Source organism: Durio zibethinus, chromosome 26 (assembly GCF_047325235.1).
Source record: "Durio zibethinus cultivar Kanyao isolate XHJ-2024 chromosome 26, ASM4732523v1, whole genome shotgun sequence".
Classification (NCBI taxonomy): Eukaryota; Viridiplantae; Streptophyta; class Magnoliopsida; order Malvales; family Malvaceae; genus Durio; species Durio zibethinus.
The window spans coordinates 498623-559570 of NC_143187.1; the positions used below are offsets into that span (position 1 = coordinate 498623).

At 31.0% G+C, this 60948-nt stretch overlaps 3 protein-coding genes and 2 pseudogenes across 18 annotated transcripts; 1 reads left to right on the forward strand and 4 right to left on the reverse strand.

The window, feature by feature from the left end:
- Positions 1–25632: 25632 nt before the first annotated feature.
- LOC111275454 (protein STRUBBELIG-RECEPTOR FAMILY 5-like) lies at positions 25633–32950 on the reverse strand (annotated as a pseudogene).
- Positions 32951–33947: 997 nt separating this feature from the next.
- Positions 33948–38395, reverse strand: LOC111274340 (uncharacterized; annotated as a pseudogene). Its single transcript, XR_016334307.1, has 6 exons — positions 38072–38395; positions 37379–37523; positions 36703–36962; positions 36010–36092; positions 35585–35781; positions 33948–34851 (listed from the first exon to the last, which is right to left on the reverse strand). The product of XR_016334307.1 is annotated as an uncharacterized LOC111274340 (transcript).
- Positions 38396–40355: 1960 nt separating this feature from the next.
- LOC111274341 (YTH domain-containing protein ECT4-like) lies at positions 40356–46754 on the reverse strand. Of its 6 annotated transcripts, none has more exons than XM_022858910.2 (8): positions 46635–46754; positions 45617–45654; positions 45334–45508; positions 44837–44913; positions 44233–44751; positions 42473–43012; positions 41770–41982; positions 40356–41108 (listed from the first exon to the last, which is right to left on the reverse strand). In XM_022858910.2, exons 1-8 carry the CDS (start codon positions 46660–46662, stop codon positions 40737–40739), a joined length of 1962 nt encoding a protein of 653 aa, XP_022714645.1. In that variant the 5' UTR covers positions 46663–46754; the 3' UTR covers positions 40356–40736. The 6 variants fall into 6 exon arrangements, with proteins under 6 accessions (XP_022714645.1, XP_022714644.1, XP_022714649.1 ...); XM_022858909.2 differs by having other exon boundaries at positions 45611–45654; XM_022858914.2 differs by having other exon boundaries at positions 45617–45693.
- A 2558-nt stretch (positions 46755–49312) lies between these two features.
- LOC111274342 (organic cation/carnitine transporter 7-like) lies at positions 49313–60483 on the reverse strand. Of its 10 annotated transcripts, none has more exons than XM_089755661.1 (9): positions 60057–60483; positions 58928–59165; positions 57642–58170; positions 57339–57541; positions 55898–55966; positions 54754–54821; positions 53557–53676; positions 51551–51639; positions 50238–50285 (listed from the first exon to the last, which is right to left on the reverse strand). In XM_089755661.1, the coding sequence occupies exons 1-6, from the start codon at positions 60410–60412 to the stop codon at positions 54795–54797; spliced, it is 1422 nt and encodes a 473-aa protein (XP_089611787.1). In that variant the 5' UTR covers positions 60413–60483; the 3' UTR covers positions 50238–50285; positions 51551–51639; positions 53557–53676; positions 54754–54794. The 10 variants fall into 10 exon arrangements, with proteins under 10 accessions (XP_089611785.1, XP_089611783.1, XP_089611780.1 ...); XM_089755658.1 differs by having other exon boundaries at positions 54754–54852; XM_089755655.1 differs by having other exon boundaries at positions 54754–54864.
- Positions 49472–53503, forward strand: LOC111274343 (uncharacterized). Its single transcript, XM_089755664.1, has 4 exons — positions 49472–49606; positions 49720–49940; positions 50034–50310; positions 52008–53503. The coding sequence occupies exons 1-4, from the start codon at positions 49517–49519 to the stop codon at positions 52143–52145; spliced, it is 726 nt and encodes a 241-aa protein (XP_089611790.1). The 5' UTR covers positions 49472–49516; the 3' UTR covers positions 52146–53503.
- Positions 60484–60948: the final 465 nt, after the last annotated feature.

Sequence of the window (60948 nt, forward strand, 5' to 3'; positions counted from 1 at the left end):
GGTGATGAAATAATAGCTTGGAAAATTGGTGTGGAAAATTGAGTGAAGATGGTGGTAGAAGTGGAAAACTATATAATTTTTCATGTATGATTCCATATTTTGCTCTCAGTACCATCATGTCTTCCTTTGTGTGTGCTTGCATGTCTTTTATAACCCTCACTTGAACAGAGTTTCACCTATGATTAAAATCTTCAAATCATGTTTATCTTTTAACCAAATTGAAACTGAATAAAAATCCTTTCCATTCAAATTGAATTATCACCTGAGGAGAGTAGTTCAACTCAACCTCATCACTGGTCAATCTTTTAGCCAATTACAATTCCTTTTTTTTATTGAAAAGATAAATAAAATGAATTTTAAACCTTAGACAAAATAAGATGTCTATAGCTGATTCTCTTTACACATTTTCTATAAAATAGGAATTGTGCAAAGATATATACATTCATTACATCCAGGTGTAGCTTAACAACAATTACAAAATCTTAAAACTCCAAACATTCACAATTTGAAATATTTAGGAACTTAGCAATTTGACAATTAGTAATGCAAGTTGAAACTTAAAGATTCACAATTTGAATTCAAAGAATCACCATTTCAAAATTCGAAAGTTTGCAATTCAAAGATTCGTAAGGTTCAAAAACTTGCAAGGCTTTCAGATTCACAAAAATTTTTAGTTTCGCAAGAATTTCAACTTTGTATCAATTTAAATTCACAAGATTTCAGTTTCATAAGAATTTGATTTTAAAATTTTAGATTCGCAAGAATTCAAATTCATAAGAATTTTCTGGTTCGCAAAACACAAATTTGCAAGAACTCAAATTCACAAAAATTTTCAGTTTTGCATTTGAGAGATTCACATCCAAAGTTTAATTTAGAGATTCGCAATAACTCATATTCACAAGATTTTTAATTTCGCATTTGCGAGATTCACATCCATTGTTTAATTTAGATATTCGCAAGAACTCAAATTCGCATCAAAATTACTAAGTTCACATTCAATATTTAAATATTTACATTCTAAAATTTTAGAGATTCACACCAAAAAATTTAAAGATTTTTATTTGAAAAACTTTAGGGATTCACTTCCAAGATTTTCAAATATTCTGATTCAAAAATTTTAGTGTTTCACATCTGATATTCCTTATTTAAAAATTTCAAGATTTCATCCAAAATTTCAAAGCTTTTCATTCAAGTTCAAAGACTTGCATTCAATAAATTTTAGAGTTTCACATCTAAATTCAAAGGTTCATATTCGAAAAATTCAAGGGTTCACATCCAAAATTTCAAAAATTCTCATTCGAAAGTTTTAGAGATTCACACTTGATATTTCAAAGATTCTTATTTAAAACTCAAAAATTCACATTTGATAAATTTTTAAAGATTATGCTTAGAAGTCTTACAAATCCTTCTCAACATTAAAAATGCTCTTTTAAAAGGCTCCACAACTTTAAAATTCTAAACATTTTCCTTATAAAATATTTTTCTTATTTGAGGATTCTCAATCTTATCTTAAGAGAGTTCCCTCAAAAAGTTCAAAATTTCTTATCATGAAAATTTTTAATCTTTCATCAAAGTCAAAATTTTGTATATAAAGAATGTCATAATAATGACGCAAATGTTTTCTTAATTATGCAAATGCAATAGCCTAAATTCTCACAATAATGCAGATGTCATACTCTAAACCATGATTTAAATATTCATTGCATGATGCAAATGCATGGCCAAACCAAAGTTTTAAATATTCACCAAATCATATACATGTATTATTCAAACAACAATGCAAACACAATGCATATACTGCAGATGTCACTTAAATGAATGAAATGCCAACTAATCATGGTAATAAGGTTCTTAATACTCTACCATATCATATTTCCTTTTTAGCTTATCAGTACTAACAATTTCAGAACCAATTTCGTCTGATCCATATTACTTCCATCATCTGATCATAACTCACAGGTTAGTCAACCAATTCATCATCATATTTGTCACTTGGTCACCCCATTTGCCTTTTCAACTCATTTTCTCAGGCTTTTTCCATCTTTTTATTTCCTTTTTACCTTTGACATTCTGGATTTCTTTTTAAAGGAATGTAAGAATCTTTTATAAACATTATCATTCACTCATTATCATTTCAATTCTTGACAAATATAATACAATCATATATTTCCTTGATCTATTCTGAAGACGCAAAAATAAAATAGTAAAAGGTGAATTGAGAGAAAAGTAATCAATACAAGAATAAGCTTGGTACAAAACAAAATAGGTAAAGGAACAAATTCAAAACATATCACTAAAGATGGTATTTGAATGGTGTAACAATGTCCAGACAATGAATATTCAAATAATTTTTAACATTAGTCCAGAATTCTTTTTCAAAAACTCATTCATTTGACTTTCAAAATCATTTTAAGCTCATCAAACATTACCCCAGCTTTAAATGATCTTCAGATGTCTTTGATCCTCCATATATGTGATTGCACATCCAACTCTTACCTCAAATATTTTTTTACCCAAATTGCCCTTTCGAGTTTTCAATTTGAGTATTCCTTTTCTCTTCTTTTTTTTTTCATTTTTGTTCATATTTCTTTTTTTTCACCCTTTTCACTTTTTTATTTTTTTCATTTTTCATTTTTTTACTTCATTTGTTATTGATATCTCCCATAAATCAATCTCTAAAGGATGAGAACAGATCATGATTCCATTGCTCCAACACAAGCATGCTTTTGCTTAACATATGATCATTCAATTTGAGCATTTACATTTGATCAAAATAGACTTTTAAGGGTTATAATGTAGGCTATGGTGAGGGGTCATGAAAAAAATGAATAAAATAGGCTTAAAACATATATTTAAAAAGTTCAAACCAAAGGATCATTTCCTATCATGATACAACTTGACACTTTGCCCCATTTCACATCATTTCACTACTTTTTTTCTTTTTTTATTCATCGTATTCTTCATAAAAGAATTCTCATTACTTTGCCCCAAATCATTTGTGGCATTCATTTCTCTCTTTTTTATGCAAAAGGGTTCTTCTTTTTTTTTACTCTTTATCTTTAAAACTTTTTATAATTTTTTGCCTCTTTCCCTTTTCAAGTAGGTTCTTGGTTAAGGTTTTAAAAAAAATCATAATAGGCACAAAAGAGTAGCAATGGATGGTTTTATAAATGATAAAAAAAATATGATCATTTTTCATCTCAAATATGAATGTTTTCTTTAAAGATCATATATTGAACAATGACAAACTCATTGATCATTATAAAAGACTAAATATCTTCAAGACATATATATTTTATATCTGCTCATAAATCACTTTTTTTACTCAAACAGTCTCTACAAATTTATATGAATGAGTTTCCAAAACTAAATCCCAAAATTATTGCTATCATTGTCTAAACATTTATCATTTAGAATTTGAAAATAAGAATAAAGAGATATAGGAAATAACAAAGCATGGAATAATGGCTTAGATGAAAAAGAAAAAATAATGAAATGCATCAACTTGCCTTTTATTAAGATAATAAAAAATGAAATCTTATTACATAAAAAGAATCGTAACATTACTTTAATATAAATCCTAAAATGATAAGTAACTTTCAACCAGCCTTAACATCCTAAAATCTTATGCCTCTGTATGATCAGAGGAAAAGTTTTATTGGTATTTGGCCCCTTGATTCATTAAAAGTCACCAAGCTTGTTCGAATCAAACTTTACACCTTGTGTCTAAAAGCAGGATAATTTTTTATAAAATGACCTACGTTCCCATTATGGTAATCACATATAGTATTAGCATCATACCACTTTAGATAGGGTGGCTTCAATGGTTCTAGAATAACTGGAGATACCAAATTGTTCTTAACCATTTCTGAAAATAACTCAGTGTAAGTTATGGATAGGATCAATGTAGGCCATTTCTTGGTTATTTTGAGATCTCCTTAAACCATTTGTTTAGTTGTTAGACCTAGATCCATATGTAGGTATTTGAAAGACTAATTGATAGGATAGTGAGTAAGCTGGTTATGGATATGGTTAGTAAGAGGCCTATACAATACTATTTACTGCAGGGTAGTAAATAGGATGAACATGTGGTGGATATGAAGCATAACTTTTGAATTGTTGCCCATCAAAATTCACAACTTAGGTTTCAATTTTTTTTTAGGCAACTCTCCTTTCTTGGTGGTTTTTCCTTCCTGAAGCTTGTCACTCTTGATAGTCTTGTTAATAATTTCTCCTAAGATCACCATCTCAGCGAAGTTTTTTATTGTATTCCCTATCATTTTCATAGTGAAGAGATTTTACAGTACTTACAAACAACACCATAGTCTTTTTTTCAATCAAAGGTAGTTGAACTTAAGTAGCTATGCTTCTCCACTTTTAAGTGTACTCTTTAAAAGACTCAGTCACCTTTTACTCTATATTCTGCAAGAAAAGACGAGTAAGAGCTAGATCTATTATGTGTCAGTATTGACTAATAAAGTCACAAACTAACTCCCTCCAAAAGTGAATGCCGGATCAATCAAGCTAAATATATCATATTGTCACATAACTAGTAAGGTTAGCTTGTAATACAAGCATCAACAGTTTCTTATCATTAGTATAAACAGCCATTTTTCAGTAGTACATGGTAACATAAATTATTGGATACTTCATACTATCGTACTTCTCGAACTCTAAAACTTTAAATTTTAAAAGAATAACATATTTGGGACTAAATGAAGCACAATAGCATCCATTGAATCATAGAAATCAATTCCTTTCAATACTCATAACCTTTCTTCGAGCCTATTCATCTTCTAGTCACCCTTTAAGCCTTTCAGCAACTCGACTATTTTTAACTTCAACTTTTTCTTTTCTTTTGGACCATTCAGATCAAGGGCCTATATTAATTCTATGGCTTTCTCCCCAAAGACTGGATTAACATAACCTTGGAACTAACCTTAGGTAATAGTAGATTACATTCATGTGTTAGTGTATAGATAAGCCCCAAGAAAATTTACTTGTGACTTTTGAAAAGGTTAGCCTTGATAAGGGCTAAATCTTTGAGGGTACAGAGCGGTATACATCCTGCATAGGATGTTCAGGTTGTCTTGGAGCTTTTTTCACTCTTTTTCCTTTATTGAGCTTGTTTAGAGCTTTCAAAATTTTATCCAACTCCTCTTTGAATTCTTCTTAGGCTTTTTCAATCTTGTCAAAATGATTTGAGTTTTTTTGTTTCATCTGTCTAGCTCAAGCTCTCGTGTTGTACTAATGGTGAATGGGTTGATTGGATTCATAGACGATGGAGCTATCTTTGAACCTTATACCATAATTAGCATGCTCATGTTACTAAATGTGTATGCAAAAAAGCTTTTTAACTTAACTTTTTTAAGACTCCTATATGCATGCATGAATGAATACATAAACAATGTATGAATGCATGTACTGACATGTCACATTATGAAGTATGGATGAATAAATATGTTAGTGATGTTGGATTAGAATACAATATACAACATATAATAACTTAACAATAAATAAGAATCAAATAACATTTGTCATGAAGTTGATATGAACAAAGCTTAATAGGCCCACTCATATGTCTTAGCTAGGGTTACATTCTAATGATGGGTAAATAAGTTTCTAACCTAAAGTTGGCTTCTTATGTTTTACTACATGTGATTTGGGTTAAATCTAAAGGTTCTCAAATTATTCTCACATCATTGTTCATCATAGACTAGTAAGACACTCCAATCATTGTCCATTATAAGCTACAAACAAAAAGGATTCAATTTGAATGGGAGTATTTTACTAGCCATTAAGGAAATTATCATCTCACGAAAGTAACGGTACTTTATTTCCTTATAAAGAAGATGAAGCCTGAGTGTAGAGCTCATGTGATGCACATGCATGCAATAGTGTGTGTAAAGGAAAACATACATCTTTATTCATAATTTTCACAAGCCAAGTCAAAGAATAAAAAATAACAAAAATAAATGCAAACAAACGATCAATAATTTAAGACCAAGCAAACCAAAATTAGGATAATTCAAAAATAATTAATGGCATGACTCTCAGTATCCCTAACAGAGTTGTTAAACTATTATAACGTATAGATTCATAGACCTATAGCTAGACATAACTTAAGAAGTCACCACCAATCATTTATTAAAGTGTGATTGGTCATCTTAGTGAATCTATCCTTTTGAGGAACTCCTAAACTTGAGTAAGGGTCCTTCAAGAATAGATTTTGACTTTCTGAACAGAATTAACTTCAAGAGTTCAATTATATGTAAGGAAAGTTATAGCACCCCTACAATGCCCATCCTAAAGGATAGTACCATTTAATTTCAAATTATCCTAAAGGCTTATAGTTATAATAGTTTTAAATTTAATATTGAAAATAACTTTTAAGATTTTTCATCAATCTGACAGAATTCTTAAAAATGCTCCCTCACCTTAAGAGTATTCAAAAATCTCATTTGTTTTCTTGAAGAGGCTCCATCATCGAAATCATTTACTTTTTTATTTAATTTTTTGTTATTAAAAATATATCTAATTCTTTCTCCATTTGGGCCTAATTAAAAATATTTTTTCACCTAGAAATGTCTTAGATAATCATTCATTTGTAATTGTTAAGAATTTCATCCTTGAAATTTATTCTTTTTATTTTACAAATTTTATTTCTAAATTTTCTACCATTTAGGTTAAATTGAGAAATATTTTCTCATCTAAAAATGTCTTAGATAATCATCCATTTGCGATTACTAAGAATTTCATCCTTGAGATTTATTTTTTATTTTACAAATTTTATTCTAAATTTTTCACCATTTAGGTTAAATTTTAAAAAATCTCCTATCTAAAAATTTCTAGAAAATCACCCATTCTTGATTTTAAAATTTCTTATTGGATTTATGAAAGGTTTTTAATTTCAAATTTTACTCTCTTATTTTTAAAAATTCTCAATTTGGTTATTTTATTCTCATAATCTTTGTTATTGAAATTTTTACTTAAAAATTTCACCATTATAAAAAATTTAAGGACTTTTCTTAGAAATTTTTAAAATTGTAATTATTTTTATAATTTTTTAAACTTCCAATCATTGAAATTATTATATTTGTTTAGAGTTTTTACTTGAGTTATTTTTATTTATTATTTTTTTATCAAATAATAAAACACTTACCTAAATCTATGCATGAAACAAAATGATTAAATGACAAAAAAAGAACCATGAAATAAGAAAAATATAAAAAAAAAGTACCAAAGTTTGACTAAATTGGAGACAAAGACAATGATCTCTGCAATCCTTCAAATCAATTTAATGACTTTATCAACTCACTTTACTTTCTTTTTTTTTTTTCATTTACCTTTTTCACATGCTTTTTTCTTTTAAGAAAACAAATTCTTCTTTTTTATTTCCAGTGCTTTTTTATATAAGGTCTACAACACCATCCCTCCTACCAGATGAGAACTCTAGCTGCCAAGCCAGATTGTCGCTACCTCCTATGACTTCTTTTTTGGTGTTTCCCTATTAATTACTCTCAAATGGTTGTTTATGTATGGGTTTACGGTGGTAAAAGGGGAAGCTTGGTTTGGGTATTAGATGGGAGTGGGCGATTTTGGTGATGAAGTAATAGCTTAGTAAATTAGTGTGGAAAATTGAGTGAAAATAGTGGTAGAAGTGGAAAACTATCTAATTTTTTGTGTATGATTCCTTAGTTTGCTCTCACTACTATTGTGTCCTCTTTTGTGTATGCTTGCATGTCTTTTTATAATATAGTTCCCTCACTTGAATATAGTTTCACCTATGATTAAAATCTTAAAATCATGTTTATCTTTTAACCAGATTGAACTGAATAAAAACCTTTTCCATTCAAATTGAATTATCATATCAGGATAGTAGTTCAACTCAACCTCATCAACGGTCAATCTTTTAGCCAATTATGATTCCTTGTTTTTTACTGAAAAGATAAATAAAATGAATTTTAAACCTTAGAAAAAATAGGGTGTCTATATTAAGCTTTGTATACTCCCCTAAATTCATGCATAAATAAAATCTAATCAAACAACCACAAAACTCAATCACACCAAGTATGTCAAACATATATCATTAATATCAAGTATTTAAGTATAAGGTCAAGTTTATGCTAAAACAAATTAAAGTATTAATAAATATAAAGAAAGAAGTATAAAATCAAGTTCAATAAGAATAAGCATATGTTTATATCAAAATCACGAAGCATTCAAAAGCAAAGAAAAATCCTTACATAATTTTAGTATCGTACTTTCTCATGATTATGCAATTTAAAACATTTATCAAATCAGATTAGCACAATTAGGATATATCAATTAAGCTTAAAAAACGGTTAACATAGAACCTTGAACTTAATATACTCAAATAGGAATTGGCAAGCAAATTTCTCAATGAACAAAGAAATAGCATAGAGGTTACTCATCTTCCATTTTGTGAGTTTAGACCATCCAAAAGTTTGTTCATCCTTACTCTAGCATAGCTACAAGAGACATTAATCATTTAATTTTTGGTACTCAAATTGCTTTGGGTTTTTGTAAGTTAGTTACTAAATCTCTTTTCATTTTGGAACCCATAGTTGCTTAATTCTAAACATTATCTTTTTTCTATTAGGACAAATGGATGTAATATGATCATGAAAATAACAACATTTACATTTGATCAAATATTTTTTTTTACATTTATCAATACTTCAAACAATATTTTAAATCTAAATTCTCTTTCTTAAGGATTTTATTTTTCTTGTAGGAAGCTTCAAAGTTCATTTTTAATTTTTAATTTTGTTTTTCTAATCAAAATTTTTTTCATCAACAATTCATTTTCAACATTTAATTTTGAAATCATTTTCTTATGTTTCATATTCATTTTTTCAAATTCAATGGCCAACTCTTCACATGCTTCTTGCAATTCATTAAATGAATATGAGTTTGAATCACAAGTTTAGATTTTACCTTTGGGCTCTTCATGAGCCATTAAAGATGATACATTTTGGTTTGAGGAATGGCTTTCACTTGATTTTTCATCTTCTTTTATCTTGTCATTTGTTGAACATTGGTTCTGACAAGACCTCTCTTTAATTTTCTTTTCCATTCTTATTTCCCCATATATTTGTTTGAACTTGTCCCTTATTTTTGTTTGGTGATTGAGCACTTTGAAATCACCAAGTTGAAGTTCTTGTAGACTAATGCAATGTAATGTATATTCATGGCGCTTGCAATAGCTTGCATATTCTTTTGTGCTTTTCATCCCATTCTTCATTATTTAGAGGAGATACAAAGCCTTTAACTACAATCTTCCGTAACTCTACATATTGTGCCATGATAAAAGCTTTCATTCTTATCATCTATTTAGTGTAATGTAAATTATCAAACATAAGAGGCTTCATGATAGATTGTCCTTCACCAATGTAGTACAAAAAACTTGAGTGATAGGATCACTCCATGTTGTAAGACCTACCAAATAAATTTTAAACTTTGATATCAAATGTTAGTTCAAGTATAGATAACCAATCTAAGAGGAGGTAAATTGGAGTGACCCTAACATTTTATTCCCAAAAAAAGAATTGAATAAATGTAAGTTAAAAAATAACAATTCAATATATATATATATATATGAAATTTAAGCACAATTAACTTGAAACCAAATAAAGGCTAAGTGATATAGAATTTTAACATAATAATTTATAGAGATTTGATCCTCTTTTAAAGCACTTACATTCTCTACTTTGGTTTTTTCTTAGTAAGAAGTCCAACCCACTATTATCTTAGAATCCGTAAAGCTACATTTCTAGGCTTAGGTATAACATTTACAATCCCTACCTTTCAAGGCTTAGGTAGTAATCTCTAAATGTCTTAGATTTCTACCCAAATCCTAATACAATTCACTCAATGATTTCATTCCTTTGACTCACAAATTCAATGATTTCATTCCTTTGACTCACAAATTCCTTGTAGACTAAAGTTTTTGTAAACTAATAGAAACCTCTAACAAGTAGGTGTTTGATAAATTTAGGCATAATATTGAAGAGAAAATATAGTAAAAAATCACAAATGTATACATAAAATAAGGCTTGAAGCTTAAGAACACTTAGAACATTATTTAAATGAAGAATATCAACTTTCAAATCTTTAGAATAGTTTCTCTTGCACTTGGAAAGTGCTGAAGGCTTTCTTTTATAATGGGATATGAGTCCAAGTTGTTGTGGATGAGTAGGAGTGAAAAATAGTCACTGAAGCCTTCAATTTCAAGTTGATTTATAGCTTATCTACATAAGGGGATTGATCTTTTAGCTTCAAAATTAAAAATTTTTAACATTAGTGGCCAAAGGATCAATTCTTTCAAAGAAAGGATTGATTCTTTTATGTTTCAAAATCAAATGGAGTATTTTATGTTACAAAGGATCGATGCTTTGGTAAAAACCAAAAGCAGATCGAACCTATGATGGAAGGCATCAATTTTTTCGTGTTTCAAAATCAAAAGGAGCATCCCGTCTTACAAAGGATCAATCCTTCGAAAGATAGGATTCATCCTTACAAAAATCAAAAGGGGATAGGCCATGTGACGGAGGGATCGATCCATTATTTGTTAATTTTGAAAATTTTAACTTTTATGATCTTGAGAAAGGGTTAACTTTTCTAAAAAATGATTTAACCAAATATTCATTTAAGAAAATGTATTTTTGAGAAAAAGTTTGAGGTCACAATATTTAATAATTTGCCAAAAAAAAAAAACTTGAAGAATAATTTAAGAAAACATACTAAATTTTATAATTTGGAAATCTTATCTTTCAAAATGATAAATCAATTTATTTTAGCTTAATTAATGTTTTTGTTATATCAAAATTAGAATCCATTCAAACCTAACAATCAAGTGAAGCTTTTTTATTTCTCAATCATTGCTTCATGAAGTTGGTAGAAACAAACTTTTGAGAAGATATGCCCGTGGAATATAGAGGTGGTTATAATTACAAGTTGGTCAATTGAAGCATTCTTCAATTAAAGAGTAGATTATCAGATAATATTTTATTAAGGGATAAAAGTCATGATATTCTTTTAAGAGGAAAGATCAATTTATATAGCATAAATTTTTTTTAATTTTACATATTTTTTAATTATTAATTTCAATAGATCTAAAAATAAGATTAAATTATTTTTTTTATTTTTATTTGTCCTTCTCATTTATTGAATTTACTAAAATTAAAAGTTAAAAAAATGTATAAATTTTTTTAAAAAATTTTACATTGTAGAAGTTAATCCTTTTTATCTAACTTTAAATACATATACATATATATATATATCCCAGGAAAATGGCAGGAGTAATGGCGAAAGTGATTGACAATCTTATAATGGAAACAAACCTTTCAAAGTTCAAAGGTGGGTTAGGTCTGAAGTGATCGGACCAACAGTAGGGTTCGAATTAGCTCACACCGGAAAAGTTTTAAAGTTGGGTAAGAAATTAATCCTTCCTTGTACCTTTTTTTTATTATTTACAAGGATGAAATAAAGAGATTTATCTTGAGTCTCTTAAAAAGGGAGTATTTTGTGTTACAAAGGATTTTTTGTGGGAAAAAAGGAAATTAATCTTTGCTTTTTTCAAAATTAAAAGGAGCATCTTGTGTTATAAAAGATCGATTCTTCAAAAGAAGAAATTGATCATTTGATAAAAATTAAAGGAGAATCGATCATGTGATCAAAGGAATTTATTTATCTTTTTCAATTTTAAAAATTTTAATTTCGTTGATTTTGAAAAATGGTTGGCTTTCTCATAACAATTTAATCAAACATGTGCTTTTATTTTTTTAAAAAAAGGTTTGAGATATTTAATAATAAATTTAAGAAAGGTTATAAAAAATAATTTAAGAAAATATAATAAATTTAATATTTAAAAATCTTGTTTTTCAAATCAACAATTTAATCTACTTTAGCTTAATGTTTTTGTTATATGAAATATAAAAATCAAGTAAAACTTTTCTATTTCGTTGATGAAGTTGATAGAAACAACCTTTCGGAATGAAATGTCCGTGGAATGTAAGAGGTGGTTATAATCAAAAGCCGGTTTACTCATCAATTAATGAGTAGATTATCATATAATATTTTATTAAGGGAGAAAAGTCATGGCAAGAGTAATGACCGGCGAAACTGATTGACAAACATTTCGGAATGGACACTAGGGTTCAATTAATTCACACAGGAGGAGAAGTTTAAAGTTGGGCAAGAAATTAATCTTACTATGTACCCTTTTTTTTATATTTTCAACGATCGGCCTAAAGGGAAAACCAAAAAAAAAAAAAAATAGCATTTAAAGAGATTTATCTTAAAATGGAAAAAAGATAAAATGAAATGAAATGTAAATTAACTATAAGTTGTATGATACGTTGCGATGGTGACACGTGTTAATACATGTTAAAGAGAATTTGTTTAAGATTTAACGATGGTCTTGATATTTTAAGAAAAACGTTGACAATTAAATTTTTTATTATTTTAGATTATTGGATGTTTTTTTTTTTACTTCGTGCTTGGGCTTTTATTATCATTTATTTTTATTTTGAATATAATTGTATATTATGACACTACAAGAAAATAAAATATTAGTGACAGTTTTATAGCGACGTTTCACTTACAAATACCGTTAGCTTCCGTATTTTTATAAAACTTAAGATATTTATTATCAAAACGTCGCTAAATATTCAAATAGTGGTTAGTAGCGTTGTTACTTATAAATCCCACCTAAGACTTGATATTAGCAGTGTTTCTCAACTAAAACACTTTAAATAATCCTTCCTTAAAATTTTGAGTGAATATTAAAGACGTTTTTAGTAAAAAATACCTTAAATAATTTCATTAAAAAAATTGATAGGAAATTACTAAAAGCATTTTTGACAGACAACGCCTTCAATAATCCCCTCATAAAAAAAATATATGCGATTATTGAAGATATTTTCTACAAGAAATGCCTTTAATAATTCCACCAAAAATTTTCACAGGTTTATTGACGGTGTTTTTGGTCAAAAACGCCTTTAATAAATATCATATCAAAATTTTAGGATCGTACGGAAGTTAACCATAAAGTGGTAGGTTCGATCCCTCCCTTTAGCCTTTTTTGGTTTTTTACAGAAATTATTTGTAATTGATTGTTCTAGGTATTTTTTTTGGCAAAAAAAGCTTTCACAAATTGCTTTAAAAATTTTTAGAGAGAATATTGAAGTTATTTTTCACAGAGAAACGCTTTTAAAAATCCATATAAAAAATATGAACCCGATTCTTGAAAGTGTTTTTGGCCAAACTTGCATTCTATAATCCAATCAATAAATTTTTAGTTAGAATTATTAAAGACGATTTTTGTCAAAAACACATTCAATAATCTATAGACAAAAGTTGGAACGGATTCTTGAAGGCGTTTTTGGCTCAAAACGCCTTTAATATTCCAGACGATAAATTTGAATGGTTGAATTATTGAAGGTAATTTTTTCCAAAAATACCTTTAATAATACTTTGTTATGAATTATTCAAGGCATTACTGATAGGAAAATGCCCTTAATAATCCATTCAATTAATTTTTAGTTGGTATTATTGAAGGTGATTTTTTTTAAAACACCTTTAATAATCCATACAAAAAAGTTGAAAACGAAATCTTAAAGGCGTTTTTTGCCCAAAATGCCTTTAATATTTCACACAATAAAATTTTAGGAGGGATTATTTAAGGTAGTTTTGGTAAAAAATGCCTTCAATAATATTTTGTTAGGGATTATTCAAGGCATTTTCTTGCTAAATATGCCCTTAATAATCCATAAAAAAAATATGGAACGAATTCTTGAAGGCATTTTTTGGTGAAAGCATCTTCAATAATCCAATAAATAAATTTTTAACAAAAATTATTGAAGCTGATTTTTTTCAAAAATGCCTTCAATAATCTATACACAATATTTGGTATGATTCTTGAAGGCAGTTTTTTCTCAAAATGCCTTTAATATTTCACATAATATATTTTTAGGTGGGATTATTAAAAGCAGTTTTGGTTAAAAACGCCTTCAATAACATTTTGTTAGAAATGATTCAAAGTGTTTTCTTGCTAAAAACGCATTCATTAATCCCATAAAAAAATATATTTAATATTGTATATGTCAAGTCAATTGTAGGTTTATGTCCAGAAAATGTTTGAAGTCAATTGTATATTTATGTCCAAAAATATTTGGTTTATATATGTGATACTACGAATTAAATTTTGAAATTTACATAATAAACATTGTTGTATTTCAATAAATTGACCACACATTCGAAATTAAAACTGATAACGTTACCATATTAACATATTTTTTTGAAATAATCGTACTTAATAATATATTAAATACACATAGTATATTAATATTAAGTATACCAATAATATTAAACCAATACCCCAATGTACGAACTTAAAGTTTCCATTCAACATGGCACGTTAAAAACATTATAACAATTTTTTCCTCATATATTTACATTTAACCAACAATGTTTAACCTCAAGGTTTATCAACATTGATAAATAATAATACATACTCACACCATTCTTTACGGACTTCATCCAGTTCCTTTTTTGTGAAACTTTCTTTACTCTCCCACCAAAAAAAAAATCAGAAGCAAATGTTAATAAATGAGAACATAATATACTTTTTTATTTTTTTTTAAGATATAATGAGTTTATGAAATTTATACTAACCTTGAATAGTGTGGTCATAAAATCATGTAATACTATCTCTCACATAAAACGAAGGACATAATATCCACATTCAGTATTACCGGGTTGACAAGGTACCTGAAAATTAAATTAAGTGGATTTAGGAAACTTTTATATACACAAACTCAGCATAAAAGAATAAATTTTACATTTATCGGTAACACCCATTTCGGTTTCTTTATCTTCTTATCGAATGCAGATATTACCTTAAATTGAAAAAAAATTACTTAATACATAAATAAAATTACTTATGAAGAAACAGAAGATATATAATATAATAAAGTGTAATACCTCTTTATAAAAGTTTGAATATCAGGGTTAGGCATCGTCGTTGGTTTAACAAAATTAAGTATGGCTTAAAGATTTGGTGTCAATCACAATAAGCACCCAATGACAACTGCAAAATAATAACAATGATATACTTAGATTATGCATTAGATCATATTTGGGTAAGGTTGGAATAATTAAGGTTGGAATATAACTTACTGCGCATTATACGGGTGCAAATAATAATCAGTCGATCTTTTCATGCATTGGATCACATGATTAGCACGATAAGCGACTGTGACACTCTGCTCACTAATGAAGTTGGGGTTAATGAATTTAGAATTGTTGGTCAACTATCTCCCCTTGAGCTCTTTATATAAGAAGCTGTACGATAACAATCAACACTGCTAGTTAGTATTACACTTTAATATAGATTACTATATATTGAATGTGCATATTTGTATTTATAAGCTAATCTCATATAAGCAATAATATCACCAGCTGATAATTCATCCAATTCACAAAATTCTTTAACCTTCTCCATACCAATGAAAGAAAATGATGGTTTATTAAATAACCCTTCCTCAGACTCAATGGTTATGAAGTTTTTTCCAGATAAATGCTCCAGCGAATATTTGAATAACTCATCCATAGTAGCCTGAGCAAGGGTAATACTGTAAGTCTCAACATCTTGCTACAATATTTGATGAAATATAAGTATTAAACTAAATTAATAAATATAATAAACAATTTAATATTAAAATTATAAACAAAATCATACTTTTTTGGTGGTAACAAAGGATGGGTTCGTTTCCTTACTTGCAACGGAAGCTTTTTCTATGTGGATGATGCTATCAGACCGGTCTACTGGCATGTTATGCTACATTACTGCCAATATGAACTCCAAAGCAACAAGTCTTTACAGTTGCTTATTGAGGTGTTACTCTTGGTCATCAATTCATTGTTGTTATCGCTCAATGATTTTATCATATTGTGTATTTCTCATTCGCAAGGTTTTGTCTTAATTATTAAAAAACTTTGATGGTAAGACAAATATACCAACCCCACGAACCCGACCAGGCATTTCTTTAGCACCTACTACTAAAGACAAAGGATCTTCGCTATACTAGGTTACCAATTCACTAGATTTGACTTTGGCAACATAATCATCCTGAAAGACAACAATAAGATAGGCTGTAACAACAAATCTATACAAATTAGTATACAGTCATACATACAACCACAATGCCAATCATACATTATATTAAAAAAGTAGTTATACATACAATCTTTTTTATCATTTCTTCGGTTGCTTCATCCGCAAAGAATCCATTCTTCCATAGATGTTTTTATTTTTAGACATCCCATTTGGAGACTTTGGTGCTAAAACTCGCTGATTCTTATTAAATTACTGCAATAAAAGAATCAGAATGTATAAAATGAATGTTCATAAATATTCATTAATGAGTATAAAATAAATGTGCACATACATAAAACTCATACTTAACATTTGCATATCCCTTTCTCGCTATCCAATATGATATTGTTGTTTGGTTCGAATGTTTTTTTTTTTTTACAAAAAAAAAATTACTTCAATCACATATGAAGATCAAAGGCTATATTACATAAAAACTTATAAACAATATTTTTGGTAATGGGTTTACGTACTGAGAAATCTTCTGAAAGTTGATATCAAATAAAATTTATCCAATCTTCAACACTTATTATATATGTATATGCCACAGGTGGAACAACCAATACATCACCTTGATTAGCCAACAGTAAAATATATTGGGTTGCTTAAAGTTTTTAAATGCTTTCCCAGTAGATTGCAACACAATTTTTTTACAGTCAATTGGGATGTCGAACCATTCCTAAATTATTTAACACAATTAGTAAGAACACATTGAATTTCAATTAAATGATCATTTAACAAATTTTACGAAATAGTTGAATAAACATACCACAACCAACTGTCATATATCATCCTTTAGATCATCAAGAACTCGTCGTCAATTGATGTAAGTAATTGAAATCCTATGACAGATGATGGCTCCAATATGAGTAGCCATCTTGGTAGCTCCTTCAGACACAGGCTACCCACTTTGATTGAAGTCAACGTTAATTTTTGTGTCACTCACTTTAATTTGTTTATTTGGGCCCCTTCCCTTTCTTTTTTGGCCTACAAGTGTGTTTTTTGCATGTTCAAGTGAAAGAGAATGATATTATTCGAAGTTCATAATACCTACAATTTTGATCATAATTATACGAATTACACAAAATAATCATCTAAATTTAACACTGTACATAATTAAATACAACCAATATGATACATACTATATATAGAAACACCATTCAGCAAACCAATCAATAATGTGCTCAGACACACCCTTCAGTAAATCACTCAGAAACACCATTCATCAAACTATTCAGAAATACCATTCAGCAAACCACTTAGAAAAACTATTCAGCAAACCATTCAAAAACACTATTCAGCATACGATTCAGCATACCAATATCATACAATACCATTTAGCAAAATAATATCACACAATAAGGTTCAACAAACCACATTATTAAGAGAAAACTACATAGAAATAGCATAAATGCAATGATAAGTGCTTAGACGACTATGCTTATGGTGAAATTAATAAAAATATATATCCATATGTAAATAGGAAGGAACCGAAAAAAATAGCTCTATCAAATAATATAAATAATACAATAAACAAAATTATAAAGACATACCCATAAACAGAAAGTGCGCACCGTTGATTTGTTAAAGGTCGATGATGACGATAGGGATAAAGAAATCAAAAGTCTGATAGAAATGTGTTTGCAGGTTTGGTTTGGTTGATTAATATAGATTTTAATCATTCTGTGTACTAACAGTTTGTGATTTCGATGTCCAAGATAGGGATGAATATAAAATTTATTATTAAAGGAATTTTTCCTCAAAAAAATACCTTTGATAATTCTAAACAAAAATTATTGAAGGCATTTTCAGTAGAAAATTGCCTTTAATAATTATGTATAAAAATTAAGGAATTAGTGAAGGCGTTTGTTCTCAAAAAATACCTTCAATAATTATGTACATAAATTAGAAGGAATTAGTGAAGGCATTTTTCTAGAATAAACACCTTCACTAACCATCTTAAAATTTGAGTTATGAAAAATTGAAGGCATTTTTCACTGGAAGACATCTTTAATAATCTCAAAATTTTTAAAAAAAAATTAGTGAAGGCATTTTTCTAGAATAAATGCCTTCACTAATCGTCTTAAAATTTGAGTTGTGAAAAATTGAATGCATTTTTCACTTGAAGACGCCTTTAATAATCCTAAAAATTTTAAGAGAAAATTAGTAAAGCCATTTTTCTGGAATAAACACCTTCACTAACTATCTTAAAATTTGAGTTGTGGAAAATTGAAAACGTTTTTCACTGGAAGACACCTTTAATAATCCCAAAAAATTTAAGAGAAAATTATTGAAGGCGTTTGTTCTCAAAAAACGCTTTCAATAATTATGTACGTAAATTAAAAAGAATTAGTAAAGGCATTTTCTAGAATAAACGCATTCACTAACCATCTTAAAATTTTGGTTGTAAAAAATTGAAGGCGTTTTTCACTGGAAGATGCCTTTAATAATCCAAAAAATTTTAAGAAGAAATTATTGAAGGCATTTGTTCTCAAAAAATGCCTTCAATTATTATGTACATAAATTAGAAGGAATTAGTGAAGGCATTTATTCTGAAAAAATGCCTTCACTAACCGTTTTAAAATTTGAGTTGTGGAATATTGAAGGCATTTGTTATCAAAAAATGCCTTCAATAATTATATACATAAATTATAAGAAATTAGTAAAGGCATTTTTCTAGAATAAATGCCTTCACTAAATATCTTAAAAATTGATTTGTGAAAAATTGAAGGCATTTTTCATTAGAAGATGCCTTTAATAATCTTAAAAATTTAAAGAGAAAATTATTAAAGGCGCTTATTCTAAAAAAATACCTTCAATAATTATGTACGTAAATTAGAAGAAATTAATGAAGGTATTTTTCTAGAATAAACTCCTTCACTAACCATCTTAAAATTTGAGTTGTGGAATATTCAAGGTATTTTTCACTGGAAAACACCTTTATTTTAAAAAGAAATTATTGAACGCATTTGTTCTTAAAAAACGCCTCCACTAACTGTCCTAAAGTTTGAGTAGTGGAACATTGAATGCGTTTTTCATTAGAAGACGCCTTCAATAAATTCTTTCAATAAAAAAAAGAATTAGTCAAGGTATTTTTCTAGAATAAATGCCTTCAATGACCTCTTAAAATTTTAGAAGTGTAATATTAAAGGCATTTTGTATAGAAGATGCCTTTAATAATCTCAAAAAAAATTTTAAAAAAAATTATTAAAGGCATTTTTAGTAAAAAATCACCTTCAGTGATATTCATAGAAAAAAAAAATTACTGAAGGCGTATTATGCAAAAAATGCCTTCAATAAATACACTATAAAAATTAGATGAAATTTCTAAATATGTTTTGGGGCGTAAACGCCTTTTATAATCCCTAATAATTCTACTACGACTCTGTTGATGGCGCCTATAATATATTCAAAAAATATATATTGAAAAATTATTGAAGGTGTTTTTCTTAATAAACGCTTCAATAATCCGGTCCAATAACATTATCCCCAAACTTAACGTATCCAATCACCAAATTAAAGCTTCATTTTCATTATATTACTATTTCTCTTTCTAGACTAACTATAATTTACTTTTTCCTTTCCTTTAGCTTTTACTATTTGAGCATTGTCTTTTAGAACCTTATTTTAACTATTCATTAGTTATTTACTAATATTTTTACTTAATTTGACTATTTCTTCAGCTTTTGTAATTGACAATTTTTTTTTTGGTTTAAACAATTTTCTCCAAAACCACCTTCCTCATATACCCATTTGTAACCCATCATCCACTTCCCTTTCCCTTTCATTTTTTTCTTTTTTTGGGTTTTCTCTGTACCTTTTTTACTTTATTTCAACCTCAACTACAAACTCTTGGGTACTGTCTATGTTAGCAACGAATTTTAACATTCATAATATCAGGTACCTGATAAAATACTTCACAATAAAGATTTCTCATTTTTTGTAAGTACTGTTCTTGTTATTATCTTTTGTTTAAAACATAGTAAACTTAAGTATTTAACATGTTCGTTTTTATATAAATTATTTATATACATTTGGTATGATAATATAACAAGTGCTAAATGGATAAGAGTTAGATGCGAAAGTCAAGATTAAGTTAAGAGTATAAAGATAGAGTGAAAATTTTTTTTAATTTTGCATTTGAGAATACAAGTGAAGATAATATGATATTATGCCCATGTGTAAAACGTGCTAATATAGATTGAAAAATGCGTCAAGTTATTTTTGAACATTTAATTTGTATTGGATTTCTCCTGGGATATGTTAATTGATATTTTTATGGAGAGTCTGTACCGTCAAGGTCTTCTACTAAAGTTTCTTCAACTTTAAGGGCTCCCTAACACCAACATGATCCTTCTATAGCATATGACATTAAAGGCATGTTGCGAGATACTTTTAACATTCATTACCATTTTTGTAATCCTTTTCCCTAAAATGATGGATTTAATCAATCTAATATTGAAATGAATGAATTTGGTGAACCTGAGATAGGTATAGGTGACTAACAACCTAGAGGAGAAGCATTAAAGTTTTATAGATTGCTTGAAGATATGAATGAAGAACTTTATGAAAGCTCGAAGCATTCAAGGTTATCTTTCTGCGTTTATCTTTTTCACTTGAAATGCTTATGTGGATGGATGGAAAACTTTCTAACTTTATTATTAGAGTTTATGAAAGAAATATTTCTTTTTGTAAAAATCCCTTAATCTTGTAAAGAATCAAAGAAGATGATCAAAGATTTAGGTCTCGGATATGAAAAAACTCATAGTTGTCCCAATGATTACATGTTGTATTGGAGTGACAGAAAAAATCAAGAATCTTGTCATATGTGGTATTTCTCGTTGAGTGGACAAAAACCTCGATGAAAGGTTGAATGAGGATGGTGATGAGCTCAGTGTTAAAAAGAGTCTGTTAAGGTTTTATGATACAAATAAGCTACAATGTGAAGGAGTAGATTGAAAAGAATACATATCAAAAATATTAGTTCAGAACTGTTTACGACACCTGTTGATATTAGCGATGGATTGAATCCTTTTGAGAGGAATAAATGTACTGTCGGATCTAACTCAATCACTTCTAACCCTTCAACTGATATTGGATCTGGTAATATGAGAGGTCTAGGATTAGATAGTATCCCGTCAATTGATTATGCTTTAAATTTGAATGCAGGTATCATATACCCCATATTTACAAATTGATTATAATGATAAAAGTATTACCATTTTACAAATTTATTTTTTAATTTTTACAGTTGATAACAATGGTCAACGAAGGACCAGAGGCCAGACAACTTTGAAAGAATTGTTTGCACTACATCCGAACAAGCATATTATAGTGTCTGCAAACATTAATAGGCAACCAATTGGTGAAGAGGCTCAATTGTTGGCTGGATTTCTAGGCATGCTTACCTGTAATAGAATGAAATTGCTTATTCATTATGGAACATGGCATAAAGTTCAAGCAGAAGTAAAGGCTGATGCTTTTAAACTTTATTGAGGTATTAGTATAATTAATTACATATAAAAAAATAATTTTTTTTAAATTTGGTTTATTGATTAAAACTTTTCTTTTTTGTATTATTACAATCAAGATTTGTACTTGAAATATCAACTTCATTTGTGCTTAAGTTATTGGGAAAGAAATGAAAAGATTATAAGCATAATTTGAAGAATAAGTATTTCGATAGAAATACAACTGTAGAGGCGACGATGGAAAATTTACCCCGTAATATGATTAGGTGGCAATATGAATAATTAGTTAGATTTTGGTTCTCAAGAAAAAGAGAGGTACTAATTTATAACTTTGTATAGAATAATAAAATAATAAAAGTGTTTTATGCTGTAAGTTGGTAATATTTATATTTCTACGATATACCTAATTATGTTTTATAACAAGAAAGAGAACAGATTGAGATTAGTAGCAGAAAGCAATAGAAATATAGCTACACAAGTGGATCAAAAAATTTTGCAAGAAAGCAAAAAGAAATAGTAAGTTTATGACTTTAAACTTATTCCAATGAATGAACTTTTTGTGCCGTTAAAAGGTAAATATGCAAATTAACAGTTATTATACTATTTTAATAGTTTTGATAGTTTCAATACATGATATTAAACTTATCGAAAGTTTTGAACTGTTGAGACGAACGATATGTATGAAAAAGTTAGTGTTTACATCTATTTAGGTAAAATTACAGATTTTTTGTTATTGTTCAATTTAAACAGTTTGGATAGCTTCAATACTTGATATTAAACTTGTCCGATTGATTGAACTTGGTTTCTACGGTTGATATGGGTGAAAAAGTTGTCGTTTATTTCTATTTGGGACTATTTTTGCTTTTAAAAGGCAAAAGTACAAATTAAACTTTTGGATGGCTTTCAACAGTTTAAATGGCTTCACTCCATGATATTAAACTTGTCCAAATAGTTGAATTTGGTTGCCAAGATCAATATGTGTGAAAGGCCAAAATACTTTTATTGTTTGTGTTTGTTTAAGATTATTGTGTTATAAAAGGATCAAAATATAAATACATGATATTAAAATTATTAAAAAATTTTGAACTTGATTGATAGGCATGATACGTATGATTAAGTTGTGATTGATATGTATCCTATCAAATAACATATGTTTTTATATAGGAGATTGATATGGGTGGTCAAATTGAACATGTAAAACTTTTTTGCTTGACATACACAAAAAAAATGAATCTTATATAAATGTTCAAACACAAGAAATTATGGTAATTTGTAATATCTATTTTAACAGACAGTAAATATTTACTTTTTTTAACATATTATCAATTAATCATTAAACTTGATAGTTGTATATGACTAATTTATAGGAGAAAGTGAAAGAAAAAATGGCTGCAGAGATTAAAGTAGCATCTGGTGGTTCTCTCAACTTACAAGAATTAAAAAATTGAATATTCATAAAAGTTGCTGAAAAAGAAAGGCATGGACAGATCCGAGGCCTTGGATTAGGTCCAACACCATCTACCTACTATGGAGATAACTCTCAGCAATTTACATTCTCAGCAAGTCAGTCTTTACGAGACATTTTGATATTGATAGAGGAGTTACAAATTATAGAACAACATTTCCAGCAAATAGAAGCAAAAAGAGAACATGAGTGTGCCAAAATTAAGGAAGAACGTGCTAGAATGGAGCAAGAGCGTACAAAATTTCAGCAGTTGTATGATCAATTCGATCATTTTATGAATTTTATGCAACAACAATTTTTAAGAATTAATCCGGTGGTTCTCCAACTCAGGTATTATATTTAGTAAATATTTATATTTTTTAATATAAAAAATGCTTACAATGAAGTACTAAAAATTATATGCTATTATTCAATAGGTTCTTAAGCACGCTAGTGACCAAGGTGAAAAAATTTCTTCATCAATTGGCAGTCTTCAAAATATATGCAGTCATCAATTTTATACATTTTAATTTTTATTTTGTTAATGTATTAAAAAATTTTGAATGTTATTATACTAATTATTAAATTTTGTGTTAATTATATGCATATTTAAACGTGAATTAAGTTTATATTAATTTCAGTATCTGAATTTAAGCTCGTTTATGAAAATAATAAATATTAACAAAAAATTTTTATTTTAAAAAGATACATTTCTCAATTTCGTCGCATTTGTGTTCAAGAATGTCGCTAAATGAATAATTTAGTGACATTTATACCATAAAACATCACTAAAAGTAGCAGCGCTCTTGCTAATAAACGAGCTAAATTAGCGACATTTTTGTGATACAAACACCATCAAAATAAAAGTGTTTTTCTGATAAAAATATCACTAAATTAGCGACGTGTCAAAGGTACAAACACCACTAATATAACAATATTTTTCAAATACAAATGCCACTAATACAAAAGCGTTTTATAAAAAAATACCACTATTTTTCGCGACGCATGTATAACCGACACTCTAACTGGTATTTGTCACAAATCTTTTAGTGACGTTTATAAATGTCGCTAGACGTTAAAAAAAAACTGTCACTAAAAACTAAAACCCATGTAATGGAATCACGTTCTGCAGTGATTTAATGTTCTCATTTTTTACTACTTGAACTATTGAAATTTAAATTTCTATTATATGTCTTAAAAACTTGGCTTCGATGGCATTCCTCAATTTAAAAATGCCAACAGTTTAATTGGTTTGTGATATTGAATGTAATAGTAATGTCACAAGCACTTGTTGAAAATTATTTGACTGTGTTATCTAACCTTATAAATGTAATCTCATTATAAACTCTAAATTGATAAATTGAATTACATAAATTAAACACACAAAATTTAAAATTTTTAAATAAATTAAATATTTTTTAAATAATTATTTTAGAGTTTAAGATTTAAAATTTTACTCAAATAGTACTTTAATAAAAGTTTCAGACTCTTAGTTGTTAATTGGTAATGTAAATAAAAAATTGAAAGAGGAAAAAGTGGAAACACAAAAAATGAAATTATTTTTTTTCATTCATTACCTAATAGAGTTGAAAAATGAAAAAAAATAAAAAAAATTATATGATTTTGCCACTATAACCTTTATAAATTAAAATAAAAATGACAAAATCCAAATATAATAAACAATTTTGTAATATGTGCAAAACTTTGACTCATCCCTCTCCGATTTTATCTCCTCTCATGATCTTTTCGACTGGGAATTTTTTTTTTTTTTTTTAAAGAAGAAGAAGAGTAAAAAAAATTACTCTTCTTAATAATATACTTTCAAATTGAGCTAGGCAACTTGTCTGATCTTATAACAAGAGAAAATCATATATAGGCTTGTGAATTTTAATGCAAGTGTAAAAAGGTAGAAAGCGGGTGATTGTGGTTGGCTTTACCTGACAAAACACAGCTCTGATAAGTCTATTCTGGACTGGTTGGCTTTTCTTTTTAATGATTGGCCTCCCTAGCTAGGACCAAAATGGTAAGTTATTGTGGACTCGTATGAAATTCATTTATGAGACTTTTATCTCTCGTTGTTATCATTATCTGCCTGCCCATTTATGCAGAACTGGATTTTTTCAACCAAATAATCAATGCTCAAAAGATATATACATTTTGTACAAAGGCAGCCATAGCTTGAAGATAAAGAAAAAGATCATGTGTCATTGTAAAAAATTACACATTTTTTTTCCAAGTTAAAAAAATGTTATATGAATGAAGTTTAGAAGTAGTTTGACAAAGGAAAGGAAAATCTTAAATAAGGACAAAGACTAAACTAGCTTTGGTTTGGTTTTCTTATCTCTTAATTCAGCGATAAGTTTTACAAAGAAATTTAAATGAATGAATTTCAAGTTTTCAGGTAATGTTGTTCTTCTAGTGAAATAGAAAAGGATTTTAAAAAAATTTTCTACTTCATTTCTCCAAACTATGCAACAGAAAATGGAAGAGAAGAGATATGCTAACTAAAGAAAATAGAGACCCTAAAGATTCTATGTTACTAATACATATGAAAACACAGAAAAAAGATAAATAGAATGAAAATGGAAAAGGTACTCTTCTTCACTTCACTTAAATCTGCTACTACTTTATACATAACAATGGAAAGGATCAAACAAATTAGTAGTCAGAGTCCTCTGTCCGTCGTGAAGTCGAAAAATCATCTCTCATGTTTATGCTTGATTGTTGAACTAATCGTAGCAATGCCTGCACCACCTCAGACATTGGAGGTCGAAGCTTAGGGTCCGACTGAACAAAGATACCGAGAGAGAAAAGATTGTTACAACTTGTTTGGAAGATGATAAAATCAAATATCAGTAACATTCCAGGATATTTTGTTCATTGCAACATTGTTGCCCACCTGTACACAGAGGGCAATAATATCAGCAAATGGAGGGAATGATTTCAGAGGATACAGTCCCCTCAAGGCAGGATCAACCATTCTTGCCAGTGCATCAATGTCATGAAGCTGAGGACTGGCCCATTTGACTAAACACTCTTCTGATTTTGGTCTTTTACTGATACAAAGAGGCAACGATAGAATTAACTCATACACTAAAATTCATTTGGCTAAACGATGAGAAATTGAGTGAGTGATTTAGCCTCACCTATCCACAGGCATCCGACCAGTCAATAGTTCTAACATTACCACTCCAAAACTGTAAACATCACTCTTTAGTGTATAGGCTGAAGGCCTTGTACATTCTGGAGCATTGTATCCCATTCCCAGGTTTTGGCTTGTACGCTGAAAAGAATTGAAACGAAAACTTAACACTTGTTTCTAAGCAAATATTAATTTTTTTTGAAGATGGTGTTTATGGCTAAAATACTAAAGAAAAATGGCTTCCATATATTCCTAAAACAGGAACCTCTAACAAAAACTGCATACATTTGCATGCAGGACTAATATTTTAACTTCTTTTAATATCAAAGGAAAATATTGTTAAGACTCTCGTTTGTAATTTCATTCCATATTTAGAAAAAAGTTTTATGGCTACTTGTCAAGCACAACAGATCATCAAATATGGCTACTTAGGAGAAAGGGAATTGAATAACAACTTGAATTTGCTTAACATATTCGATTCTTATTATGATCCAGTCATCAGCAGGCATATTTTTAATGCATCTAGTAAAAATTAAGATCGCTTTCCAGGTACATTTGAATTGAAAAAAAAAATTGAGCAACGCCATCCAAATTTTGAGCAAAGGACATAAAATTCTCTATCAAATAGAAAAAGAGAATCTATTGGATTTCAAGATACTCTAACCTGATGAAAGTTTGCCACACCATAGTCAGATGAGGATTGAGTTCAAGATAAAGCAAAATATTGGATGACTTGATGTTCTTATGAACTATAGGTGGAGAACAAATGTCATGGAGATACCTGAACAAAGCAATGTTCACCGCAGGATTAAATGTAAGGTAAAAACCTGCAACATTTCTAAGATATTGTATCATCACTCACAAAGAAGGTAAAAGTTTTTAACAGGACAATGCAAAATCATTTAAGATAAGAAGAATGGTGTTAGAATTACAGTAAATATACAGTCAGCAAGCTCATGATGCAATTCAGACTCAGAACTGGGCAAACGTAAGATATAGATTGACCATTCAAGTTAAGTTTTACAACAACAAGTTGAAGCGTACACCAACCCCATGTGCTAAAATATGTTGTACAAAAGTTAAAAGAAATTTGTAAATTCATCAAATTGGCTACATATTTGTTGTATAGTATTTAAAATCACTTAAGGTACAACATCTGCTGAACAAATTGCATAAAAGTGAAAAATGATATTCATGCCATCAGCTTCAGTACCACCTTAAATTGGTTAAGGATAGAGGAGGAGCAATTGCAACTTGGCTACTGCCATTACTATTTGCTGATGAAAATACAGATGATTTCTTTAATGTAACAGCCAAGTTATGAATGAATGTGAACATCTACTAAAATAGAAAGTAACATCACAGATTAAAAATCCCTAGGTTATCTGATTGTTGTTCAATATAATCAATACAAAGAAAGAGGGAATAAAAAGAAGATACCCAACTATTGAAACCAAAGGGATGTATTCACTTACTCCACAGCCCTAGCTGCACCTAAAGCAATTCCGACTCTGGTATTCCAAGTTAACGGTTTGCTGAAATCATCTGACACATGGAGGAACTCATGAAGTGAGCCATTCCTGAAATAGTCATGAACTAACATTTTATGTCCCTGTTCTGAACAATAGCCAACAAGTTCAGCAATGTTAGGATGGTGAAGCTTTGAGATGTTTGTAAAAATTTCTAAAAATCCTTGTGGCCTCTCGCCTTGAAAAAGTGAGGAATCTATCATTTTCACCGCTAAAACCTGATACAAATATATATACAGGAGCAAATGAGATGGCATCTTAAAATGTATTTGAAAAGAAATGAAGAAGAAAAGGAGAGAAACATATTTGCTAACCTTTCCATCTGGATATTTTGCCCTATAAACACGTCCAATGGTAACCTCACCCAGAAGGCGACCCGATGCAAAATTACCAGCAGCATTCTGCAAATCTGCCAAAGAATAAGGTACAACATGAACAGAGGTGCTTCTTCTGCCTTTCAGGCGGCTTGCAAACTCATTTTCACTGAAGGACACACGACCTGAAACTGAATGCTTAAGGACCATTGACGGAGATTTTTGCAAAGACTTCATATCTATTGTTTAGTTAGTTATCAAACAATCAAAAGATGCTAAAAAGGCCAAAAATGACGTGAAGTAATCAGTCAAAATCTATCTTAAACATGTAAACCCTATTCATTGTAGAAATCTTGGAGTGACAGCAAGAAACATCTGCTTGAAAGTTTGTCAAGCCATTTTTTCCAAAACCAGAAAATTTATTTGTAATAGATTATTAAGAATTAAACCTCATATCTTTTAGCAAATGTAAATTGCTCAAACGGACTAATACACACAACAGTTACAAATATATATATATATATATATATATATATAGACTCACACACTTTCATTGGCACCATGGACGTGTAGGAAAAGAAGCATATACTGCAAAAACTTGAAACATGGAAAGAAGTCTTGCATTCTTATGCAAATTGAGCATGATTCAAGCAGTTAGAAAGGCAACTCTACTTATGATTGTTACATGCAAAACCCACAGAAAAAAGTTGAATACCTTTCGGGTCTTTTAAAATGCCAACATATGATTCTGTGCCCAACTCTTGTGAATTAAGGGAGTAAATCCTTTACGTCCACTGATCTTCTCTTCATCGAGAAAATGTGAGGACGGGGGAGATGGCCTCCTCGACAGTACAGCAATAAGACGAGCGACCACCAGGAGTGCACCTAAACATGATACAGATATAAATACGGCATTCACAACAGATTTCTGCCCACCTCGACTTTTCTCCTCTTCTTCATCGGGATGACGGTGGTGTACACCAGAAGGTGGAGGGGGAGCTGGCCCAGTTGACCAAGAATTTCCTCCAGTTCTTCCAAAAAGATGATTGCAACTCAGGAAACAACTTTTAGAGCACTGCAAGAATAAACAAGGAAAATTTTGTAGGATACTTACTGTAGGTTGTCTATGTCCTTCAACTCATTAGGAATCCATCCAGTAAATTTGTTATTTCAACTTTCCTGCCAGAAAAGAAGGTGGATCGATATTGTAAGGTCTCTTAGATTTTTCATCAGCTTCAATGTGTGAAAAAGAAGAATTGAAAACCGTCATTTTTTACAAATTTTATTTGCTGGTTACTTACAGATCATTTAGAGGAAGGTCGGCAAGAACATTTAGTGTACCAGTCAATTGGTTGTCTTGTAGATGCCTGTATAAGTGAAAATAGAGTTAGCAACAAAGCACTTGAAAAGGTAAAGATAAAAAAGAACGGGAAAATTTTTCCACTTACAAAGTGTTTAAACTTGTAAGATTTGCAAAAGAATTTGGCAGCTTGTCAGACAGTTGGTTGAAGGATACATCACTATATGTCAGTTCATATGTTAGTAAGAAATATGTCTAGAGGCACATTGTTTCATTTACATTGAAAATATAGAATACAAGAAAGAAGCGCAAGAGCAAATTGCAAAGGATTTACATTAGAGAGTTTCTAACAGATTTCTGGAAAAAAAAAAAAAAAAAAAAAAAAACGAAGAAAGAAAGTTAAGGCTTGCTATAGTGTTTCCATTTTCCTTTTGTCAATCTTGAATTCTTGATACCATAATGGGGCTTAGTTCTTGTTTAAGTAAGACAGTTTACTGATGTCCATACTCCAATCCCTGTGCTTTTACTTAGGTACTCTTGTTTTGCATCCTAGTTCATTTACATGGACTGCATTTCATCTGATAATGGAATAATATATCAGGCAGAAAGTCAGATTTAAAGCATTTTTGTTCTCATGAATGTCTCAACACCTAGCTCCTTATATGCTCCCATGTCACTACTCAGCATTTGTCTGAAAATTTTCCTATTTTGAGATTTTTCGTTCGTATAAAGGAAAGGCCCCTACTCAGTTGAGGCATCATTATCAGAAACTCGGAAATTCATTCAATCTTATGATCCCATCAAATTCTGTTTCAATTTTTTTCAGAAGCTGCATATTTTGCATAAAACAACTTTTGTGATGGTATTTAAGGTCTAAGGCACTTTTTCTAAAGGAAGAAAAGTCTTAGGCACTTAAAAAGTAAAAGGTTTCATGCTGTGTCATAAAGAAAAGTTAAATCACATAAAACTAACAGAAGTTTAGTGCCTCCTGTAAAAGTTAGAAGCTATCCTATCAAATTGAATTGAAAACCTTAGAGCCTGTTTGATTTTAGAAATTGTTTTCCATTTCCCATTTTCACTTTTACTCCAAATAGATTTGATAAAATAAAGTTAAAAACTGAGTTTGGAAAATTCAAAAACAAGGTTTTCCAAATATATAAAAGAGAAAAGATAGAGATGGAAAGTGGAAAACATTTTTCAAAGCTACACAGGCCCTTAGCTTTCCAGGAAAAGTATGTAAATTACCAATAGAAGAAACGGCTTTTTCTTTTCAGCAATACTTACAATGATTTAAGTTTTTGAACTTTTGCAAACATATCGCTCAACTGCCCCTTCAGTTGATTATGGCTAAGATTTATGTAGCCACCAACCAAATAATTAGACATGGTAACAACTGATGAAATTGTAATGAAAATAGAAAGAAGCAATATTTCACTTACATGTCTTCGAGGTTGGTCATCTGAGATATCGAGTAAGGCACATTACCATTAAAATTATTTTCTGAAAGGTCTCTGCATATTGAGCTCATAAGATATGTGTGATATTATAGAGAATCAAAGAAACTCAAACTAGGATATGGATATGGATATGAACATGCAGCTGTAATTGGTGAAGATCAAAGTGATCAAAAACATACTTTGCCATCTTTTGGATCAAAAACATATGTTGTTGCATTAAAACAAATTAACCTTATTTAGATCATTTCATTAAGTAAAGCTAGAAAGACAACAGGTGTTGGTCTTGACCTTCAGCATTACCAGCAACATAGAAGAGGAAAAATTTTGCCTATTCTAGTTAAAAATTGTAGCTAAATAATAATTTACACAGTTTTCAAAAGCTGTAAGCAACACAACGTCAAAACAGGAAAACCAATGGCCACAAAATTAGACTGAACTCCATTAGGTATGTTACAAACACGGATTGCCAAGCAAAAGTACAAAAAGTAGAAAAAGTTTTCGTGTTCATTAATTTAGTTCAGCTGACTTACATGTTTGCAGCATTGGGAGGTAGTTGATATGGAATATCAACATGGAGGTTGTTCTTGCTCAAATCACTGTACTATGAACAAAAATGCATTGCCTTCAAATTATGTTCTCTAACAGGGAAAAAGAAATAGAAAAGAAGTAGAAAATATAACATATAAGTTTGCCTATTTCTAGAAGCAAATTCTCACAAGGTAGTGACTGAAGTCAAGCTTGATAGCTGGTACCCCAATTGTCCACTTAGTCCATAGTCAGGTAACTTTCTGGAAAATTTTAACCAAAGAAAAAACAGTTCAGAAAGTCCATTTGTGTCCTGTTGAATATAGAAAAATGCAAGATTGCTTCACCAGACAGATAATAGGGAAGAATAATACATTTCAGTTATAGATGAGCCTGAGCATTTGATCCCTTCCCAGGAATCACCACAAGGGTCACTGCCACTTGCTCTCCAACCAGTTAGTTGTGATGGAGTATTTAGGCTTTTAAACATTACATTAAGGGCAGTAACTACAAAATACAATTAACAAGCGTCAAAATTGTGATGTATAAAGATTTATGTTTATGTTGATGCATCGGAAATCTGAGTTCTCAAGTCAAAAAGACTGATGCTCGTAGGGGGGAAAATAAAACATATGATAAATGAAGATCAGAAAAAATTAGTGTTGCAATTTTTTTCTCACAAAGAAAAGGGACCTATTTCATGAGTTACATACATGTATTATTGGCATGCAAATTAGCATCTAATTATCTCCATAGCATAGGCCAAATATGATATGTTTGTTGTATTCTTTAAAATCTAGATAAAGGTAAAAACAAAAAAACAAAAAATAGAGCAAAAACATGGATACGTCTATCATTAGCAAGCATGGATATAAAGAATTGCAGCATAAATATTCTACAACATTGAAGTCGAACAAGGCACATACCATCCGGGGAATCTGTCTTTGAATGGACCAACGAAATCAGGGCCCCAAGAAAAAGAACCAAGTATCCTACAAGAGAATGCTGCATGTTCCTATTCCTGGAAAAACCCAGGAAAAAGCAGAAGAATGTGGGGTTCTATTCCTTTCAACGATTTAGCTATATCGAATGCAGAAACCGAAGGAGGTGGTGGTGGAGAAGGCGCTGAGGAAACAATAAACATGAATGATGATAACCTCTGAAGGAGAAAAAAAAAAAAAACCGTTTTTGGTTCCCTTAGCTTTTTTCTGTTTCTATTGGAGTCTCTAGGCTGTTTTTCTTTTCTTTTTCCTTTGAATTTCCTCAGAGGATGGCTAAGTTTGGCAATGGTGTGAGAATGGAGAGAGATAGGGAGGGAATGGCATTGCTTTTGTAAAAAGCGAAAGCTGAGGAAAAATAAGAACCTTTCAACGTTTTTCGGATCCTTCTTACACTTTTTCCCGCCGTCTATAACTATAACCTTTTATGCTATAACAGATACTTTCCCGGCTATGTGCCTTCCAAATATTTATTAAGCGTATTTTCAAAAACAAATAAGTAAAGAGTTTGTTCTTCTATGGACTGTATTTTAAAATTTTAACGCAATATTTGATTAAATATTAATAAAGAAAAAAAAGTTTTTAAAGAAAATGAAAAGATATATGTACTAATAATTAAAATTAATTAAAAAATTTTTAAAATTATTATTTAGATAAAGAATGAAAAAAAAAAAGATTCATTGTAATAATTTTTTTAATTATAATTTTTCATTACTTGTAATTTTAGAACACTCTTAAATATAATAATTTTTTTTATAAAAATAAAATTTTTTCAACTTTTTTTTCTTTAATTTTTTCTCTAATTTTGGATATTAAAAAGATAACGAAAACCAAAAATTATTTAATTTTCGCTTTTTTTTTAAATTAAAATTTTTCCAAACAAAAAAAAAATTTTATTTTCATTACTTTATCAAAATTTATTGAGTTTCCAATTTTTTTTCCCTTTCTTTTCCTTTCCCTAAATCCCTAAATCTAAACAAATGAAAAATTTTTCTATTTCCATTACTTTTCTTTATTTTTCTTTATTTTCCTTTATTTTCCTTCGCTTCCCTTCAATCTAAACATAGTATAAAAGAGATCAAAAGATTAAAACATGTTTCGCTTTTTTATTTTGATTTTTGTAATATTCCTTTAAGAATAATGTGTCTTTTATTAATCCAACTTTTGAAATCTTAAAGGTTTGAACTATTTTTAACTTTCATAATTGGTATAATAGTCTTTTTTTTTTTTTTCTTTTACTCGACAAACTATGAATTATTTTTAGCTTTCCTACTTAAAATCATAATTCGAATTTTGTAAATCGGACGGAGCTCGAATTTCCCCTTCTCAAATACCAGATTAAAAAAAAAAATTGTAACCAATTTGTACGGAAAAGACAATTCAAATTTATAACTTTAAAATCTTAGATTCAAGTTGAATTGTAAGTAAATTTGGTTTTTTATTTAAAATTATAATTTATTAATTATTTATTCAGTAATTAATTAATTATTTAATAATATAATAATTAATTATATGAATATAATACGTGATTATAAGTGTAATTTAAAAAAAAAAAAAATAGTTAACAGTTAAGCAAACTAAATAACATAGGTAGAGAGTTGTGACACTCAATTTGTTTCTTAAAGAAGTATAAGGTTTTCAATTTAAGTTGGGTCGAAAGCTATCGTAAATTATATAACCCAGAGCAAAACGGCAGGTTTATGTTAATGCATGCTCTTCTTGTAACCATTCCTTTTTCATATATTAAACTTGTTATTTATCGCGCAATTCAAATACAACACATTGTAACCTGCATTGCAAAAAGGAAATCAGTCTGTCTTCTTTGACAAAACTAGGCTTAGCTGTCTCATCTTCGCATAACCGGGGCCTGATGTCTGCTATTCCAAGTTCTTTGTGCTGGTGTAGAACTAAAGATCGAAGAGGAAGCAACCATGTTACAATCTCCTGAATTAGACCTAATCATTACCCCGATACATGTATCAGCCTACCACACACAAGTTCTACATCAAAATCGCCTGTGTGATTAAGCTGTAATTGGAATGTTGCAGCTTAAAGTTCACAAACTGCATTGATCAGCATCATCTAATTGACTATATTAATACAATTTCCAAAACAGATAATTACAGAATAAAATTTCCTTCACATCATGACATCACACAACCAGCCGTTATTAAAACCATCGAAATTAGTTGCAGACATGAAACAAAGGTCAAGTGCCTAAACTTTGCTTGCTTTAGCTTGATGAATCACCACTCTTTCTCAGTTTCGTTAAGATGTATGCCATTGTAACTTTAGCACCCAGGAAAGAGTGACCACGAGAAAGGCAGATCACACCCCCAAGTAGAAGCAAACTTTTTGCTATAAACATTTTTGATGGTCTTCTTGATAACTTTTTCTCCCTGGCTTCACCATTAACTGGTTCACGAATGACCACTGATGCAGAGACTGCTGGTGAAGTAATGGCACTTACTGTGTCTAATTCAGGTGAATCCTATGTGCAGACGACAATGTCAGTCATCAATTCTTTAACTGATCCATGATAATATAACTTAAAGAACCAGAAATTTTTTTTTTTTTTGAATAAAAGAACCAGAAGTTTAATTATTTGATTCCATAATCATAATTTATTTCAACAAACTATTTTGACAACAAAAGGAACTAAACTAGATATAACCTCAGTTTAGATGACTAGTCCATATGGGTAGACCATCAGAGTCTACATTGCTCAACAATGTGACAGAAGACTCTGAGCTGACCAAAAATCCAAATGATCTGGATATATACATTTCTATTCTTCAAACTTCTACAAGGTCAGATAACCGTTTATTGCATAGAGTTGTACATAGGTGTGGTAAGATTGTGCAAGCCTTGGGGAACTCTACCGAGGCTGCTCCCTTACATGGTCTCAGACCATGCTTCTTTATATTTACCTCAGCCTTAAGGATTAGATAACCTATCGCATTCATTTCTCAGAAACACTAATCTTCAAGTCACTTGAAGGAACAAAGATAAAGAGGTTTATTCTTATAAAGAACAATAAATTTGTTTAGGTATAGAGAACAATAAATTTGGTTAAGTACGTTTACAGGTTAGCAAAGTTGTAACAATTTATCTTAAGTAGTTTTCTATCGAAAGTGAAGTACCAAATAAAAATGATCATAAGTTATTGCTAAACATGACAACATTTCAGAAAGAAGTTTTTTGTTGAATATAGTAATGCAGACCTGATGAATCAGAGTTGCTGCATAAACAGTTGGGCTAGTCAGAGGATGGCTGATTACAGAATACTGGCGTAGTGCATTATCCATCTTACATACATAACTCCATATGCCCTTCGCAAATGCCAGTTTTGCCATTTCCACATTCAGACCAGCATCTTCTTGGTGAAACATTCTGATCTCAGAGGCATCTCTACCAGGTACTGTATATTATAACATTAAACCTCAGAATCATAAATAGTAAGAACAAAAAGAAGAAGAAGAAGAAGAATACATGTACAAGATCCCTTATTCCATTTTATTCCCCTATCAAGAATGATTAATATTTTCTATGCCTTGAGCTCTAGTAGAACAAACTTTGGCAGGAATTAAGAAATGCATTGTCATTCAATTGTGAGGGTTAAGGACAAGAGAGTATAATAGGCACTTGCCTTTCCTGATTCGCCAACCAGATCTAAAATATACCACTCGAACATACTTCTTCTGTCGTGGTGCTGATGGATGTTCACATTCCAAGTCAATCGTAACAATAATTACAATCACGATGAGACAGTGAGCACAGAAAAAGAATATTACTATAAAACAGCCAAATTATTCGTGGAGCAAATTCCTTTTTCTTTTTGGTACAGTGGATTAAGGGGATAAAGTGGGAGCTCCACTCTTTAAGGAGGGTGGGTCAACATCATCGTCATGCTTCATGTTCCCATTTGAAAATCATAACATCCTTCCTGTTATCTAGTATCCTTCTTTAACTCAATAGTCGCTCTTCTAGAAATGATTGTATGAAATTTGGGAAGCAAATTTGAAAATCATAGAATCCTTGCTTTTTTCTACCACCATTCTTGAACTCAATAGAGGCTTTTCCAGAAACCATTCCATGAGATTACAATATTCCACGAGCTACTCCAACAATTTCAGATGTTATGGATATCAAATTTCTTGGTCAAGAACCCTTCTATTGTAGTTCACATATTTTAACCAGATAAATCATGTCAGATGGTACAAAGTAGGAGATAAGAAGAGATTGAGAGAGATGCAATCCTAACTGCATGCACATGCCAATGCAGTAATCAATACCAATAAAAATTCAATATAATAAAAGACTATGTTCAGTGACAGTCACCTTGATAACACAATAGAATGTTCTATCTTTTCCCTCCCACAATCTCCAAGCCAGTATGTATTCTCTAGGTGTCAAAAGGGGAAACTTTTTTATTGTGCGACCAATTTCTATTCCTTTTGTTGTGTCCATCTGCAGCTGCACGTGATCAAGTATGGTCTTATCCCACCGCTTTCTATAACCATTGTCCATATAGAAGTCCCTCAGAAGCTCCGGGGAGCAACTCTCAAACACTGTTGTGCTCAGGTATTTCAGTGTTCTATCCTGCAAACAACAACAAGAAACACAACTTTCAGTTTGCTACACGACCTACTTTACATTGGAGAAAAGTCCACAAAAAATGTGTTGTCCGATTTAAATGAACTCATAAAACAACATAGATAAATAAATCATGCAATAGGCCCTGTAAATAAACATTCAATTGAATTTTAAATGGCCACAACAGAACATTGTAAATGGAAATAAAAATAACTCCCAGCCGTGGCAGTTAATGAATAAGTGTAAAATACAAAAGTTCTCTCAAAACAGAAAATCATAAAGTAATGAAAGCCAAAGAGCTGCATGGGAACAAGGCTGGAGAGGTTCCACCGAGTCAAAGTGGAGTAACCTTAAGTTGAATTTCATATCACTTCACTATACTGTTATTAGAAATGAACCAAGCAAAGGAAAGTAAACAGAACCTTAGGCCTGCAGCATTTTGTGTTGTATGATAGAAAGTTGTTTTTCTTATCGATTACATTCTCCCATCTCTCGTCCTCATTAAGCTTCTCGTCCAAATTATCAATTAAAAACTTCAAATCTGAATCAGACACAATCTCCGGGATTCTACAGTAGCAGACACAAGTTCCAAATGAGCTAAAACTGACATGCCAATTTCGAACATATCAAGGTAACATTGAAAACCCTCCTCAATAATAATAATAATAATAATAATAATAATAATAATTTTAGCAGGAAAAAAATGCTAATTTTTCAGTGCCAATAGTTGAATTTATGGAGATCGCCGTAGGAAAAATTTTCCCACCACATTTAAAGGCAAACGAGTTTTTAAAAAATTATAAAATATTCCATAATAAAGAGCATGTTTTTCCATTTTGACAATAAAATTTGCAGAAAAGAAGACCAAATTAAAGAAAAAAAAAAGCTTTATTTCACTTGAGAGATTTCCAAAATAATAATAGGAAAGCAAATAGAAAAGCTTAAAAAGAAACTAATTTAGGAATTGCGAAAGAGTGAAAGTGAAGGAAAGTAAAAAAGTGATGAAAAACCATTTATCAAAAAAAAAAAAAAAGACAATTGAGCAAATAAAATAAGAAGAAAAGAATATATTAAGAAATTGAAAATGAGATTAGAAAAGGCATAAAAAAGTTTACCTTGATTGAGAATCTGAAAGGGATGAAGAGGGAGATGAAGAAGAGGAAGATGATGTTGATATTGGAAGGAATTTGGAGGAAAATTTCTTGGAAAGATGAAAAAGGAGTATAAATATAATAATAAGAGCAATGAAGGTAGGCCTGCACCGCCAAAATTCCAATGAACAAACACTTGCCATTTTCTCATTCTCCCATTCACCCCCAAATTCCCATATCCATGTCTTCATCTCTCTCCTTTTCCTTAAGCTGAGCCCCTCTGATATTTAGGTTAGCTCCCTTCTTCCCTTTGTTTTTTTTTTTTTTTTTTTTTCTTTGATTCCCCTCTACGCGAACAATTAATAGTGTGCGGAGGTGAAGGACCCTTCTTTTGATGGGCCGAAAGCCCACAATAAATGCTTTTCTTTTTTTTTTGTCATTTTTATTATCCTTAATAATCTTAATACTCTATTTATTTATATTTTTATAAATAAATAAATAACACTTTAGTTCGGTGTAAGAAATTGGACATATTTTATGGAACATTAATTTTAAGTTGTTATTTTCTTTTGTTTGGTTATTGTTAAGAAAGTATACATAATAATTGGGTTCAAAAGAATATTGGCAGAGTCGATTCCAAATTTTTAATTTAAATAAATGAAGGTGAAAAAAGTTTATCTATAGACTCACAATTGTAGGTAGAATACTGTGACTTGAAATTGTAACATCATTTGATAAAATCAAAAACATGGTTAATTTCTAAACCATTGAAACTATAAAACATGATAGAGAAACAACATATGAGGAACAAATACCCAAAAAAAAAAAAAAAAAAAAAAAAAAAGAAGAAGAAGAAGAAAAGGATTGTTGTGAATAGAGAAAAGGATAAGAAAACATTGGCCAACTAGTACCGCGGAGGTACCCAAATCCATTGAGCATACCAGGGATGGGCAAGGACAGAGAGAGACCGTGGCAATAACATTGAGAATAACATTGGATTGGAGTTTACAACTTTTACGCTCCAAAACAGCTTTACAACACAAAGATTTGCATTGTCATTGTCATTGCCAGAATGGCAATCCAGAATAGATATTACAGTACAGATCATGGATATCAGACATTCGCAAAAATATATGTGCATAACTTCTTTCCATAAATCTGCTGAATATTTTTGCAACGTCCTTATTAAACAAGCCAGTCCATAGGATTTCTACTGAAATTAATATTTGGATTCATCAGAAACAGTGATTAATAGTACAATAAAAAAGATGGGTACCAAAATCTGCACTTACAAGTAGTCATCCTGGAGAAGACCTGAGAGTAATTCTTGAATTCATGCAACCTTACCTCATGACACCAAATAGAATCTTTGCCTTCACCATGGATTTCTATATAAAAAGTGGAGAGCCCCGGTAGCTCATTAAAACACCAAGAAAATGCAAACTCCCGGGTTCTATTATCCGTAGGAGCCCAAACAAGACAAATATTCGTTGACTAGAAACTGATCATGCCAAGAAATGGTGAATGAAGCAAGATGAGGCTGTCTAAATGTTGAATGGAGCAAGAAAAGGCTGTCTAATTTGGGAGATTACCAGTCACTGTAAACTTATAGAGACTATATTATCCAGAACAAAGAAAAATAAAATGATATCCTCAATCATCTGTTACATTATAAAAAATTTAAATTAAAAAAAAAAAAAAGATCATCAAAAGAAAGCTTTGCCTTTCCAACATATTTCATTCTCATGCACCAAAACTAAAACTCCAATCAGTCACAATCCTGACGTTCACCATCACAAGAACACTAAATTAGAAGGCCAAAAAATATTTCAAAAATCTCCTGCTTACAAACATTTATATTCGCCTACGTGTGTGTGCACACATGTGCATCCAGAAATGCCAGTATTGTAGAGACAATTTGTTTAAGTTAACTAGGTAGCAATGTATAAAGCTAATATCATTATGTAATCGATTCAAAGTGAAGAAGAGAAATCCAAAAGGAAATGCTCTCAATTAACATGCTCAAAATAGTTGCAATACAAGCTAATGCTAATACCATAATTGTGTACTCATCCCAAAATATTAAATACATGTCGTATTGGTGTAACCAATCTTAATTTCTATCCATAAGCATAAACTTCCCAAACAAACATCGAAAATTCTCCACAACAGAGGTCAGTCAGAACTCCCTCTCTCACTCTTTCCCACACCATGCACACAGGCAAAACAGATGCCATAACAGCACCAAAAAAGAACAATTCCTGTAACAAGTGAAGAATGCTAAGAGGGAAGGCAAAGAAGCAAAAGATTGGATAACACCATTTGCTGTATTCTTTTATTAACATGCCTGCAAAGATTAGGGAACTTTACAAAAGCAAGATATCAGCCAGTATCTTCACTATTCTCACCCAAAAAAAAAACAAAGTAAAGGTAGAAGAAAAAGAAAGAAGAAAGAAAAGAAAACTAATGACTACAGTTAAAGAAACACTCAGAAGGCAAATATTACATATGAAGCAAATCAGCCCCATAAAACTTGTAAGACCTTGTTCAAATACGGATGCACTCCAACAGAATTTCACCAATTGAGAGATCTAAATTCTTACAAAATGAAATCAAAACAAAAGGTGAAAAAGAAGTTTGTGTCACATACAGTACAGCAAGGCTGCCCAAATTCCCAGAATGATTATTCCTAACTAGCCTGAGCAGAAGAGACAGCTGCCACAATAGCATCTTCAAGTTTAACCCTTGCACCCTTTGAACCGTCAGAAGCAGAACTAGTTCTCTCAATAGCAGTGCCTTCTTTATTACCATCATCCAAGCAGACAACTTGAGCAAAGCTCTTGGACATCTGCTTTATGAAATCATTAGATAATGTAACAGTATTTCTATGCTCATTTTCTCCAACAACCCCTACAGACATGAGGCTAGCTTGTTGTCTAGCCTTACGCTCCTGCATGGCTTTCTGCCTGTCCTCGTAGAAGTCAAAATCATCCAGGATTGAAATGTCAGTTTCATAACTTTTAAAGATGTTCAACATCTCAATTCCTTGCTCCAGTTTCACCTGCAAAATTTGAATATTCAGCACAAGGAAGCAAAAGAATTGTTGTAAATGAAATATCTTCAAGCAGTAAAAACTTTTAAATCCTCAAAAATAAGTAAGAAGAAGCATGAAGAAAATCAGAAATCGAATAAGACACATTATCTAATTAATTAAGGACAAGGATCGGAGGTCTTAGGATTAGTAGGACAGCATTAAAACAATGGATAATATCTTCAATTGCATCTGAGGGACAGAGATGGGAGTGGGTGAGGAGCAGATTAAAAATCAATAATCTTAGATTCAGGACACAACGCTCAAGGACTAATGCTCTTGTTGGCGAAAATAAGCCTTGGTACCAGAACTATCAGTATCACCTCAGTCCAGAGGCTCAATAGGATAGGATACCTGAACAAATTTTTTTAAAAATATTTACCGATTTATTTGTCAGAACAAAGATTTACTGACACAGAGAAGGAACAAGGAAATTGTTATAAGTAGTTCAAACTTGGAATTTAGCCAGTGACACCCAGACTACCTACTTCAACAGAGCATTTGATAATAAAGTTTCTCCTGAATCTCATGTAGCTGTCTAATTAAAATGCAGTTAAACAGTTTGAAGATCAGAACACTTTCAAATGCATGGACACCGTCATTTATAACAGATGGTCATCAGAAAATGTACCTCCTGAGTGTCTCTACTGTTAGTCACTGGCTTATTATCATTATTTTCCAGTACAATGTGACGGAACTGACTGTTTGGAACATCTTTGATAATATGCCATTTGACAGGGAACTGCCCGCTCCATTTATCTTGCTGCCAGTAATCCACACTTTTGTCAAAATCAACAGGTCCAACCATTTCAGCAACCCCACAGAACTGTGCACTAGCATTCACCTGCAACAATTGTAACATACAAATCAGTGAGCTAGTTATCAGCAGAAATGAACAGGGGAAGGGGAACATGCTGGAAGTATGCTACAATAGAACAGAGCTTTAATATCATGTTTGTGGCAACACCAAGTCCTACCAAAGTCATAGGTATAAATTAAAAAATAATAATAATAACAACCACTTTGTTAACCAGCAACTTAAAAAAATACAAATAAACCATTGATACTGGAGGCGTAAAACTCATTATGTAATTCTCACCCAAGAGTAATGCAATTAATACATTTCACACGTACTAAAGGGAACCATTCCTCAGAACCAAAAGAAATCAAGCATATGATAGGGGCTGCAACCAATGCAACCACAACACAAATGGATCACATGGCTGGATCAAAAGAAAATGATATCTTAGAACTAGGCATGTTGAATAACATATATTTAACTCACATAAATGAGACCAAGTAAACAGAAAATTGTTTGTCTAAAATATAATTACCGAAAAGAGAAGAAACACAGGGCAAGTGTCTTGGTTCTCCTTCGCCTCACGATAAGCAGAATCTAATTTTTTGTTCCCATTAGGTGTGCTAGCCCAGACACCGTATTTGATACTCTTGTGAACATTATCTTCACTGTATGACTTGATTACGAAGAACTTAGCATCCTTGTAATCAGTAGCAAAATCTGGTCTGTTGTATGACTCATCATGGATATTGGCTGAAGATTTGTTGCTTTTATTATCATCAATGGAAGAATTATTAGCTATAATTTGGTTCTTGGATTTTGAGGCTCTTGGTCCTCGGTTTTGCTCACTAAGGATATCAAGAGCACCATTACAACCACATAGAGAGATGCCACTACCTCTTCCACGTCGTTGGTTACTATCAAGTGATAGCCAGCCCCTACTGTTCGCTCCCAAACTAGGAACTGATGCACTTCCAAAACCAGCAACTTGATTCAGATCACTTTGCAGGTAGCCTCTGTTATAGGAGTTCATACCAGATCCTAATCGATAAAATGACCTTTGCTGCTGGGTTGCCTGAAAAAGAATAAAAAAGATTCAAAACTAAAATGGTACACTAATTTAAAATGTATCAAATTCCAACACTAGCATCGCTACAAATACCACTATTCCAATGAATTTCCTGCACAAAAATTTAACAGTAAATGAAAGAGAATAACATGGGATTAGATCACCATTAACATCTGTTAAGGAAGCTAAAAATGTTTAAAGAGGTATGAATTTAGGGGCCTTTCGATTCCTAAACATATAGGTTGCCTATAAAGGTTAGAATCAGAGTTCCCAAGAAACATCTAAAGCATAAAAGGCCTTGCAGGTAATATAAGAGAAAAACAAATCATATACTTCAGATAAAGAATAAAAACTTTCAAGAAATTTCATAGCCATTTAAACACTTCTAGAGCTTAAAACTTCATAATTTGAGCTAAACAAACAACTTTAATCCAAAGGACAAGAAAAGGGAAAAAAGTTCAAAGCTTCTTTCGAGGGAGCATGATGACTTCATTTTCATATTAGATAGCGGGCTGAATGTTATCTAAAAAGAAATTGACCAAGGACTTTGCTTGAATGTTTAATTTCTTCCGAAAGTAAGCCATATGCTAATAATGACTTTCTGAGTATGACAGGACTTGATGGTAAAGACAGAGAATCAGAGAAAATATAAATTGAAAAAATAATAGAAAGAAAATTTTGCAAGTTTTGGAAGGAGAATGAAAAATAAAACACAAATAAAATAAAGTTCAAGGTTCATATGGTAAAATGATAAGTGAGTGCTCTTTGAATTCTTGTTGCAAAACAATGTGGTTAAACAATAGCAGAACGATATAGTCATTTCATATTTGATATACATTTTCAGTGATATGGACAAAATGAGCCAATTCAGTCCGTCTATACCAATCTAATTCATGGAGCACTCAATAGCAACCAGCTTTTTAGGAAAAATGCATAAATATCAAACTTGAAATAAACGAGAATGAATCTGTGATTTTGATATATTCCTATGTATCAAGTATGAACTTCATATTTGCCATATGATAACTTGGATAAACTGAAGAAGGTAGAGAATGGAATTACAAGGTGCTCCTATCTTCCAACTTTGAGAGCAAATAAGGAAGCCTTAATGTTAAGGCCATATTAGCTTGCCAAATTAGCAGCCAAAAAGGAAAACCCAGAAACAAAAAAGAAAGATAAATGGCATAAGATAACATCTCTAAAAGTCTATTAACACATATACATACCATTTGAACATTCTGCCCAATCAGCCCAATTGGCCCAACAGGTTGGGGAGATACCGCTGGAGAGATAGGAGTCAAAGATCTCTGACTGTCAGAAGGCTTTGACCAATCTGACCAAAGTACTCCAGACCTAAATCCATCAAAACCTTGATGAAAATCATTAAATCCCAGGGTACCAGGATTGCCAGGGAAACTACCTCTACCAAAAGATCCCAATGGAGTGGGATAACTAGGCCTTGGTCCAAAAAGCATGTTATCACCTTGTTGGTCAACATTAACTAACGTGGTTAGCTCTGGTTGTGAAACTGGCATAGGTGAACTAATATAAGGCATACTCGGAGGAACTAGCTGCTGATAATATGGTGGCCCAGAGAATGGAAATTGCTGGGGGGAATACAACTGTGCATCACCACCTACAGAAGGCAAAGGAGTTGTGACTGGAGAATATGGTCCATATGGCATTTGCGGATTGTAGCCATATCCAGTGTGGAAGACAAGTGATGGATTGTCATTGTAGACACCCTAATTAAGATAAAATATCACATAAAAAGACAGAAAACTTAATCGTTGAAAGAAACTCTACACAGATAGAAGGAGATATTCTCACTGGAGATCCAAGTTCCAGTCCTTCAGTATTGACGTATGGCGGATATTCATCCCATTCACCAGCAGGATTGTCATAACCTGCTTTCAAATTTGAAAAAGTCCCCAATGTTAATTTCTACTTCAAATATCTAGTGATTACAAACCAATAAATGCATTGCATTAGAGAAATCAAAAGGTTTCTCCTATCATTAGACAAACGGTCTTCTCCTTGCATAGTTATCAAAATATAGAAATACTCAAAAGTAACATGCACTACAATCTAGACAATTTGGTAAGACTTCGTATAAACAGGATTGACAAAATAAGAATAAATAAAAGAACTGAGCATCTTCAAATGTTTTCAACTATGATGGGTTTTGGCATTCAAATTCAAAAACTGCTGTTACACCAGCCTCAAAATGCAACCAGAAATTTCAACTGAAAGTTGTAAATACAAAGTTCAGCCAGACTGGTCCAGCCTTAAAATAGACCCAAGAGGCATGAAGACAGAAGATTAACCTCGGTAATAGAAAGCCTGAGCCTGAGGGGCATAGATTGTAGGAGAGTAGACGTTACGATCTCCACCTGAACCGAAGGATCCACACTGACCAGCACCATCCCTTGGATGACCTACTGGGGCAACATCCTGGGACGAATTAGGAGAAACTGACGTCTCATTTTTTGTCGAAAGAGGCTGTTAAAGAGAATAATAAATGAAGGTCATTAGTAAGAATATTTTCTTCATACTGTCTAACACAAACAAATGAAAAGAGAAAGAGCAATGTCAGTAACTCACAACTACCTGCTCCTTCACGTTTTCCGGATCAGCATGTTGGTCTTCTGCATCCATGATCAGTATGCTCAGTGACTAAGTACAGTCTTAGAAACACAGGCAGTACAAATTATTGACCAACCAAAGCTAAATTCGAGGATAGGTAAACTTGAAGCTATGAATATGTGCGCGCAAATCCACGCGTGCACACCTATGCACACATTATAAATAGAGAACATGAATATATTTTAAAGGTGAAAGTAGTTGCTTTACAATCATGCACATATCAACTCATTTTCTCTAAGTCAGAAGCAGAAACAAAATAGAAACAACATTTTGATTTTAGAAAATAGCACAAGGTCAAACATATACCATATAATGGGACTCAAAGACCAACAACCATTGCAATAAAACACAAAATTGCTTATCAAATTTCCAGGTAAACAGCCTAAGATTTTTTTAAATTAGTTTGTTGATAAATATGGGTTGAGGAAGTTCACTGGGACACCAAAGGCTACATTTTTCTTCAAAACTTCAATTGACCCTCTTTTGCAGCTCTGAATTAACTGTGCAATTCCCAGTCTTTGTAGCAAAGTAATATACAACTACATAATTCAACATTTTCAATAGTTCTATCCCATATCAACAATCAGGAAGAAAAGGCCAAAGGAAAAAAAATTAATATGACAAAAATAAGAGAATTTTGCAAAAATTCCTTCAATTAAGAAGACCCAGATCCCAGATCTTAACAGAAAGATCAAACCCTATCTCTTTAACTATAAACAAATCAAATCAAATCAAATCAAAACAACATAGGAGATCAATCAAAACCCTCAAAATTGAGACACGGTAAAAAATTAAATTTATAAATAATAAAAAAAGCAAATTGACCAATCAAATTCCAATTGACTTGTCATAAAAAAAAAATGAAACCCCACGAAATCAAAAGACCCAGAAACAAAAAAGAAGCTAGAGTTGAACCACAGAAAAAAACAAAAGATCAAAGATCAAAGGTAGAAGGAAATAGATTATGTGGTAATTGACGTACCAGAAGTACGATCTGGGGTTGCCGCCATGAATCTTCTGAAAAACAAAAAGGAAACAACCAAATAAAGGAAGATTGTCTTCAACAATCTAAAGCTACAGACTCAGTATCTTTTCTATTTCCGTTTCCATATATTTATTTGTTTATTTATATCTAAATTTTCCCCAAAAAGGGACAAAATAAAAACTGTCTTTGCTTTTTCTGCTTTTAATAATAGTTATACCTTTCATTAATTAAAAAAAAAAATTTCCTAAAATTGTAAATATTAGCAGTAAAAAAATAGATAAAACTTTTTCCTTTTTTTTTACCATTTTTTTTAATTTTTTTACCACTCTTTTTTAAACTTTTATGATTTTATTGCACCAAATAAATCTGCGAATTTCAACTTGCAAATAAGTTCTTATTCCAATCGAAAGTTTCAACTTTTGCTAATGTCTTTGAATTAATTTGCCACGTGAAAGATGATGTCGCTGAAAATTAAAATAATTTAATTAAATTATTTTAAATTATTTTTATTTTCAATATTTTTTTCTCAAATTTTATCCACATTATTAGGCCTCATCAAAACTAAATTTTTTATTTTTAGTGTTTTACGTATCATCAAGCAATGTCAGCTTTCATGTGAGGAAAAAAAAAACCAATTGATTGCAATAAAAATCAATTTTTCCTTCGAATCAAAGATTTTATTTAAATATAAATCGAAAATAAAATTTAGATAAAATTTATGAAACTTTTTTTAAAATGATTTAATAAAATATCAAAATAGATAGATTGATAAATTTCAATGTAAATATTAATAATATGTAAAAAAAAAATTAAAAAAATTATTTATAATTTAAATTTGATCAATATTTATTTAATAATAAAAATTTTAACAATAATTTTATTAAAAATATCTATTTAAAATATATCAAATTTTATTAAAATGTTTTTAGAATTTACATAATTGATTTATCTGATAACACATTTTAATATATCCATTTTGATTTTCAATTTTAATTTTTATTTAATTATTTTTAATTAAAAAATTTACAAATTTTACTTAAGAATCTTTATTTAAGTTTTTCCCATAAACTGAAGGTTAAAAGCTTTTTTTATAAAATAAAAATATAGAAATTTATCTAAAAATTTGATAAAGTTCAAGGATTTTTTATTATTTTAGTTTACATAAAATTACATAAAACATCATGTGTATATTATTAGAATGCTTGATTTTTATTTTCAATAATAAAATTTAAATATTGACAACTTCAAATATGAAAATAAATAAATAAAGATATTACCGTAAAAAGTTATACGTGCGAGATTTGGTTTGGTAAATTGCTTAACTTCATACTTTTTTGTCAATAGTTCATAGGAATTAAGGTGAATTTTGTAACTATATTACAATTTGTGTAGTGAATTTTTAATTGCACTTTCGATTTTTTTGAATTTTGAAAAAAATAAATAATGAAATTGGAATATTTATTATGTAAATATTTTACCATTCTACTTTTAATTTTGGTTTATTTTTAGTAAAAAACAACATTATCAAAATATTTAACAAAATATTTTTTTTAAAGGCCTATCGAATGATTGCTCTATCCGCCAAATTCAATCGGCTGAAGTCGGGTCTTAGATAAGGATTTCTAAATTGAAGTCCAACTCGATTATTATTTAATTAACAAAAAAAGTTTTACTTAATTGTAATTTAAATTTATAATTAAAAATTTATTTAAATATTTAATATTTTATTTTAATTAATCAAACTTTTAATATTTTATTTCGATTCCATTGAATGCTTAATTAAATAAAAAATAATTTAAATAATAAAATTGAATCAATTAATCATCAAATTATAATTAATCGAATCTTTAAATTAAAAAAAATTAAAAAAATAATTTTATTTAATTTTTATATATTATTAGCTTTGTCACGTGATAACTTTTTTATTTATTTTAGTGATGTTAAATGAAATTTTATATTAATTAATAAAAATTTAATGATGTTAATTTTTTATCTAAATAAGAATTTAATTAGATGTAAATAAATATTAGATGTGTTGATTGATTATAATAAAAAATAAAAACTTAATTAATATTTTAATTATAATTCAAAGATTTAAATTTTTTTAATTATAGTTAAGGAGTTTATGTCATTAAGATTAAAAAAATAAATAAATAGTGAGAATATTATGGTGGTCAAGATCCAATATGGTGAGTCGACTCAACCTATCTCACGCAACCTCGATTGGAGCGTTAATTGAGGTGTGGTGTGCAGCCTGCGATGTAGCTGGGCAATTGAGCAAAACAAGTGCCCGGCGTCACCGCACCTCGGCTCCAAATCCGAGGCCTTAGCTATTTGTGTTTTGGTTACGTTTGATGGTCATATGCATAAGCATTTTTAAGTTTAGTTTAATTTTTTTAATGTATCATGGTTTTGGGTTTTGTTCAATGTTCTTCTTGCCTTATATTCCTATAAGTTTTGGATTGTGATGTTATTATATTCCATACCTAAGAATTTTTATGAATTTGAGTGATTGCATTATAATTCAAGGATTTAATGCTTTTATTTATGGTTTATTTAATTTTATTGCTTAGGGAGCATGTTTAGGGTTTTTCCGTTCTTGCATAGAAGATACGTTATGCATATGTGCATGCGTTTGTTATGGTAGTTGACTTAAGTATATGGACAAAGTGCTATGATTTTTCAAGATTTTTCCGTCTAGCCCAAAACAAAACAACGGGATCGATAATATCCATGTAGTCTGAAGAAAGTGATTATTTCTATACCTCTTAAAGTGATAAAAAACCATTGCCTACGCGTTCTTTCTGTCTCTGGTCTGGTCATCTATTTCTAGATCTTCTCTTAACTGGTCGAATCTTCCAGTTGCTTTGCTTGAAAACATGGGTGTCGGTATGAAAACAATGGCCAATACAGTTGCAGTATTTGGGATGAAATCCTTCGTGTATGGGATAGTAGCTGAAAACAAAAAGGTTAACTTTGAGTCTCTTCGTTGTTTCTGACTGATAAACCGAAACTTTTTGTGCAATGTTGTGTTGTGGGTGACAAACTGGGTATATGTTATTTTGGTTTTATTCTATTGCAGCCACTATCTGGACAACCACAAATTTCGAGAGGAGCTGATCATATTATTTGCAAGTATCCATCTGACCCAACTGTCGTTCTAGGCTTCTTATCTATTGCATCACTTGCTGTATCAGTTTTGGTTGGATGTTACTCCGTTTTTTATCCTTACAAAGGAAAGTCTGTTCCTCGTTATGTTTTCTTCCGAAGCATGTCATTCTTCGTGTTTTTCCTGATCACTGTGTGAGTACATAACTATATCAACATTTTCTTCTTATTCTAAGCTCTTCATCAGTTACTGAAAGGTCTTGTTTTTGCCGGGCTGCTGGCAACCAGGGCACTGTCCTTTTTGGCTGCAGGGATGTTGTCTTGGGTAACGATCACCGAGCTCCTTCATTTAACTAACAATGTTCATAAAGACATGAACACAACATGCCCTACCGCCAAGTCTGGACTCTTAGGTGGTGCTGCTTTGATGGCCCTCAATGCTTCTCTCTTCTGGTTGATCTGCCTCATGCTTGCTGATGATGTCAGAACAGACTACTTTGAGGAACAAGACGACAGCAGAGCTCAGGTTTTCTCAACAGACTACAACGCCAAGCAGCAGAGCAAGGTTTGAGAGTAGTTCAGAAATGAAAAACAACTGGCCTGCTTTTTTTTATTATGCTTTCACGCCTCTTTCTAGTAAAAATATGAAAGAATGTATTGCAAACTCTTGGATGACTTCTTTCTTGACATATCGATTTACAGATACCTCTCTAAATTGATGAAATAATTAAATCTTGCACAACTTGGATTGAGGCACATGATGCACAATTCACTGGTTAAAGCCATCATATTTCTAGAATATTAGGAGCAACTGACTCTAATTTTTGTTTGCCAAAACAGTAAGCACCAGCGTCGTAATCCAACAAATGTGTGTGTGTGTGTATTTGGTACATGAAATAAGTGAAAAGGCTAACATGTGGCCCTAACTTTAGATTTTACTTTGATAATGAGGATGGGAATTTGAAAATACGAAGAAGAGCTGCGAAAGGAGAAAAGTGAAATGAATTAAAACGTTTTTCTCCCATTAGTATAGTTGGTATAGGAAAGATGGGAAAGAGAATTGAAAAAAGAAAAAAAAAAAAAAAAAGCTGTTTTTCCATGGATTACCTGGTAGAATTCAAACGTGTGAGAAAATCAAATCAACAAAAAGTGAGAAGAAAACAAAAATCATGCTTATTTTATTTGTACACCTTTGTAAGTTGGGATATATAGACAAATTTTGAAAAGAAAAAGTGAACCACATTGTAAATTAGCAATATTTGACTCACATCTCTCTTTTTCTTTCTCATAATATATATTTCTTTTGGCAAAGTATAATCTTTCTAACTTGGAAGGATTAATATTTATTAATATGAAGAAGAAAATCAATCCTATTTTCTTTTCTCTTACTTTTTGGTCCAACAAATAAATAGCTAAAATGATTTTCTTTTCTCATTTTCATTCACCATTTACGGGCCTCCCAATGTTTCTCTCCTAAATGCAAAGCTTTAACCTCCTTTTCCACGATGGAAAGAGAACTTCTCAAGCATCACTATATAAAAAATGCCATTATTTGTTTTGACCTCTTTATGTTTTGTGTCTTTCCTTGCATCCCACTCCTATATTCCTTCAGTTTGTAAAGGACCTAAAATGCAGTCTACCTTGTGTTCCAAAATCATAAAAAGCTAATGTCTCTCCAAATATTAATTAGTTTAAAAGGGATGCTTAAGTTATTATCCAAATATTTGTTTCACTTTATCGCTAGTGCTAAAGAAGAGAAATAAAGCACCCAAAAAAGGAATTTAAGAGATAAAGATGACACTTACCAGTACATTCAGCTTATCTTCCAACTTTTAAGTTCTGGCTTTAGCTAGAATGAAATCTAATGTCGGCACTGGTACGTGGAACTGCTTTGCTTCATGACATGCATGCCATCAAAAGTGGAAGACATTGTTAGGTCCTTCGTAAGGAAACAGTATGGTTGGAACTGATTAGGGGCCAAACCAAATACTTATTTATAACTGGTTATAATCTTGTAATTTGTATATTTATATTTGTATCTCTAAAATTAAGTCTTTAGTTTCTTAGTTTAACCCCTAGTTAGTTGTATATAAACTTAAAGTTCTTGTATAATTTTTTATGAGCAATTTTTCAATATACATTCAGTTTTTCTCTTAGTTTTCTATACAATTTTATTTTTTTAGTTTTTTCACATGGTATCAGAGCTTTAAGCTCTTCTTGGGAAGCAAAATTTTTAACCTTCATTGCTGACTTCTATTTTAGGCCTTCATTGCCGAACCTTTTCAAAGAAAGATATCACTACCACCCAATTTGAGGAAGTGTCAACTAAGAAAATCGTCGGAGTATTACAAATGTCTTGGAAACAAGGAGAGTTTGATAGGGAAGAGATTGAAAAGTTGAGAAACTTATTGAAAATCCTTGAAAAGCCTATTATGGTATGTTCCTTGGGTAAGGTCTCTAGTTTAGGTAAAGCTTCTAGTTCTTATGGATTAAATGTCTCGGTTAAGCCTATTACAAGTTCTTGGGTCATTGACTCAGAAGCCACAGACCATATGACACATTCCTCACAGAAGTTTAGTACATATACCCTATGTCCTAGTAATAAGAAAATTGTTGTTGCAGATGGTTCACTTACTACAGTGGCAGGATTAGGAGATGTTCAAGTTAATCCTTTGTTTGTTCTAAAAAATGTTCTTCATGTTCCTGGATTGTCTACTAATATGATATCTATACAGAAACTTACCAGATATATGAATTGTAAAATGACTTTTTCTCCCTTTTATTGTGATTTCAAGACCAGAGTTCAAGGAAAAAGATTGGACTTGCTAAAGAGAATGATAGACTATACTATCTTGAGACATCAAATAACACAAATAATATCAAGAATAGTTTATCTTTGTCATTTTTTTTTGAAAAATCTTCCAACAAAGACAAAATCTAGCTTTATCATTTTCGTCTTGGACATCCTTCTTTTGAAACTTTGAGAAACATGTTTCCTTATTTGTTCAAAGGATTAAATGTCGAAGATTTTCATTGTGATGTTTGCGAACTTGCAAAGCATAGATGTGTATCTTTTTCAATTAGTAACAAAAGAAGTTCTACTCCCTTTTACTTGATTCATAGTGACATTTGGGGTCCCTCTACAATTCTTAATATTTCTGGTGCAAGATGATTTGTTTCATTCATAGATGATTGTACCAGTGTCTCTTGGGTTTTTTTACTTAAATCCAAATCAGATGTGAACAGTATGTTTTTAAGTTTCCAAAACATGATCCAAACTCAATTTGGAATGCGAATCAAGATATTTAAGTCTAATAATGCAAAAGACTATTTCAACCAGAATCTATGCACCTATTTCCAAAAAGAGAGGATTATACATGAGTCATCTTATGTTAATACTCCACAGTAGAATAAAGTAGCAGAGAGGAAAAACAGTCATTTACTAGCCACAATTTGAGCCTTTCTTTTCAAGCAAATGTACCTAAATCTTACTAGAGGGAAGTTGTTCTTACTGCCACACACGTTATAAATAAGTTACCTTCAAGGGTTTTGAGATTTAAAACTCTTATGGAACTACTCTCACAATTCTATCCCAACCTTAATACCACAAACAATCTCACACCTAGGATATTTGGTTGTACATCATTTATTTATGTTCATAGTCATAACAGGGAAAAGTTGGATCTAAAAATGATTAAGTGTATCTTTGTGGGGTATTCCTCAACTCAAAAAGGATATAAATGTTATCATCCTCTTACAAAAAAATTCTATGTGTCTGCAGATGTCACTTTTGAATAAAGTAAATCATTACCTTATCTTCAGGGGGAGACTTCATTCATCGAAGATAAGGATAAAGACTTCTTTTTGCTTGATTTGTCCCCTTCTTCAACATTTTCACCCATTAATTCTTCTGAGTCGAAACATGTTTTTACTGAGCCCAAATCAAACACTAAATTTGAGTCTGAACCCATTCCAAATACAAAAGATGTGACAAAGAATAATATTATTCTTGATTCTATGAAGGAATTATAGGTGTAATCAAGAAGGAAAGTTTCAGATCCTGAACCAGTGCCAGTCCAAGAATCTGATGCTAACTCTGAAAATAAGGTAACTACAGTTTTTGACTCTGTTTCTCAAAATGAGTATGAATCTCCTAAAACTATAACTAGTGATTATGATCTGCCTATTACCATTAGGAAAGGAATCAGAGAATGTACTAAGCATCCACTATACCCAATCTCTAATTTTGTGTCATTTGAAAAATTCTCATAATCCCACAAAAATTTTCTTGTGAGCCTAAATACTATTTCTGTTCCAACTACATTATCCAAGGCATTATCTAGTGAAAAATGGAGGCAAGCGATGAAAATAGAAATTGAGGCCTTGGAGAAAAATCAAACATGGGAACTGGTAGAGTTGCCTAAAGGAAAAAATCCAGTAGGGTGTAAATGAGTTTTCACTGTAAAATACAAGGCAAATGGTATTGTTGAAAGGTATAAAGCCAGGTTAATGGCTAAGGGCTACATTCAAATTTATGGAGTAGATTATCAGGAAACCTCTACTCCAATTGCCAAGATGAATACAGTTAGGATTTTGTTATCATTGGCTTCAAATTACAATTGGTAACTTCAACAATTTGATGTAAAAAATATTTTTCTACATGGTGATTTGGAAGAAGAAATATATATGAAGGTTCCACCGAGATTTGAAAGTCATCTAGAAGCAAACAAAGTATGCAGGCTGAAAAAGACTTTATATGGCCTTAAACAGTATCCTAGGGCTTGGTTCGGGAAATTTGCTAGAATGATTCTAGTAATGGGATATAAACAAAGTCAAGGAGATCACACATTGTTTATCAAGCACTCTAATTCAGGGAGAGTCACAATTCTATTAGTGTATATTGATGATATAATTGTAACTAGAGATGATGAAAAAGAGAGAGAATCTCTAAAACAGTGTTTGGCTAGAGAATTTGAGATAAAAAAGCTAGGGAGATTGAAGTACTTACTAGGAATTGAAGTAGCTCACTCACGGCATGGTATCTTCATCTCACAACAGAAATATGTGATGGATCTTCTGAAGAAAATTGGAAAGCTCGTATGTAAATCTGTAAATACCCCTATAGATCATAATCATAAAATTGAAAAAGCTAATAAAGATACTGTTGTAGATAAAAAGATGTACCAAAGATTAGTTGGAAGACTTATTTATCTCTCACATACTAGATCTGATATAGCATATGTTATGAGTGTGATAAATCAATTTATGCAGTCCTAATGAAGTGCACTTACAGGCTGTCTACCGTTTATTGCACTATTTGAAGGCCAATCTTGGGAGAGGTATCTTATTCAAAAGAAATTCGAAACTAATTCTAGAAGTATATACAAATGCTGATTATGCAGCTTCAATAACTGATAGAAGATCCATCTCAGGCTATTGCACTTTCTTAGGTGGTAATCTTGTGACTTGGAAGAGAAAAACAAAATGTGGTGGTAAGATCAAGTGCTAAAGCAGAGTTTAGAGTAATGGCTCAAGGAATTTGTGAACTACTATAGTTAAAATTTATCCTAGAAGACTTGAAGATCAAGTGGGATGGACTAATGAGACTCTACTGTGATAACAAGTCTGCAATAAGCATTGCACACAACCCTGTGCAACATGACAGAACAAAACACATTGAAGTAGAGCAATATTTCATAAAAGGAGAAACTAGATAGTGGGTCGATTTGTACACCTTATGTATCAACCAAGGGTCAACTTGCATATGTATTTACTAAAGGTCTCAGTAGTGCAACATTTCAAGAAATTATTTCCAAGCTGGGAATGGAAAACACCTATTCACCAGCTTGAGGAGAGTGTAAGGAAACACTTATTTACAACTGGTTGTAATCTTGTAAACTGTATATTTATATTTGTATCTCTAAAATTAAGTATTTGTATCCCTATAATTAAGGATAAAAAATTAGGATAAACAATCCCCCAATTATAGGATCAATTTTTTAGGAAGATTTAGTTTCCTAGTTTAACTCCTAGTTAGTTGTATATAAACCTAAGGTTCTTGTATAATTCTTTATGAGCAGTTTTTCAATATACATTCAATTTTTCTCTTAATTTTCTATACAGTTTTATTTTTTTAGTTTTTCCACACATACCATCCCACCAATTCTTCCCACCGAGCTTGCAACTCCAGCACCAGTTGATCTGACAGAGGTTGGATATATCTACAGGATAAATTAAACAAACAAATTGTTACTTTCTGACAAAATGTTTGAAAATGTTAAAAGATCTAAATATATAGTTAAAATAATCAATATGTAAACCATCTTCTTATACATAATAGGTGAAATCAAATGCTAGTAATCATGTTTATGTTGATAACATAGCCAAGTAAGCAGATAGAAGTAGATAGAGAGTGTCTCAAAGGTGAAGTGCATGACTATCCGCATGTCAGACAACTCTTGAACTTTTACTTTTTTTGGTCATTCAACAATGACTTCCTACTTATTTTATAGGGGTTGTTTTCCCCTAATGTAGGGTGCAACATTTGTAAAATTGCAATTCTAGGTGAATAAAAAAATCGAAAAGAAAAAGGAAAACTATATATGTGACACGGAATGAGCAAAGAATGTAACAAACAGAAATAATTGTTTTTAAAGCATGCTTAATTTATGCAGGAAATAAAATAAAATTAAATTAAAAGAGAGAGAGAGAGAGTCAAATATGAGAGTACTTGAAACTTCAGACTTGAGGCTAAATAAACAAATAAAAAGGAACACTACAACGTTATTTGAAGATATAGGTAAATAGCCATAATGGAGGAGTATTGGAACTGCACAAAACCTCAACCAAACAGGAACTTGTAAAACCTAAGTTACCACAAAAAAATTTTTGTTCAATACACAACTGTTTAGAGAATTCTAACTTCAAAGGCAATATTTGAGTTTGGAAAGACAATTTTACAGCTTCTCATAATATATTTGTCTAACGTTATTTAAAAATTAATTTACCTAGGATTAGGCATCATGTACATAAATATTTTGTAACAATCGACCCAGTTAGATAACCAGAGCTGACTATATTCTAGAATGAAAAGCAACCAAATAGAAAACTGCAACATGTATGGTACTGGACATTCATATGCACGTCTGTAGGAGAGAACATCAAAGGTGAAGTTGTTCCAGTTTGTGAAAAAAAGGATCCTCTAGTGTATTTTTTCATTAGTCTTTTTTAGTAACCTAGTTTACTCAGAAAAGGAAGAAAAAAAAAAAAGCCTCCTTTGATGGCCAAAAATGCTTGGATTTGATTCAATATAATTAAATAGTAGTTATAAAGGTAGCCAGAGAATGCTAAGTTGCATTATTGTTTAATATTTGCACTTAATAACTTCACTCAAGGGCAAAAACAATGCCAAAAATAAAATCAAACCAAAAATATTGACAAGTTGAATTTCAAATGTGTGTGACCTTGTCAAACCAAGAAGAAAATGAAAGTAATCTTGAAATATATTTTGTTGATTTTTGCACATGAGCTACAGAAAGACACAACAAGAAAATTCCTTTGCTCTTGAAAGGGGAAAAAAGAATTCTCATTTACCTCCGGAGCATATATATAGATAATTGTGAGGGTAGCAGTGATGCATATTCGAGCACCGAAGAGAAGGTCTATTGTTAGACCCTGAGGCTGATGGAATACCAATGGAAGCAGGAAAATGCAACACAGGAAGAACATAAATGACATTGTAAACTTACGGCCATATTTATCCACTGTCGCAGCAGATAAGAGGAGGCCAGGAAACTCTAGAACCAAATCAAAGATAGATGTTAGTATGCTGTCCTCCAAAAGTGTCAAAATATACTTTTAGATAAAATTATCATAAAGACAACCATAGAAATGTACCTGCAAAAGTGGTAATGGAAACATCTTTATAGTCAACATCCTGGGATTTTTCTGACTGTAATTTGTCTGGACCACATGTATTACGTCCGTTATGCAACTCAGTTGTCAGTAATACTAGACCATAATATGAAAATGCATTTCCAAAGAATACTATCCATAGGAGCTTGGTTGACCTAACTAATTCTGGTGAAAGAAGCTTCAATACGGATGAGGTGCCTCCTGAATTAGGATTCATTTCCGTAGGAGTTGCATCTTCACCATCTTTTGGTGGAAGCAACTGTGTATCCTCTGTTGGAATACTATTTCCAGCTAACTCAATTTCATGCTCAGAAACAAGAACTCCAGAAGGCATTTTTGCTCCATTAATTCTAGCTATTTTCTCCAAAACTCCAAGCGCCTCATCTTTTCTACCTTTCAAGCATAAAAATCTAGCTGATTCGGGTGCCAATCCATAGAATAGAAGGAGAAATGATGAAGGGAGAGAAGACAGAGTAAGTAGCCATCGCCAACCCAATCTTGGCATGACAAACTGAGAGAGAAAAAAACATCGTGAATGAGGGGGAAAAATCAACATAATTTAACTCTGCATCTGACTGAGTTATTGGTAGGAATAAGAACAAGGCCCACGAGAGATGATATCTGCTAGCTTAGTTTACCTAATTCATAAAATGAGAAAAACAATCATTACAACCAATGGCAACCAAACAATTCATGACAAACACATTTTATATTCTAACTCATTCTCTGAAAATGAAGCAACAAACATCATTTAATTGTATAGTGAAAATCAATCTCAAAGTGTTCCAAAATATCTGAACCCCCAGCAAAATAAAGTGAGAAGGCAAGAGATGATAGAAATTATCACAAAACATAAGAAACACAATGTAAAAATAATAGTGACCACTAAGAGAAAATGGATAAATTCAGAATGTTTTATTTTTAAATAATGGCCTGTTCCATACCAAGACAAGCAAGTTCTCTAATGTAATAACCTGTAAAATCTCAGAGAGAGAGGCAATGCAAAAATATAAGTGACAACAGTCTAAGAGAAAAGTGATTAGTTCTAACTGTTTAACATCATGGCTTTTACCACACTAAGGCAAGCAAGAATTTTAATCTAATAACCCCAATAGTGACAGAGATTTAATTATAGATCAAAATGTGGAATTAACAAATATAATCAAAACTTACCTGCAGCTTCCAATTACAGAAAATTGAATAGAAAAGAACACAAAATGAACAAGACGCTAAGGAAATGAAAGATATTAAAGAAATCACAGGGATACCCATGCAATTGATGCTTCAAAAACTGTCCCAACCGTCCAGAATGCTTGGAAAACAACCATCCAAGTGCCTCTGCTTGGAGCAGGAATAAACTCTAGAAACCAGGAGCAGAGAACAGGCCCGCCTCCCAAACCAAGACCAACCAAACAACGAAGAATAATTAATGAAATATAATTTGGTGACAAGGCACTCAGAAAGCCAGCTCCAGCAGTAACTACTGCAGTGATGAGGAATCCTTTCCTGGAGGGTAGAAGTAAATGAATGAAAAGGGGTTATCATATGGCGCCAAAATAGAATACAAAGCAAATATTGCGAGAAGGAGCTGCATCAAATTTACTTTTGCTTCCATACAAAAAGTTTTTAATAAAATTCACTTTTGCATTAGGTAGAGACAAAGGATACCACAGTGATAAAGCAAGGCAGAAACAGTCTCTTCCCATGAGTTCCAGAGTGGACCAGATATTTGTAGCTTAGGTTTTGAACAGATATATAAAAATTTAGTAAGGAATAACAGATAGGAAGCTTTGAGTTCTAAAATTCTGTTCAATTCCTCTTCGTTTTACCGCTTAAACTTAACCCATAGCATCTATTTTCGCATGAATAACAAGAAATATTTCCCAAACCAGGAAGAGCAGCGAGAAATCCAACGCCATAGCCATTTGATCATATTTTATACAAATGGCTACTTTTCGATCTCAAAAGAACTACTCTAGTGCCTGCTCTAAGATAACTTCAAATAAAAAAAAAATTAAAAGGCTTTGGGTATCAAAGATCATTGTTGGAGAGGCTCCACTAACAAAGAGTGCAAACAGATAAAAAAAAGGAAGGGTGAGGGGATGGGGAGAAGCTAAACCATAATGCAGGAGTCCAAAGACAGACAAGTCAAGCAGTAATAACCACAAAAATATTCTTCAGCTTCATGCGAGAAACAGAGAATTCTAAAATGAAATAGCAAATCATGTAAACTAACTTGTCCGTTCCTTCTGGAAAGAAAAAGAACATGTCATATACCAAACACTCATTCATTGTGTTAAATTGGAGGTAAAACAAGGTGTTAATATTTGGCATGACATTGGAAGAAAACACAATTCATTAGTGCAATAAAAAAAAGAAAATGACAAAAGTGCCCACCTTCTTCCATATTCATCTGAAACTACACCCCAGGAATAGGCTCCAACAAGCATGCCAACAAAAACCACACTGGTTATTAGGCTCTCTTCATGGGAAGAAATACCCCATAAAGATTGAACTGCTGGGCCTATAAAAGAGAGAAGCATCATTTCCATAGCTTCTGAAATCCAACCCATTCCAGCATAAGCAAGCACCAGAATTTGGAATTTTCCAAACCCCATAACCAAAAGAGCTTCATCCACAGTAAATGTGGGTGTTCCATCTTCTCCCATCAAAGGAACTGATAAAACAAGGTTACAAAATTTAAACATCAGAAAATTTGGGTCAAAATATTGCTTAAATGAATATGATTTCATGCTGAATAACTTAAAAATATATGTAAGTAAAAGTTTTAAAAATTCTTTGCTTCAGCTATGCAATAATACGAGTAATCCTCCAATTGTGATAGAAAAAAGATAATGCTTCATAATAATATATTATGATGGCACAAAGTGATAACTATACCACAAGTCCACAACAACCTCACAACTTGCATCCTTCATGCAATCTTGGAAAATATTTATAATAAAAAGATATTGATAAACAAATAACAACAAATATTCAACAAATATTTATAACACTTTATATCCTACGAGTATTGTCCTGCATAAAGAAATTATGAAGAAAACATATATATACACTACAAAAATTTCAATCTTAGCCAGGTAGATTGCTGGAATCTAACACAGACACGTGTGCGTGCACACACACACACACAACATTTATAAGCCGTGATTAGATCATGTAAAATCTAATATCTATTGAAATTTGATCATTTCACACCAAAATACTTCAGATGTTTGTCTGAGATCAAGGCGGTAAACAAACATTGTTACCTTAAAATGTTCATACA

Coding starts and splice junctions, on each gene's coding strand:
- LOC111274341 (XM_022858909.2), bottom strand. CDS start 46,662: ATGGCGGCAACCCCAGATCGTACTTCTG. Junction 45,509..45,610: donor ACGTGAAGGAGCAGGTAGTT/GTGAGTTACTGA, acceptor TCTCTTTAACAG/CCTCTTTCGACAAAAAATGA. Junction 43,013..44,232: donor TTGGGCAGAATGTTCAAATG/GTATGTATATGT, acceptor ATTCTTTTTCAG/GCAACCCAGCAGCAAAGGTC.
- LOC111274343 (XM_089755664.1), top strand. CDS start 49,517: ATGGGTGTCGGTATGAAAACAATGGCCAATACAGTTGCAGTATTTGGG. Junction 49,941..50,033: donor GTGTTTTTCCTGATCACTGT/GTGAGTACATAA, acceptor GCTGGCAACCAG/GGCACTGTCCTTTTTGGCTG. Junction 50,311..52,007: donor ACGCCAAGCAGCAGAGCAAG/GTTTGAGAGTAG, acceptor CTTCTATTTTAG/GCCTTCATTGCCGAACCTTT.
- LOC111274342 (XM_089755654.1), bottom strand. CDS start 60,412: ATGAAATCATATTCATTTAAGCAATATTTTGACCCAAATTTTCTGATG. Junction 59,166..60,056: donor TCAGATGAATATGGAAGAAG/GTGGGCACTTTT, acceptor TCTACCCTCCAG/GAAAGGATTCCTCATCACTG. Junction 57,542..57,641: donor TTCCATTACCACTTTTGCAG/GTACATTTCTAT, acceptor ATTTGGTTCTAG/AGTTTCCTGGCCTCCTCTTA.